Genomic DNA, 72,089 nt, shown 5'->3' with positions numbered 1-72,089 from the left:
TTTCTTATATCCATTGTTAATTTATCTCACACACACACAACAATAAAAAAATAGAAAAAAAAAATTCCTTGTGGCCCAGTTGCTCATTGGGTATTTGGATGGATGAGAATAGAGGAAAAGGGAGGATTTTTAAATTTGAAGTGTTTGGGGGGTGTGTTACTGTGTTTTGAATTTCCTAGTTGTTTAGTTTGAGGTGTTGTTTGATGGTCTCTTCCAAATGCTATGATTTCAGGAGTGTATGTTGCAAACCGGGCTTCGGATAAAATCACGCAGCTCACTGATAATGTCTATGTTTGTCGCTCTGGATCGGTATTATTCTTTCTTGCTCAGGACTCGTGTGAATTTTTTTGGTTGGTTTAATTGTTCTGTGGTTATGTGGTGATTTACTGCAACAGTTGTTCTTGTCTTGGATTTCATTTTATGTTTCAAGTTTTTACCTGTTTGTGTTGTCTTATGATGCTTAATTTATGTGTCTAGTGTAACTATGCAATGTTACTCACCCTAATATAGACGTTGCTTTCATTTTTTTTTAAGTTTGCAACTATGGTGGCTGTGTTTAGTTTATTCTATTGTGGCAGTTATTTATGCAGTTAGGTTTTTAATCTGTTACTGTTAATTGCCTCTGTTTCCTGCCTCATTTCCTTAAATAATATGTTTCTATGTTTCTCCTTTTTATACATCATCTTTTTTTGTATGTTTTAACCATGTCATATTGTGCACACTGATATTTTGAACAAAATATGATTACAAAACTCTTATGCAGCATTGCTGTTCTCGGTTCGAAAATTACTTATTTGCATTCTTTTTGCAGGCTGCTGATTCTCAGATTGTTTCTGACTATGTGCGCTACTTTCTTCACCAGCACACGTAAGTGTCTTTACTCCTCCAATTTGTACTAATAGAATAGTCTTTTTTGTAAAATAAATATTTAGACTATAATTTATGTGTATTTGCAGTGATTTTTTCCTTACCACTAGCTTTTTATTTGTAAAGGATACAGCTCGGTCAACCTGCCACAGTCAAAGTTGCTGCAAACCTTGTCCGGCTTCTCTCATATAATAACAAGGTTTCACCCTAACTTTTGCTTTCTTAATTGGACAGGCAACTAGATGTAATCGAGTTTCTATCCATAATTCATGTGGCTGATCCCAGACACTACATGTTGAAGATTGTATAATATTCTTGTCAGAAAAGTCTAATATAAAACCATTAAAGTGGCCTTTACTTAATAGTTTGAGCTTTTAGGTGAGATGGTTGCTTGTAATGGTATCAGAGCCAGTGACCAAGTGATCATGAGTTCGATCCTTACTGGCCCCATTCTTCTGATAAATATTTAACTATAGAATTTCTTATAATAGGTGGGTAAGCCTGTGTATTTCCCACTCTTCAAGCTCAATGTGTGTTAGAGAAGTCTAATATAAAAATATTAAAGTGGTCTTCACTTAACAATTTGAGCTTTTAGGTGAGATGGTTGCTTGTCAATTCTTATGAAATCAAGAAATTGAAGTTTGCATTAGATTTTAAAATAATTATCTGGCCTTTCTTGCTTTTATTTTAGTTCAAGGATTTTACTTAATCTACTCCAAGGAAGATATTTGAGCTAAGTTTTATTCTTTGGTACTACTCTTATAATTTAGAGAGGAAGGAATGCTTTATCATGTGCCTCATATAATCTGTAGTTACACTTGTATGTGATAAGCCCTTTATTACCAAAGTGTATGAGAGAAGGTCCAAGAAAGTAAGCAACAGAATGTCGTCTCACATGGGTAAAGAGGGGGTGAGAGGGGAATTTTGGGGAATATTCATGCAGTGAGAGTGCACTGTAACAGAATTGATGAGTTGGTGCAGAGAGAAGGCAAAAAGGTTTTGACCAGTGGGGTGGACAAAGGGGCTAATTCAGACGAGAAAGGTCACTGTCAGACTATTTGAATTGTGCTAATACTAATTCATTTTTGGCTATTAGTTTAATACCTATAAGTATAGTCCATTTAAAATTAGATTTTATTTTTTGGTTATTGACCTGAGTGGAATCTAGCAATGCTATAATTTCCAAAGCAATGAGCATCTGGGGCAACAGAAGTGTGAAAAAAAAAAAAACTGGTTTAATGATATTAAGTTAGCCTGACGGATGGATATTCTTGTAGTCTTACCTTCTGCTTTATTTTTTTCATATGTTCAGCCATTTTATGTAGTTGGCTTTAACTCTCATTGGCAGAATTTCTTAGAGACTGGCTTAATTATTGGTGGATGGGACAAATATGAAGGTGGTCAAATTTTTGGAGTTCCACTTGGTGGAACAATAGTACAGCAACCTTTTGCTATTGGAGGTATTTTATAGTTAAAATATGTCGGTGAATGCAATTTCTATTGTGCGTGAATGTTCAGTTATATACTTGTTATATTGCTTGTATCATGTGTATAATTTATTAGTTGATATCAGGATTTGATTGGTAGATCTATCATAGTTTCCAAGAGGCAATTACGATGGGTTAACCCCTTGCAAAATCTAATTTTGGTTGTCTATAGACTTGTAGATTTGGAAGATGTAAAATATCCATTGCCAAAACTAATCTAGATTGTCTATATATATATTTTAATAATCTTTCATTGCTAGTCTGTTGGCCTTTTCCATGGAATGCATGCCTTTTTGTTTATGGAGCTATGGTCTATTTGATTTGTGTTTCCAGGATCTGGCTCTAGTTACTTGTATGGTTTTTTTGACCAAGCCTGGAAAGAAGGAATGTCCAAGGATGAAGCTGAGGTATGGATCTTGATTCATCCTAGTGCCTTCCCGAAGTTAAAAATAATGCCTTCAGTGCAAATAGATTGTTGTTGGTACTAGTTTTTTGGAGGACTGGTTTTTCATGTTAATGGCTGAAAATTGAGAAGCTATTAGAAAATTTGACAAGAACTTTTTTAGGTGAAATTTAGGTCTTAAGCCTGATTGGTGATTGCTGATAGTATATTTGATGTTCTTTGGCAGGATTTAGTAAAAAAGGCAGTTTCACTGGCTATAGCTCGTGATGGTGCAAGTGGTGGTGTTGTCCGAACAGTCATAGTAAGACGAATTCATCCCTGATTCGTGCTCTTGAAATTCAGGTTTTGTTTTAAGTATGCACAATAATTTGAAACCTCTTGATTTTCCCTTTCTTTTAGATAAACTCAGAGGGAGTGACCAGGAATTTCTATCCTGGGGATCAACTTCCCTTATGGCATGAGGAACTCGAGCCTCAGAATTCATTGCTAGACATTCTTGGTGCCCCTGAACCAATGAACATTTGAAGAAGTTGCTGTTTTCAAGAATCTTGCGGACTAGATTATATCTTGTCATGTCTTTTCTGAACCAGTTTAATCGTTTGTGTAACCTAGTAATTTGTCTGATTAGATTTTTTTAATCCTTTTAATCATGTTGTTTTCTCATGTTATCAGCCATAGAAAATCTTTATTCATCATATGGCCTACAAGCAACACATACTGTGTGAAGTATACAAAGTAATTATCGCTCATTTCAATTTTTTCATTTTGATATTAGTACTTAATAGTACAAAATACAAAGTCCTAATAGTACATTTCAATCTTTAAACTGATAAGCCGTTGAATTAGACCGAACCGAATCAACCTTTTGAGACTGGTTTAGTTTGGGTAGGTTTCGCATGTAATTGATTATTGAATATGTGCTTTTCCTGTTATACATCATTGGAAAAATAGTGGGGTCTTACTTCCTGTTTCTTTAGTCTATTTGATGTAAACTAGTTGGAACTAGATGTTTTATTTGAATTTGAAGATATTTTAAATAAAATTTTGGTCATTGTACTGTTATTAGAAACGTGAAAGCTTTATAGGGGTGGGCTCATTAATGAGTGGTTTGGGTAAGGTTTGAATTCTTCCCTCCCAACACTTCTAAATTAATACGACCCACTTATGTATTGGTAAACATGTGGATAGATAGAATGGGTGAAAATAAGATAGAATTAATCTGTTAAAAAAAACTGTCATAGAAATGTCGTCTCTCAGATATATTTGTTATCAACTAACGTTAGTGATTTATTTTATCAATTAAGTATATGAAAGTTTAAATCTTCAACAAATTAGTCTGCGTCCATTTTAATTTCACATTGTGAATGGAAAACTGGCATGCCTTGAGTGTACCATTTGAATATCACATGGTTGTTAATTTTCGAATATTGGAATTTAATGCTAGTATTATTAAAATATTATAATACTAGAATATTATTGTGTTATCTCAGCTTTTATTAAACTTCAATCCACGAAGGGACTAAATTAATGAAATTTGCGGGATTAAATTTGTCAAATAATCTCTAAAAGACTAAATTGATAACGAATATGGGTTTTCATGTAAAAGGGATATTTTATTCTTTAATATAACGAGCAATTAAATAATTATATCTTAATTGGTTGTATTTATGTTTCCCAGCAAAATTTTCTTGATACTTTAGGGGCCCTGCTGGGGGAGAATTCGAACTAACTGCATCTTTCGCTTAATTACATCCCAAATAAGAATCTGCCTAAATTTTTATTATTAAAATTTCAATCTCCACATCTTGTTTCTATTTAACTTAATTAGAACCGTAATTCGAAGTGATGTAAACAATGCTTTTCGTAAATAGCACCAGATACATGTAACTTACCATATTCTTTAGCACATTTTGTACCACTCTTAAGTTGGTGATAATTAGTTCAACTTGATTTAAAAATTTTACGAGTGTAATTCTAGGGATTAGAGTGTTAAAAGTGTTAATGAGATTCCAAATAACTTGGCTTTGATTGATGCTTTCATTCTTACAGCTTTACCCTGTATTTTAACATTAATGAATGGGGTATCTTTAGTTCAAGCTTCACTTTGTCCTTGCCAGAAAAATCCATTTTTTTCAGTAGCCATTTATAATGGAGGAGAGTTGTTGCTAAACCGATAAGTGGAATCAAACTAATTTTAATAGATTCCTGAATATGCAGTTGCTTCGAAATTTCTTTCTCGGACATTAAACAAATGATTGTGTCATCTGTATCCTTTTGCTGTGGCCACACAACCTAGTGGATGACACAATTTTAAAAGGATTCTTGTCATTCAGATATCTAACACTTATATGAGAAGAAGCAAGGTTGCTAAATGAATTGCATAACAACCACTTATAACTTGAATTATTGGCTAGCTGCTTTATTCTTTCTCAATAGTTGCAAGATGAGGTAGTACCCTATACCCTCGAAGGACTATCTAAAATGTTAAGTTGTGTACATCAGTTCCTTACTATTACAGTATTACTATTGAAATGAATTAAGATCCTTTCTATTTCCAGGAAGGGAAAGCTACAGCTTGGTACCTTTAAAAGTTCTAAACTTAACTGCTAATGCATCATAACTGCAGAATTACTGATCCTGATTATATTCCTAAGCAAAACAACAATGATGAGCCAGAATTAGGGACTTCAAAAAACTACTCATCATGTTACCCCCAAAAAAAAGTATTCATCAACGAATAGCATAAGGTTAAGCTGTTTAGTTACTTAGCATAAAAATTGGAGGATGCAAACTAGTAGAAAAAAGGTGGAAACAGTTGGCAGTTGCATGACAAAAAATACGGCTAACTTGGTATTTTGTAATACCTCTAATGACGAGTCAACCGTAAAGCAAATCAGACTCTGACTATAAGTTAAAAAAAGAAAAAAAGAAAAGAAAAACTTGAATACACAGATGAAGTGAAAATTAGCCATGCTATTCATCATGCTTTATTTGCTTCTCTTCTTTAGGTTACACTACAATCCATCTTTCTTATTTGGTTTCAGTCAATCCATAAGGTATCCCATGTTAGAAGTAGTACTATGCATGTTGCATGATTGAGAAAACTAAGTGATCAAATCATCTCTATTTCCGCAGAGGGACTTACCGAGTTAGCTTTAATAGAACTCAACATTTCATTAATGTTCCTGATGGAATACAGGCAAAAAAATTATAATATTATTATTTTAATAAATAATTACGAATACATAGCTATTTCGAAATTATCTACGAATTTATTGCACTCATTCACGCCCAAATTAAACGTGACTATTCACGCCCAAATTAGGCGTGACTCCCAAGGCATTCACGCCCAAATTAGGCGTGACTCGTTTGGTGTTGACACGTGGCACAAAAAATTAATAGTTTAACCGTACAACTTTATAAGGCTATAACTTTTGACTCGGGTATTCGAATGAGGTAATTCTTTTTTTGATTCCACACAACTTTTTGAGATCTACGCAATGACATCTCATTTGATATATTTTATCTCTCACAAACACAATTCAAATTTGCAACAATAATACTATAAAGATGGCACCAAAGTGGATTAACTCATCTATAAATAAGATGGCACCAAATTTTTTATTAAATACAAAACGCAATCAGCTCCTATTAAATACAAAACGCAATCAACTCCTATAACATTAAATTCAAAATTCAAATAACCTCCAGTAAATTTATTTGAATTGGCGACAATCTGTAACCAACTCATAAAATTACAATGCAATCAGCTCCTATTAAATACAAAACACAATCAACTCCTATTAAATACAAAATGCAATCAACTTATTGGAGGTTATTTGAATTTTGAATTTAATGTTATAGTACCATTATTGGCGTGAATGAGTGCAATATATTCGTAATTAGGTTCAAAACGACAACTTATTCGTAATTAATTATTAAAATATATACAAATTTATATAATATTCTACCAAGTGTTTAGAATATTTATTTAATTATTTTATTTATTAATACAGATTTTTCAAATTGATTTTTGAGTTTAAACCATAAATTAAATCTTTATTTTGTTTTTCTTATTAATAATATTTTTTTAATTTTTTTTGGTAATACACTATATAATACAATTATTGCAAATTTGAATTGTGTTTGTGAGAGATAAAATATATCAAAGAGATTCATTGCGTAAATCTCGAAAAGTTATGTGGAATCAAAAAAAGAATTACCTCATTCGGATATCCGAGTCAAAAGTTATGCCTTTCTAAAGTTTTATGATTCGTAAGTTGACTTTTTTTGCCACGTGTCAACATCAGATGATTAACGTCTAAATTAGGTGTGAATATCTTGGGAGTCACGTCTAATTTGAGCGTGAATAGTCACGCTTAATTTGGACGTGAATGAGTGCAATAAATTCATAGATAATTTCAAAACAACTATGTATTCATAATTATTTATTAAAATAATAATATTTTAATTTTTTTTTTGCCATGCAATACACCTTCATCTTCACAACATATAAAAGGACTTACCGAGTCCTTTCAGAATTGTAGTTAAAGATATGTAACACTAATTTTGAAGTGTGAAATTTAGATGTGTTTCGTTATGTTAATTTCCGTGGGCTAAAATTATTTAATGAAGAAATTTCTTGCACATGGCATAGGTTTAAGGAAAAGTTAACAATTCCATCTTGTCTCCATTTGCTTAGCTTTCTGTACCCATGCTCTCCTTCTCAAGTTAATCTTAATTAAGCTAAAACAGTCGACTAGCTAACTAGGTCCCACTCTGATAAATTTAATCACAAAAGACAATTAATATATGACCAAAAAGACAAAAATGACACGTCTCTCTCTCTATATATATACATATATAAATTAAAGCCGGTGTAAGAATTCCTTTAATGCAAGTTGTTCAATGTTCTTGACCACCCAGAAAATAATATAGTATGCATCTGATCCGACAAAGCAATGGCACTCCTCTGACCTAATTCTGTTAATTCGCTGCCTCCCATTTTTTCCTTAAACCAATCCAGCTTCTTCTAATGGTCAAACAAGTATTTTAAAAATCGACTCGCCAGATCGACTCGGATCTCGATGATTCTGTGAATTTCTTGGTCTGAGCTATCATTGTACCGATTCTACAGTTAACCTGATTTGGATTGGTTGACTTGACCGAGATCCAGTGACCCGATTGACCCGGGTTAGATCGGTTGACCCTCCCTTTTTTTGGTAATTTTTTTTTATTGATGAAAACTCTTGAATTAAATCATATTTATATTTTGTGATAAGTATGATTAAAAAATAAGGTGATAATAAGAAGGTATTTTGGATTAGTGCAGTTCGTTTATGTAATTTAGTTGCATCTTATAATGATCTCAAGAAGTTAAGTGGGGATAAACTCTGATGGTCTCATTTCAACGGTAGACACTTTCTCCTTAGTGTATATTTCATGCCTACTGTTTGTTATCATGATTTAATTTATCTATGTTATGTCAAGGCACAAAAGGTGCATTTAGCTTACATTGTAATTTTAATCCAAGAGTAAATGCACAAAATGTGCATTTAGCTTACATTGTAATTTATCTATGTTATGTCAAGGCACAAAAGGTGCATGTAGTGTTAAGGACCAAATAGGGCCTCGATAAATTTGTCAGGGACCAAATAGGGTCTTCGATGCTAAGGTCAGCTGTCCAAAACTCTAAGAAGACATAAAATGACGTCGTATTACTTCCACGCTGGCATACTTAACGGTGACTCAGCAAAGTAACGGTCCACGTGTGCTCCGTTAGTTTGGCCGTCAGATGCCAATTAACGGAAGGACGAACGTGGCCCTTTTTTCAAATATTAGGGACTAAAATGACCCTTTTTATTGTTCGGAACTAAAATGTGCCTCGTGAAAATTGCCAGGAGCGAAAAGGGGTATTTACTCTTAATCCAATATTAGGATATGGTCTAGAGCTAGAAGCTTAGACGTATATAATATTTACAATAATTGGGAATCAATTTATTTTTTGAAGCTCATTGATAGTTTTTTTATGTAAATTTTTAATATAAGTAATATGTTTATATATTTTTAATATGTGAATAGTAAATTCGATTGAACTCGATTGAATCAATAATCCAACGACCCAGTACCTCAACTGAGTCGATAATCGATCAGAATTTTAAAACACCAGAACAAATAGATGGAAATTAGTACTTATTAAAAGTAACATGTCCGCTTGCCGCCTTCCCCTTTTGAGCATTTAATTATTTTTTATGATTTTAAAGGCAGTGATCTAGTAGTATTCATCGTTTTTAGTTTTCTCTTAATAATAAGTAGTCATCCATCTCATCATCATAAGAGAAAGTACTAACACTTAACTAACAGGATATATTTTGTTCTTGAAGTGCATGCATGCCCCACTCCATTATGAGTCCCCAAAAGACTGAATGATATTATGCTCCTCGACAAGGCCAAGAAGAAACGCCGGAGGCTTAATTAAGTATACTATTTTTATAATCATTTCATCAGGAGCATGACCGGCAGTTTAAGATATAAGTGTTTTAAATATCCAAAAAAAAAAGATATAAGTGTTTTTTCTGCATGATTATTCTAATAACTCTTTGGCCCTGAGAATTACCAATAATATATATAGGAAATGATTTTGAAGAAAATATTGTCTCCTGTAAAGATATAATCAGGTAAGCCGTGTAACACACACACAAAATGCGGACTTGTATTTCGATGGATGTATACGAACAAAAACGGACTTACATGGGGCTGGTGGCCCCTCCCCCCTAAAATCTGGAAAAAAAAAATTGCATCGTTTACATTAAAACATTGTTTAGCCATTTCCCAACTACTCATAATCAGGGCATGTTTGATACATAGTATAAGATAAGGCTTGATAATATAAGACTTGATAGTATAAAGCCTGATTGAATTTTAATACTATCTAGCATTTGACACAGTATTGTATAAAATAATATAAGATAATATCATCTAGTATTTGGTAATGCACTGTATAATACTATATATGATAAAAATAAGTGTTTTAAATAAAAATATCTTTTAATAAAGAATTTATATAATTCTTCAAAAAATGTCATATGATATTAATTTTTATAAAAATTTATTGATCAGTGTGTCCAAAATATAAATATTTTTATTTTTAAAATATTCAATATTTTAAAAATTAATATATTGAAAAAAAAATTATTTTAACAGATTAATATTAAAATAATATATTAATTTTTTATAATTACATTGGTCAACGATGTTAATACATCAATCTCTTATCAGGCCTTATCCCTCACCTTTAGGTCGGATTAAGTTAAACATCGTTTTGATGTATTAAGGGCTTATGTTGTATAAGCTTATACTATACAATGGTCACACCAAACAACTGAAAATGTCATAACATATAGTATAAGCTTATACTATCATGCCTTATACGTCACACCAAACAAGCCCTCAGAGTTTTGTGAGAACTTAACCGCAAGGTGAAGATTGATCCATATTTATATGCCATGCTCCCCGATGTAACACGAGGTGGCAGTGACCCTCCTAAAAGGTGGATGTGCCCAATTAAAGGCCAAGCACTACGGAATTTTATTCCTAGTCCCTTTTTTTTCTCCCTCTCTCTCTCCTCTCTCTCCTCTTTCTCTCTCTACTTTTTTTTCTCTTGCGGGACCAAAGGGCCGGGAGCTCTACATTTTCTTTATTCCGTCCCCTTTTTTTTTCTCCCTCTCTCTCTCCTTTTTCTCTCTCTTGCAGGACCAAAGGGTCGGGAGCGGCAAAAAAATTTAATTATTGTATTTTAATTAAATAATTACGCATTTATTACAGTTTTGAGAATAATTACGGATCTACTGCACAATGAGACGCCTATTTTGGGCGTCACATGTGACGCCCCATTGAGGCGTCTCACCCTGAGTGGAGACGCCCCAATTGGGCGTCTCTCATTAGGTGGTGACACGTGTCATTTTTTAAAAAATAATAATAATTTAATCATAAAACTTCTGAAGGCTATAACTTTTGACTCGAGTATCCAAAGCAGGTAATTCTTTTTTTGATTCCACATAACTTTTCAAGATCTACGCAATGACATCTCATTTGACATATTTTATTTCTCACAAACACAATTTTAATTTACAAGAATGGTATTATAAGAGCAGTTAAACCCAAAAGGATATTAAACTAAATTATTTTTAATAAGGAAAACAAAATAAAGATTGGATTTATGATTTAAACTAAAAAATCATTTTGAAAAATCTGTAGAAATAAAGGAAATAATTAAATAAATATTCTAAATCTCTAAAGAAGAAGGATATTATTTTTGAAATTAATGATTAATGTTATAAGCTTATAGATTATTATTCGTGGTCTGAAATTAATGATGACTTCTGAATGTTTTTCAAAAATAAAATTACCTAAACTAAGCGTGATTGCCTCTTGATTGAAACCCAATTTAGACGTGATTGGTGACGTGTCAGGTGTTGACACGTGTCACATTTTTAAACTTAGAAGCCTCTAAGTTCTGCGTTTGTGATTTAATATAAAAAATAAATCACGATTTGATGTGTGATTTAAATTAAAAAAATAAATTTGATTTGTGATTTAAATTAAAAGTAACAATTATTATTAATAAGGAAAACAAAATAAATATTTGATTTGTGATTTAAACTCAAAAATCAATTTGAAAAATCTGTATTAATAAAGAAAATAATCAAATAAATATTCTAAATCTCTAAGGAAGAAGGATTACCTGATTTAAATTTAAATTAGGTTTGTGAGAAATAAAATATATCAAATGAGATATCATTGCGTAGATCTCGAAAAGTTTTGTGGAATCAAAAAAAGAATTAACTGATTTGGATACTCGAGTCAAAAGTTATAACCTTCAGAAGCTTTATGATTAAATTAATTTTTTTTTGAAAAAAAATGACACGTGTCACCACCAGATTAGAGACGCCCAATTGGGGCGTCTCCCCTTAGGGTGAGACGCCTCAATGGGGCGTCACATGTGACGCCCAAAATGAGTCTCACATTATGCAATAGATCCGTAATTATTCTCAAAACTGTAATAAATACATATTTATTTTATTAAAAAGCATTAAATTAATTTTTCTGCCGGTCGGGAGCTCTACATTTTCTCTCAAGCACTGCCAACTTTTGGTGGTGTTTTTGTATTTTCACAAGTATCATACATTGTATGATACATTTTATGAAAGTTATGATACATTTTAAGAAAATTTTAGCAAATTTTTTTTGTCTAAAATAATTATATAATTTTATTATGTTCTTCCTAGCAGATATTTTTTGTATCCTTAGTGTGATCATTACAACCAAAACTGACATTGCCTTTTTATAGTAGTAATATAAATTTTCGCACCCAAAATATTTTTGCCCTTCTTATATAATTTTCTATGTCTGCCACTGTGCAAGAGGCAATGTTTTCTACCATAACAGGAGAAGAATATTGCCTATATATATATATATATATATATATATATATGGGTCAGGATCATTTTATACCAGTGTCAGTTACACTCTTAATCTTATCCGTTAATTCCATTTATATCTAACGGCTCAAACTTTAGTAATGTGAGCCATTGGATACAAGTGGATCAAAGATCAAGATTGAGTGTAAGACTTCTAACTCTTACACCGGTGTAAGAATATCATGCTCCTATATATATATATATATATATCGGGATATGATCAACTTATACCAATGTAAGAATAACAAGTATTATTCCAAATCACAATGATGATTTCATTGCAACTATCGATTAAGATTTATCGAGTCATATTAATTAATGTAATCTAATAAATTCTTAATCATTACATGCATAGAAAAAAACTATTAAGATTTAGTATAAAATTTATTATTCTTATACTGATATAAGAATAACCTGTTATATATATGTTACAATTGTAGTATCAATAATAGGTATAATTGTAGTATTAATAATAATTTTTATTTAAAATTAAAATTTTATATTTCTGCTAGACAATTTGGTCATTTTCGTATTTGAATTGTTTTTTTTTTTTGGTAATCGTATTTGAATTGTTTAATTATAGAATAAGAAGCCGACCCAATGGGTGCAGCTCAGTTGGTAATTTGGCGCTGAGTTAGTGGGGTTGGATATGTGTTCGATTCTCGCTGAATGCATCATTCTTGGGGAGGGGGCTGAACCTTTAGCCATCACTGTTCCCCCGCACTCCGGATTAGTCTCATAGCCGGCTCAAAGAGTCGAAGCTCGTGGGGATACCGGAGGGAGCCAACTCGTCTCAAAGAGATAATTAAGGTTGAGTAACTCCAAAAAAAATAATAAGAAGCCTTTATAGCTTATAGTTTCCTTTCATTTTGAATTGAACCAATTTTAAAATTTGAATTGAAAATGATATAATTCAATTAATTTTTTAATTTTTTAATTTTCAATTTTTCGATTCAATTTTTTTATTTTGGTAAATTGGCTATTTTTTTAGTAATTAAATTGGTTATTTTTTTTATTTTTTATTTTTGGTACAATAAAGGGGCAAGGCCCCAAAATTGGTTATTTTTTAATACCCAATGTACCTTAGATTTCTTCCCCTTCGTTAGCTAGGTTGTCAGAAGAAGTGTACTTTTTTAAGTCGTAACTAAATATTTATGGCTTTTATAATTTTCATGTTAAAGGAAAATTGAAATCTCATATTGTAGATATAAAAAATATGTGAGACTCATTTATTAGAAAAAATTATATATAAAACCTATCTCAGAACGAAAATCGAAGAATGTGTAGGAAAATTGTAATTCTCATGTTAAATGAGAATTATAAAAGCCAATATTTATATATCAATTCTAGTATTATCATTATTCATTAGAACAGTTAGTACTAATTATAATAATCAGGTAATTAATTATGACTTACTGGAATTTAATTTAATCTATATATAATCTTGACTATTGAGCCAGTATCTAGCATTCAGATCACGAAGATCTCCAAAGATTCCCAGATACTGTTTCGATATTGTCGACTATAGAAATGAACAAGTGTCAAACAATGCTAACCATTTTTTCATTTGTTCGATTATCATGAGTATATTTTAGCATCATTAAGGTATGGCAATGAGAGAAGACAAACAATTGCACTGCATATATTATAATTATTAAATATAAGTATGATCAATAGTCAAGATTAATAATATATCTTATACTGATGTAAAATGGTGTTATCCTATTACATAATAACACAATTAACTTTGGCACTAAGCTGTGAAAAATAAAAACTTCGTTGCCCAAGCGTGCAAGTAGAGATAAGATGAGCACTAGGAACCCACAAAGAAATTGGAAGAAAACGTTCCCATGCGGTTAATTTAGGACGTCGTAAAGTTAGAGGAGGCCTTGTCTGTTAAATTTTTCTGTAGAATGTGAATGTAACAAAAGGAATGCCCATGCAGGTTGCTCTCGTTGATGCACCGACACCGATACGGAAAATGAGATATGATACGCGACATACCGACACGTTAATTCTAAAAAATGTCATATTTCGACACGTTAAGACACATTTTGATATTAAATAAAAATTTTAATATATATAATGTAATTTATATTTAATACATATAAGAGTCCATAATAAGTCATATAACCAATCAAATATTCAAATTTCATAACATAAATATAAACAAAAATAATTTTCATATTTTGTTAATTTTTTATGTCAAATTTCATAACAGAAAAATATTAATTTATAAATTATTTTTTTATATTTAGTTAATAAAATAAAATTAAGACTAAAATAAAAAAATGTGTCGGAGCGTATCGAAACGTTGACCGCGTGTCGGAAAAAGTTGATTGCGTGTCGAAAAACGTGTCGGAACGTGTCGAAGAGTTGGCCGCATGTCCCAAAATATTGACCCTGTGGGAGCTAAGCATGTGAGGGGTTTAAAGCCTTAAATTATAATTTATTTCAGGGTTATAATAGTCTTTTCAATTATAATTTTTTAATTTTTCAATTCAAAACAAGTCGTTTTGGGAGCAAATGTAGATTAGATAACTTATCTACATTCATTATAGAAAGTACAAAATGTCAAAAAAATTAGTTGGTAAGAACTTCTACAATTTCAAATATACACTAGATTAACAAAGTACGGGTTATACCCGAGGAGTGTAGCTCAGTTGATAATATACATTGATTAAGTAGGTGAAAAAGAAATTTGGGTTAAATTTTCATCAAATATGATTTTGGAGAAGCACAAAAATATTGAGGCTTATGGAGATACTCGAGCTGACTCACTTCAAATAAATAACTAGGATTGATATAAAATAAAAAAGAGTTTGTGAGTTGACCCCACAATACTTTACCCATTTACAATTTCATACAGTATTCTAATAGAGTTTGTATGAATGTGTTACAAAGGGATACATACAATTTAGTCTCTAAAGGCATGATTGGTGTGACGTATAAAGCCTGATAGTATAAGCTTATACTATACGTTATGACATTTTAAGTTGTTTGGTGTGACAATCGTATAGTATAAGCTTATACAGCAGGATCCCTTAATACATCAAAATGATGTATAACTTAATTCGGCCTAAGGGGGGGACAAGACCTGATAAGAGGTTGGTGTATTAACATCGTTGACCAGTGACCAGTGTAATTCTCAAAAACTAATATATTATTTTAATATTAATATATTAAAATAAAAATTAATTTTTCAATATATTAATTTTTAAAATATTGAATATTTTTATTTTTATAAAAATTAATTTATGTTTTGGACACACTAATCAATAAATTTTTATATAAATTAATATCATATGACATTTTTTGAAGAATTATATAAATTCTTTATTAAAGGATATTTATTTTTAACCTATATAGTATTATACAGTGCATTATCAAATACTAGATGATATTATCTTATACAATATATTATTTTATACAATATCGTGCCAAACGCTGAATAGTTTTAAAAATTCAATCAGGTCTTATACTATCAAGTCTTATACTATCAGACCTTATTCTATACTATACACCAAACATGCTCTAATAAGTAATACTAATCATGTTTGGTCCCCTAAAAAATTAACATTCCTCAATATTTTTAATTTTAGGTCTTAATTATTAGAATTTTGTGAGCTCATGGAAATGATAATTTGAGAAGACTAAAGAACTAGAATTTATTTTAATAACTAATTTACAATACATATTCTCTTTGATCAACTTTTTAATTTAGTTTACGAGAAATTATGCACGTCTTCTTCATATTCAACTCCAATAGAATTACTATTTTGAGGTAAATTAGGATAAGGCATAAATAACAACAAATTAAGATATTGTTGGGGAATGCTTCCATTTCCATCTTCCTAGAAAGAAGTTACATAATCACCAAATTAATAAATTAATGCTGAGTGTTTAATTACAATTTATAGTATTGGGCCGATCTCTTTCATCTCTGCTTTTTTATACATACACTGTAGTTTAACATAAACTAATCATTCAAAACTATTAATTTGATTAAGTTATGCATGTACTGATTCAAAAAGTTTTATAAATAAAAGTAATTATTTCTCAATGCAAACTAATTTAAACAAGCATATCTCTCAAACAAATTAAGAAATATTATGATTTTTTTTTTTTAAGAATGGGAAAAGTGTTTATCCTTTTAAATGACACAACTTATATCCTTTTACTCTCACAAAGAGGTGGGACCCACATCTTTATTTTTTTTTGTCAACTCTCTCTCCTCCTTTATTTATTTTTTTTTCTCTCTTAAAATGACACAATTTTACATCTTTTATAATGACACACATTTTTCCCTTTAAGAATACATAAGCCCTACCTTTGGTGGGCTTGGCCGAAGAGGATATGATATGACATGAGAAAAATAGTGAGAGAAAACAAAGAAGAAATAAGATAGAACGTGAGAATATAAAACTTCCACTACTTTCTTTTTGAATAATAAAATAAAAAATGTACATTATAATATTCTTCACTTTTTTTCAGATAAATAAATATATAAAAATAATGCAATATCTTTTTTAATGTATAAAGTATAAACAGTGCTACTCTTGTAGTTATCTGTAATGGGGTGTGGGGACAGGTTTTGTGCGGAGAGTCAGAGGCCCACTTGGCCACTTGTGAATCCAATGATCAAAAATTCAAAATCAGAGTACTGAAGAGAAGGAGAAGATGTGAAAAGTTATATGTACCTGCAGTAATCACGGAAGGGTACACATTCCTGATACTGCAAAAAATAAAACCCGGTGACCCTAAATCGAAAAAAAATTTAAGAGCAAAAAATATTTTTGTTTTTGTTGTTGAATTTTTTTTTTGTTACATTCATATGAAAATGAACGAATTTTATTATTAAAAAAATTTAGGATTCATTTATTTGTGGGATAGGATATTTTACTTATCATTTTTTTTTTATCTTTGTTTACCACTCTCCAACATCGTTAGATTAGAATCTCAAGAAAAAAGAAAAATATAAATGTTAGTTAAGATTATGATCTAATGGTGTTTTAGCATGATAGACAAAGGTACGCAAAAAAAAAGGTAGGTAGAATAACTTATCCTTTTATTTATATAAGTGTAATAAAAAAACAGTTACAAAAAAAAGAAAAGAAATGTTAAACCCTAAAATAATATTAAAAAATGGATTTGATGTTTGTCATTTTAAATGATATAAGTTAGTCATTTTAGGAGAGAGATAAACACAAAGAATGAAAATCATAGAGGAGAAAGTAGATGATTTTTTTTAATTTAAATTTTAAATAAATTTTTTTATTTTGTGTCTATCTCTCTCTTAAAATGGCAAATAATTTTCTCTAAAAAAATAGGGTCTTTATTTTATCATGTTACATGAAGTCATGCAACATAAAAGACAAAAAAACAATAATAATAAAAAAATATGATAAGACACTTTGTTCAATGATTTTGTTTTGTCTTATCTTTGTTGAGAAATATAGTCTCACATTGGGTGTATGAAGGTTTATAAGGTCTTGGGCATTCCCACCCTTTGAGCTAGCTTTTGGGTGGTGACCTCAATGTCCTTAACATGGTATCAGAGCCTTCGAGATCTCACCGCCTCCCACTTTCTTCGTAGTGGAATTTACACATGTAGGTGGACTTGTATGTTGTTCACCCTTCAAGTCCAGCGGAGTCTAGTGTGAGGAGGCATGTTGAGAAATATAGTCCCACATTAGTTGTATGTTAAGAACCTTGGGATACACCACCCCAAAAGCTAGCTCAAAGGGTGGGAGTGCCCAAGACCTTATAAACCTCACGTTAGTTGCCCATACAACCAATGTGGGACTATATTTCTCAACACGAGAGCTCACTAGGCTTGAAGGGTAAACAACATACAAGTCCACCTACGTGTGTAAATTCCACTACGAAGAAAGTGGGAGGCGGTGAGATTTCGAAGGCTCTGATACCATGTTAAGGACCTTGAGGTCACCACCCCAAAAGCTAGCTCAAAGGGTGGGAGTGCCCAAGACCTTATAAACCTCACATTAATTGCCCATACAACCAATGTGGGACTATATTTCTCAACATGCATCCTCACACGAGAGCCCACTGAGCTTGAAGGGTGGACAACATATAAGCCCACCTACATGTGAAAATTCCATTACAAAGAAAGTGGGAGGCGGTGAGATTTCGAACGCTATGATACCATGTTAAGAACTTTGAGATACACCACCCCAAAAGCTAGCTTAAAGGGTGGGAGTGCCCAAGGTCTTATAAACCTCACGTTAGTTGCCCATACAACTAATGCGGGACTATATTTCTCAACAATCTTAACATAATCAAATTATTTTTCCTACAACATAACTCTTATTTATCCCAAAAAATTATGGATATAAACGGGGAAAAAATTTTCCTTGGAAGTTTTTCTCCAAAGCCACAGTGAAATTAGGTCACGAAAAAAGCTATTTTGGTTTTGGGTCCCTGTTTGCAACATAATTCTTTGCGAGTCATAATATCTTCCAACAACTTCATCCCTTTAGTATCTTGAAAATTCGTGAACAACGAGAGGAACAGTGGGCAATATTCCCCCCCACCAGGTCTTATCCTAATTTTACACGTTTCGAACCCTTCTTTTTATACTTTTTGTGTTCCACAAGTGAAGTGATGAGTCAAATACGTGCTGTGCTATATATAATAATGTACGGATATTTTGTTACTGTCATTAATTAGTAGTTCCATTGGCGTCGCGTGGTTGATGGGATCATTGACCTATATGCTTTAAATATTTCGGTATATGTCGGGGCACCTTCCCATTTTGATCCAAATTTACCTGAGATCCATAGATTTGTATTGGCTATTAAATGGGTTCCATTTTGATTGGAAGAGCATGCATTTTATTTTTTTTATTTTTTGTTTTTTTGGCTTTAGGCAAGTCTGTACTGTGTAGCTCCATTAGCATTCTCAGAATGAAGGGGGCAATACCCGCTTCTTTATTTAAGAATGGTTGATAAAAATAAAGCTGAGATTTATTCGTGGAATAAAGTTGTTGTTGATGTTGATAATGTTGTTGTTGATATAAGATAATTATTTTATACAATAGTGAGATTCATTATTTATTTTTAAAAGAAAAAAAAATTAATGCATTTCATTATCTTGTGTTTAGTGCATAAAATAATTATCTTATGCAACATATATAAGATAAATTCATTCTTTTATTTATTTAATTATTGTGATAAGGCTAATATTGTTATACCTCATAATTTTTGTATCAGCGGAAAAAGACAAATGTAGGGGCAATATCTGCTTCTTCATTTTTTTATTTTTTATTTTAAGCTGAAAGCCAAGGAAAAAACCCAATTGGAGTTTTCAATAAATATAAACAGGTTTTTTTATGGGAAAAATATTTTTGCAGTTAATGCAAATAAATTATCTGCATTTATTCTCAAAACGACGTCGTTTTGGTATTGAAATCTTAAAAAATTATAAATATAAAGACTATTATACCTCTGAAATAAATTAAAATTACAAAAACATCATGATTTCTGCCTCAAAACTTACTGCAAATAACTTATCTGCATTAACTGCAGAAAAAGCAAACCCTTTCTTTATATATAAATCATATATATATATATATATATATATATATTCCCTAGAAGATAATTATATTCGAATTGATTCACATTATAGTTATAGTAACTCAGGTTACTATTTCCAATTTATTTATTTATTTCATTGAATCCAAAATCTTGCTTAAAAAATATATACTGCTTGAACCAACTCTCTTTCCTAATAAAAACAATTTTAGTTCCATAAAACACTAGTTGTGTCGGAGAACACAAATATCGAATCAAATGATCGAAATGGTCATAATTAACATGGGATTTGACCTGCAATCTATGTTTTCTTTCCCCTTCTTAACCGCCTTTAACGGGTCATGCCACAAACGGTGAGAATATAACAATTTATAAATATCATTGATCTTTTTGATTGAACGATTATGTGTATCAAAAGATCCTATCTCTTATATATATATATATATATATATATATATAATTAATGAACGTGCTCCGGTTGCTAATTAATACAAAGGCACCGGCAGTCGCGGTGGTTTTGGCGGTGGCTTATCCACGGTGACAATGATCTTCTCCGGCCGTGACGGCTGGCACGGGCAAGGCATGGCTATGAAAGTGGGTACCTCATTCCCAGGCATCAACACCGGCAAGCTGGTCTGGTCCTTGCTTTGCTTGAATTCCTGCAGGCCACCAAGAAAAAAAATCAAAATCAAAATGAAAATTCAAAATTATATTTGCTTGAAATTAATGTTTCTTAGTTGTTCTACTTGCTAGAGAGTGTGTGTGTGTGAGAGAGAGAACATAAAAGAGAGAGACTAGATATAGTACCGTGGAATCAAACTTGGACTTGGAGGGTGAGGATTGGGTGTGAGAGTGTCCATCGTGGGAATCGGAGAAAGATTGACGGAATGAGCGGAACTTGTCCCAGTGGTAGCAGCAGGAGAATATGCCACTCAAGCTGAAGATTATTATCAACAATAGTGCAGTTCCCAAAGGGAAGCCCAGGGACGGTCGAGATGTGTCCACGCGTGGTGGCGAAAGATCTCTGCCCTCCATCATATATCCGCACTTGACCCCCTCCCCTCCTTGCTGCTACTTGTTGTTGTTGTTCCTACACTCAAACATGTATATGAAGAAAAGCCAAAATTAAGGGATAAGAAGAAAATGAAATGAATTCGAAGGAATGGGGAAGGTGAATGGAGTGTGTTGGTGTTGGGGGAAAGGGTATATGATATATATAGAAACTTGAGAAAGGGTTTACATTTTTGTTTTTAATATATTCGCTTCATAATTAATTTAATTTGGATAGTTTAAAAAATATTTTAAACTAATCTACCGTATAATTTGATAAAAAAAATTACACTTTAAATATTGAGAGAAGGAGAAGAGAAACAATCTAAGTATGGGGGAATTTTTAAAATGCTGTACGATTATTATGATTTTTTCATTAAAAAATTAACACCTGAATAAAAAAAAAAATTCTTTTTCTCTTCTCTCTTCTCAATTTTTTCTCTCTTTCTGTCACCTCTGATCCACCAAAATTTTTTTTGGACCAGGACCATAAAATTATCGCTCTAAGTCTGGGTAGCTCCTGTCTGAAGGTAAGGTGCAATATTAACCCTTATGTCATGTCCGTGCCATGGTACGGAAGATCAGTAGGGTCCAACGGCGAGTTTGTAAACAGTTAATAAATTAAAAAAAAATTTACATTTGTAGCATTTTATTTATTCTTATCTTCTAGAACGACTTAAATATTAAAAAAAATTATCACAAGTATTTATTGAAGCTACAAATTTGTAATTAAGTTTGAGTTTCGAAAATAAGAGTCAAACCATCATTTACTTTCATTAAAGAATGTAACTACTATATTTTTTTTTATTTGGAAGGGAAGTGTAAAAAATGATTAAACGCTTTGACGTGAAAATATTATTTTCGTTTTGTAAATGATGTTATTTGGGATGGAAAATGGAAAAAAAAAGAGAGAGAGAGAGTTGTGGCAAACAAGAAATTGACTCTGAAGTCTAAACTTCAATATGCGGCTATTGGAGGCATGAAAGGCTGAGGGCATATATGATATATGCATGTATGTTTAGGGATGTGCATTCGTTGAACTGAACTGAATTTTTTTTAAAATCGAACTGAATTAATTTAAATTAGGGGTGTCAATATGGGTTGACACGACACGAATACATCAACACGAACACGACACGAATTTTCATTCGTGTCAAAATCTTCAACACTGACATGACACGAATTTTTTGCGGATTGACACGACACGACACGAATAACACTCAAAATAGGGGACAAAACGGTAATTGACAAAAAAAATTAAAAAAATAGATCGAAAATAAATAAAAAATTAAAAAATAATAAAAATAAAATAAAAAATATAATAGTTAAAAATAATACGGGTCGACACGAACAGAATTCATAAACACGAACATGACACGAATTTTTTGCGTGTCATTTTTTCCAACACGAACACGACACGAATTTTTTTACGGGTCAACCCGAACAGGAATTTTCGTGTCGTGTCGCGGGTCGACCCGCGTGTCAAAACCCATATTGACACCCCTAATTTAAATGATGTGATTCGAAAATGGTTCGATTAGATTCAAAAGTGGTTCGGTTCGGTTGAAAATGGTTCGGTTCGGTTCGAAATCGGCTCAAGTCGACCTTATTTTGAAAAAAAAAAAGAAATTACAATTTAAAAAATAAAATAAAAATCAATTTGGTTCGGTTTGAAAACGGCGGTTCGGTTCAGTTCGGAAATGATTTGATTCGGTTCAAAACGGTTCAGTTCTTAAACTGGTTCTAAAAATTATTTCAGTTCATGAACTGGTTCTTGAAAAACTGATTCGGTTCATGACCTAATTTTTAAAAATTGATTATTTTAAGAGCGATTCAGTTCAGTTCATAGTTCGGTTCAGTTTTTTGATTATTTTGCACACCCTGCCTTTCCCAATTTTCACTTGTCTTCCTCTTGTATGATCTTTAATAACGTAAGTTATTTATTGAATGTCTCTCTTAGGTCGACTCGATAGTCGATGGGTGTTTTGTAGCCCGAGGCTTTCTAAATCTTAGTTTTGTTTTGTTGTATTGTTCCCCTTTGTATAAAAAAATAAAAATTATTGAATGTCAATTTAAGGCTAACGGATTATCTCCGAAAACAAAATGGAAAGATAAGGGATTAAGAATAACCATTAATTTTGTTTGATGAGGATATTCTTGTTAAGAAAATAATAGGGTTTAATTAATATTTTTTTAAGTTGTAAAATTATATCTTATACATATATAAAAGTACGTAGAGTGTATATATTTTCTTTTTTTCTCTATTTTTCTCATATAATCCTATACGGATCTCTTACATTTGTATGTATGTAAGAGATAATTTTATTTTCATAGATATTAAATCCAAAATAATATGATGTTTGACTAGACTGAATGATATTTTACAAAGAAAATAGAATTTATACTAAAAATAGTATTTTTTTCTCATATTTTATTTGTTATTGATTAGAGTATAATAATGACTCAATTTTATTTTTATATTTCATTTTTAAATAAAATAATATTATTTCTATATAAAGGTTTCAGACAAGCACAACTAGTTACCTTTCGAATTAGATTAATATATATGGGTCATGATTATGTTATACCGGTGTAAGTTATAATTTCAATCTTGATCATTGATTTATTTACATCTAATGGCTCATAAATCTAAAAAATCAGAGTTGTTAGATATAAATAAAATCAACGATCAATATTTGATATAAGACTTCTTATTCTTACACTGATATAAAAATATCTTATATATATATATATATATATATATATATATAGATTGTGAATACGAGGAGTTTTTTTTTTAAGAAAGAATAATAAAAAAAGACTGAAACCCTAAAGGAATTGACGGGGCCCGCACAAGCAGCAGGTGATTTAATTCAATGCAAAACAAAGAAATATATATATATATATATATATATATATATATATGTGTGTGTGTGTATATGTGTATATATATAGGGCTTTACTTTTCTTCAATCGTTTGACATCCATCAAATAAATTCAGGGAATTATAATCATACAAAGATGGGTGAAAGCATTAATGCGAGGAATCATAATCAATCAATGGTGTAAGATTTATTGTTAGACGTCTAGCGGCTGGAGAAATTATTTTACCATATATATATATATATATATATATATATATATATAGGTAGATAGGTAGGATCCTTTGACACCAGTGTCAAATTTAAAATTTGACACCTCATCTGAGAGCCCTTAGATAAAAAAAAAATCAATGGTGTCACATGCTTACAAATAAGAGTCGTTAATCTTTTTTGATCTAATGAGTCTCCGATAAGGTGTCAAATTTCAAATTTGACACTGGTGTCAAATGATCCTACCTCGTGTGTGTGTATATATATATATATATAACTTAAATCTTATTATTTTGGCTATAAAAAAATCCTTATTTTAATTGTGTCATTAGCAAGGATTCAAACATATGATCTCATATAAATTATTTATCCTTCATCATTAGATCAATCTTAATGACTTGCAGGAAATGTTCTTATGTGCAAGTTAAGAAATTTTTACCCTTTTTTTTTTTGGATTGCTCTACTGATTTCTGGGGCTTCGCCCCGACTATATCCAGTCCGACCGGGTAGGTTACCTAGCATTGGCAGGTGAGTCTCCCAGCGGAGATTTTCTGCATACACAAGGTCCCGAACTCAAGTTCTTGCTTAAGCGAATCCAAGTACCTTACCACTTGAGCCAACCCCTATTGGTAGAAATTTTTACCCTTGCTCGTAAGAAAAGAGAAAATGTAAATTCCAATAATTTAATAGAAATTAGCAATTATAAAATCTCATTCAAACAAGTTTATTTCAAGTATCAAGAAATAAAAATAAATTGTTTTTTTTTAAGTAAAGTTGAGAAAATACACAAAGAGTAGTCCCAAAAAACACTCGTGAATTACGAGGGTGGTGATTGGGTGATAACTTCGCTTGTTGGGTCAAATTTGTGTTGTGTTTAGGCTTAATATGAACACAAATATTTTTAATCTGAATATGACATAATTACTCATATTTAAGCTATCAAATAAAATGTGATATATTTATTATATGGATTGATATGACAGGATTCGAATAATTTTTTAACTTTAAATTATATGAATAAAAATATTAAATTACATAAAAGTATGTAAAGTTATATACACAAATTAATAGATAAAACTGAGAATAAATATATAATTATTTGAGTTTAGAGCTTCATGTTAGGTTTGTGGGTTGATACAAATATAAATATTTTTAACACATATGACACAATTTTTTTCATATTATTTTTAGATTGACATGAACGTAAATATCCTTAATAGGAACACAAAAATTCCACATCATATTCGGGACATATTAGCGATTCGTGTTGAAAATCAACACTCTTAAATAGACAAGAATAATAAGATGAAAAGTTTAAGAAAAAAGGATGCAAACTACAATAAGTCAAAAGTTTTGGATGAAAGCACTCCAATCCTATATATTAACTCTAATTCGCACCGTACCACATATTTAATATATAATAACCCATCAGATTTGATATGTGAGTTATTAGAAATTAAAATGTATTTATAACTTAATTTACATTTAACCCCCACGCTTATTTTTTGCTACTTTTTATTTCAATCATCAAGTGCTCTCCTTAATTTTATTTACGCTTATGATGTGTTAATAAATAAATATATAAAACTTGCACGGGTGCGTATTTATTTTTAAGAGACATGGTGACTAATAAATATTAAAAATATATTAATCACGTGTCGTGTTGAAAATGGACACTCACTCTTATGTCCAATTGGTAGAATGTTATATCATGCTACTAGTTGCGGATAACATTTAATATACAGTAATTTATAAAGGAAAAATATTCTGCCGTATGCTATATCATTCAAAAGAAAATATATTGTTATCAAAAAAAAAAAAAAAAAAAATATACATCTCTAGTATGTTTAGTTCTTAATGATAAAGTGTACTCAAAATAATATCCTAGGTGTGATAATTCATTCATTTATCTATATACACACAAAAAGAGAGCAATAATAATAACAAGGGATATGTTATTCTACCTATTTTTTATTTATTTATCTTTGCTTACTACTATAAAATATCTTTAAATCAGAATCTTAATTAATATTTATCTTTCTTTCTCCTCTTTAGATTCTGATCTAATGATCATTTAGAGTGGTAGGCAGAAAAAATAATAGGTAAAATAGCATATCCCTAATAACAATAAACAATAAAAATTGTAAAAAAAAAGGGCCATTTAATCGATATTTTTATTTATGATAATTATAAAATTTGAATTTGAATTCAATTTTAAAGTCTTTTATTAGTATATAGTTTATGATTTTATTATAATCATTACTCACTAAAATTAGTAATTTTAACTTGAACTGGGAAAATTTCCCATTAACCTCAAACTTTATGACAAGGAACAACTGAATAAACTTCAAATGAATGAAGGTAGCGACAAGATAGCAACGCAATCTAGTATCCAATTGATTGATATATTTAAGTAGTTGCGGTTGATGGCAATGGACACCGTCACCATCCCATAAGATATGCCGTGTGAAGTTCAAATGCTTGCTTTGGGTAGTTAAGATTTTTATTTTATTTTTTATATTATTCATCACTTCATTGATTATTCAATTAGTATCACCCATTTATAGTTAATGTCATATGAACCCTTTTTTTCTTCTTCTAAATTTTAAGAGTATCTACTATTTTTTCTTGTTTGGATACAAAAAATATCAACTGTTGTGATATTGCCGGCAAAAAATTTTAATTATTACATTTTAATTAAATAATTTCGTATTTATTGCAGTTTTGAAAATAATTACGGATCTATTACACAATGTGACGTCTTTCTTGGGCATCACATGTGACGCCTCATTTAGGCGTCTCTCATTTAAGGGAAGACGCCCCAATGGGGTGTCTCTCACCTAAGGTTGACACGTGTCATTTTCTTTTCTAGAAGAAATAATAATTTAATCATAAAACTTCTGAAGGCCATAACTTTTGACTCGGGTATCCAATTCAGGTAATTCTTTTTTTGATTCCACATAACTTTTCGAGATCTACGCAATGATATCTCATTTGATATATTTTGTTTCTCACAGACATAATTTAAATTTAAATTAGGTAATCCTTCTTCCTTAGAGATTTAGAATATTTATTTAATTATTTTCTTTATTAATACAGATTTTTCAAATTGATTTTTGAGTTTAAATCACAAATCAAATCTTTATTTTGTTTTTCTTATTAATAATAATTGTTACTTTTAATTTAAATCACAAACTAAATTTTTTTTATAATAAAAATAATTTTTTTTTTAAACTAAATCACACATCAAATCTTGATTTATTTTTTATATTAAATCACAAACGCAGAACTCAGAGGCTTCTGAGTTTAAAAATGTGACACGTGTAAACACCTGACACGTCACCAATCACGTCTAAATTGGGTTTCAATCAAGCGGCAATCACGCCTAATTTAGGTAATTTTATTTTTGAAAAACATTTATAAGCCATCATTAATTTCAGACCACGAATAATAACCTAGAAGCTTATAGCATTAATCATTAATTTCAAAAATAATATCCTTCTTCCTTAGAGATTTAGAATATTTATTTAAATCACAAATTGATTTTTTAGTTTAAATCACAAATCAAATCTTTATTTTGTTTTCCTTATTAATAATTATTTTTATTTTTATTTTTAATTTAAATCACAAACCAAATTTTTGTTATAATAAAAAAAAGTATTATAAAAAAAATTAAATCACAAATCAAAATTTTATTTATTTTTTTATATTAAATCACAAACCCAGAACTCAGAGATTTCTTGGTTTAACCGCTCTTATAATACCATTCTTGCAAATTAAAATTGTGTTTGTGAGAAATAAAATATATCAAATGAGATGTCATTGCATAAATCTCGAAAAGTTATGTGGAATCAAAAAAAGAATTACCTGAATTGGATACCCGAGTCAAAAGTTATGGCCTTCAGGAGTTTTATGATTAAATTATTATTATTTTTGAAAAAAAAAATGACACGTGTCAATGTTAGGTGAGAGACGCCTCATTGAGGCGTCTTCCCTCAAGTGAGAGACGCTTAAATGAGACGTCACATGTAACGCCCAAAAAAGACGTCACATTGTGCAATAGATTTGTAATTATTTCCAAAACTGCAATAAATGTGTAATTATTTAATTAAAATGTAATAATTAATTTTTTTTTTTTTTGCCTGATATTGCCGATATGCTCGACTCTTACCTAGCAATTTAATTTAATTTTAACCATAATATTACATGCGTTGTTGAGGTGATCAGATCAACTGCAGTTAGCACATGCAATTCAGTTTTTTGTTCCCCCATTGTTTCAATGATGCTACACTCTAACGTCCAAGGATTAATTAATTCCGAGTAAATATCATTTTTGGTCTTCAACAAATTTTACGATGTCCGCTTTAGTCTTTAGCAAATAAAAAGGTCCATTGTGGTACTTAAAAAATTTAAAATAGATTCATTTAGTTGAAATCGTGGTCCCTCACAAATTCAAAAAAGACCCATACTAATTCCTAAAAGGACTAAAATAGGTCCATTTTGAATTTCTTAGGGACCACGATAAGTCTTTTTATTTGCTAGGGACTAAAACGGACATCGTAAAATTTGCTGAGGACCAAAAAAATATTTACTCATTAATTGCTGAACGATCGAACACAATAGGAGTTCGGACCCAACTTGTGGGTAGCTAATCAGTAGAAGACGAGGCAAGCAAAAGTAATTAAAACATTTCAAAAGAAGGTGCATAGAAATCTGTTGCTAACTGGCTCACTGCAGGGAAAAAAGAAAACACATTCTGACGATAAATCTCTACACTATTACCCGGGGGAAATATACATGTTGATAATGTTGCTCTATTAATTCATTTCAAAAGTTTAACTAGGTGGACCAGATTATATTAATAATTTTATATATCTCTAATACTCTCTTCACATGAGAGTTTATTGAATTTGAAGGTAGATGATGCATCAGGCTCAACCTATCTGTGCTAATAAACTTTGCAAAATTTAACTAATTATTAATTAAATAGAAGGCGATGAATATTGGACTCGTGATCACTTAATCACTTAGGCTCTCATACCATATAAAGATTAAAGAACTAATTCAATCTAAAAACTTAAATTAATGGATAACACTATATTAATAATTTTATATAACTCTAATGGTTGCCATGCATTGGAAGTACACCAGATATCAAAGAAAGGATACTAATTAATCAACTAGACGGAATTTATTTTAATTTTTTTTCCAAAGGGTTCTGTGGATTTTTTTGGACAATTAAGAAGATGAATAGTTCAGTGCTTTTCTCTTCAATTTGAAGCAATCTGATTTTGATAACTACTGGATTACGGCTTTTTGACCCTTATGCCCCTTAATTAATAATTAATTACCAAATTGCCCCTGATTCAAAACTATTTCGAAAATTTACCCTCCCCAACAAACATAACACCAATCTGCCCCTGTTTGACCGTTGACCACGAAGCCTACCCGGGTACACCATTATCTACCCGGGTAAATTTTGAAACTTTTTATCTACCCGAGTATGTAGGGGTGTACCCGGGTAGAGTTCTTGAATCTGGGAAAATGTTTGAATTATTTACCCGGGTACGGAGCAGTGTACCCGGGTAAATCGCGACGGTAGGGTTTTAAAATACCCCAGCAGCCCCATTCGAAAACCCACAAAAGGGGTACCCGAGCAGAGCTGCTGGAGGAGTGTCATCTTGAGCGATTTCAGGCATAATCTTGCACTAATTCGTCTTGTTTGTGATCATCATTCGCGGACCTTGCAACCTCTCTGCCTTCTACCGATTGAAATCGATCAAAGGTGCATTTTTTTTTCAGTTTTTTCAATTATGTTATGATTTCTGTTCTGATTCATTGTTTTCGTTTATATCATTTGATTCTGTCCGAATTATTTTATCAATTTGTATGTCATACGCTTACCCTAACCCTGAATCTAACCCTAACCCTAACCCTAACCCTAACCCTAACCCTAACCCTAACATGTATCTAATTTCTGATTTTGGTTATTTTTTCAGTTTAATAGTGTGACACAATGACCTCTCGACGCGTTTCAAAGCTGCCAGTGACCCATTCCGAGAGAAGAACCAAGAGTCGTCACGATGGGTCGTCATCCTCTCAGCCCCAGGCTGCTTCGAGTCAGGCTCCGGACTTGACGTTCGGATATTTGTTTGAGGATGACATTCCTTCACACGAGAAGTTCGTGAAGTTTTTCATGACCCGGAAGATCTGCGAACCGAAATCACTGGATTCGGCATTCTTCAACCTAGAGCGTTTTGACATCGTGCCGCTTCTTGAGCAGACACATTTACTTCACCTGGCGGAGATGCGGTGCCCATACTCGGAGGTTATGGTAAGAGCCTTCTACCAGAACCTTGGCTACTCGCAAGGCGAGCTGACTTCCCGTGTATGCGGGATTGATATCATCATGACTGCTCCTATCTGGACGGAGCTACTGGGGTTCGATTTTGATGGTGTCTCAGGAGCAGCACTATATGATGGAGACAGCCATCATATATTTGGTGATTATAACCGGGAGACCATTGTTACAGAGACTAGGAGGGCAGACGCTGAGCCCGGTCATTTTGCTCATTATCCTGTTAGCAACTTGTCAGTTTCTGCTCGCATTCTTCATTATGTGGTGACACATATTATTTTCCAGCGCCCGCATAATCACTCAAAGGTGCTGGAAGGGGACTTTGTCATCCTGTGGGCCCTCCTTCACAGTCAGCAGGTGAACTGGAGGCATTACATATGCATACTGATGTGGAAGGCAGCCAAGTCAAAGAAGGCTGAATTGCCTTTTGCATTTCTGGTGCAGAAGATTCTGCATAGATTTGGAGTGCCTATGGCAACAGAGACCTTGAAGACCGCCAGAGGCTGGAATGCTATATTTGGTGAGAGGCTCCTGAAGCAGTGTGGGATCCTACCGAACAGAGCGGGTATCTGGACGTGGAAGAAGGCACCAGAACCACCTGAGATCCCATTCCACCACGATGCTGAGATGGAGGATGCACCTGCAGGTGATGTGTTGGTCTTTATGAGTTTATGCATTTTGTGTTGTTTAATTTTTAATGTGGTATTGAAGTTTGTTTTTCATGGTTTATGATGTAGGCCTTGATGATGATGACGATGATGATGGCGTTGCTGAGGTTGATGTCAGACCGACACGTCCCACCCGCAGTCGGCGACCACCAGCTCCTCCTGAGGGTGGATGGACACTTGATCATGTCATGGCATCCTTATATGATCTGACTACTGACTTTAGAGGATATAGACAGAGCACGAGCAAGTGGCGAAACCAGATGGACACAAGGGTTGCACGGTTGGACACAAGGGTTTCACGCTTGGAGGGTTTATGCCCATACTCAGGAGGAGGAGGAGGAGGAGGATGATGACAATGGGGATGACACACAATTATGAAGAGAATGGGGAGGACACGGCATCGGATTAGTGTGTCCATAGGGTTTCATATCATTGATTTAGTTTGATGTAATGTAGTCATTTTGGTACATTTAGGAACTTTACCTACATTGCAGAAATCCATCTCCATCCTGAGATGTTGCAATCAATAGAGTACCTCTGTACTTCCCATACAGATGAGTGCCGTCAATTTGAATTATAGGCTTGCAGTGTTTGAATGCTTCAATGCATTGGTGAAATGTCCAAAAAACCCTTTGAAATACGGCCCTGTCTGTATAAACCCGACGTTCATCAAAACATTGATTTGTATCAAGTTTGAACACAGAACCCACATTCACCTCCGTCATATACTTCAGCCAATTTGGCAAGAATGCGTACGATTTCTCCCAGTCACCAAACAACTTAACGATGGCCTTCATTTTTGCCTTCCAGGCCTTCCTGTACGTTATGTTGTATCCATATGTTCCCTGTATCCTCTCCTGTATCAGAGCTGGTCTTGTGGATGGATCTTCCTTTAACATATCTGGAAAAAAAAATTAACTTTACCATATTCTCAATTAATCTGAATCATTAAATAAACAGTGGAATACATACTCATTATAGCCGCACAAATGACATTTGAATCCAACTGTCTATGATCCTGTGCTAGGCCTTGATTTAGGCATGTGTGACCTTGACCCCATTTACGGACCACCCAGTTAGCTCCCTTCTTCGGCTTAATTGCCCTCATATACCAGGGACAACCGTCAGCATGGTTTTTACACTTCATAACAAATCTTGACTCGTCGCTTTTTTCAACTATGGCTGTCCTGCGCCCCTTCATACAATGTATCTTCACAGCATGTTGCAATTCTGGTTTGGACCCAAATTCTTGTTGCACAAATAACGGATCTCCTAACTTCCAACCTCCGTGCAAGTCATCATCGCCATATAGGATCTCCAACTCGTCATTAGGGTGCGCCCAGTTAATGAATGAATAATGTTGGCTTTCATTCCAGAATGGCTCCTCAGACCCTGCATCTAAAGATCATGTCAAATTTAATAACTTACCACAAATAATAAATTGTCTAAAGCAAATATTCAAATTTAATAACTTACCACTACTGACTGGGTCGACATGAAGTGGTGACAAGGCTGGGGTACCGAGACTTACGGCGCTCATGTCAGCCTCAAAATTACCGTCCACGTCAGTGTCTGACGAATCACCTTCTGGAATAGCACTTTCAGGTTCTCCCTCATCTTCGCTGTCCACATAGTCCTCGTCTTCATCCTCTTCATCCTCATCCCATGCTACCTGAGGAGGTGCAGAAGATCGTACAACTGTATCTTCTTGACCGGTACAGTGTGCAGTAGTGGTTGTATGCACCGGTAAAGATGAAGATTGTCCAACATCAACTTCAACATATATCTCAATATATTTTAATACTTTCCATTCAACAAACGCATCTGTTACGAACTCCACATCTTCATCATCATTTATATCGTTTCCAATGTAGTATATTGTATCCATATCCACTACAGTCTCTAACCTGGCTATCATGCGGTGGATGGAATGTATGCCTTCTGACCCCATTTTTTGAAGAATTCTCTCCTTCAGTTCATTGCATGTAGTGCCCACTTTGATTTTCATCGTTTTTGTTTTTCCTTCAAATCGGACACCGTTCGGACCTTCAAAATGCCTCCCATTGTAGTAAACAACTATAGGAACCATGTTTGGACTTGAACTCATCTTTCACACAAAAATTAGATCTAGGTTTTGGGTTTGGAGGTTGGTTCGGATTTTTTAGCACAAAATGGGAGTGTGGAGATGTAATCTCAATGTCCCACCAAGATTCAGCTTTCTGAAATGATGAGATGAAATATGTGTGATGTTTCGGATTAGAGAGGGTAAGAGAGAAAGATTTTGGGGTTTCAAAAACCCTATACCTCGCAACAATGGCCGAAACCCATACATATTGGGGTTTCTGGACGCGATTTACCCGGGTACACTGCTCCGTACCCGGGTAAATAATTCAAACATTTTCCCAGATTCAAGAACTCTACCCGGGTACATCCCTACATACTCGGGTAGATAAAAAGTTTCAAAATTTACCCGGGTAGGTAATGGTGTACCCGGGTAGGCTTCGTGGTCAACGGTCAAACAGGGGCAGATTGGTGTTATGTTTGTTGGGGAGGGTAAATTTTCGAAATAGTTTTGAATGAGGGGCAATTTGGTAATTAATTATTAATTAAGGGGCATAAGGGTCAAAAAGCCACTGGATTACAGTGATCTTGTTTGGTAATTTAGATATGCTAAAGCTACCTACCTACCTTTGCTTGCTAGTGTAAGCTTTCCTTTAAAAAAATAAAAGCACATATTGAGCAACATAGTTTGCATTGGATAGACCAATAGCTAGAAGACTTATCAATAATTGCAAAAGCTATTGTCTTTTTGAAAGGAGTCTTAGCGAAATTAGAAAGTCAATACATAGATAAATTAAACATTTCTTAACCACAAAGCACATTGATTAACTAACAAGGAGTTCTTTCAGTTTAATTAGTGGTATTGAATTCAAGTAATGATGGTGTTCTGCCTTGGGCAGATGTGTCCGAATCGTAGGTCGGATATTTAATATTGGATCTAGGGCTCTCTCTCTAGATACCTATGAATTAGGTATGTTGGGGACATCGAATCACCACACATTATATGATGGTCGCAACCTGAAGGGGTGTGTATGTGCACTATCGTGATTGGATAAAATAGGGTTAAAGGGATCAGCCATACCTGTGGTCTTTAGCTCCTATTTATAGAGCTTACCTTTGGGCTTGTGTTGGTTGGGCTTCTTGTAGCCGTGGGTCTTTCCTTGGTCCATAACAGATGGGAATTAAAGTGTGAATGATAAAGTCTCATATCAGGAATAAATGAGTTAAGTATGAAACCTATGCTGTAAGATTTTGGGTTTAAACGTTGTGGATTTATTTTTAGGCTAGACCTACTGATATATGGATGGTACTCTGCTCCATTTTGGATTCTCTTTAATTGTTGCGTAACAATTAGAATATCAACTAGAATAAGAGCCATACTTGTGGTCTTTAGCTCCTATTTATAGAGCTTACCTTTAGGCTTGTGTTGGTTGGGCTTCTTGTAGTCGTGGGCCTTCCTCGGTCTATAACAATTGCCCCCTAGCCCGGTAGACTGAGTCTTCAGGTTGCCGGGATGTCCAAGTCAAGCCGATTGTTGTATGTGCTTTAGCTTGTACGTTGGTCATCTGGTCGTTGTGTTTGTTACTTCGGCTCCGAGAAGGAGAGCTTTCCCAGATTTCTACAAGCATTACTGTATCCGGGGTGTTCTATTGCCAATTTCATCCGAGTTACTCGGCCGGGTTCTCGGTCCTGCGTCCCTCTTAGACTAGAAACTCGGTCTCTTATTTCGGGAGCGTAGAGAATGATTGTATTAACTGCTGTCTGATGATTGCTTTGAAGTGAGAAATGATTTCCCTTCCATCTAATGATTACTTTTCCACGTACTCCCTTCCAATAGGCACGACGTGTGGCATGTGCGTTTCTCGCCGCCTTGGCATTTATTGCTTCTAAAACAACGTCTTTCAACTGTCATGTCCACCCTGTAATTACCGCAATGCCCCTGCCCTTTGGCTTTCACGGGTTTAACCTTTCGATTTCAACCCCTATATTACCATTTTCAGTTTTTCAGACCATTTGCCTCTTTCATCGTCCATTTTGCCTGTTTTTTCGTACAGAATCGTTTGCCAGTATTCACGTCATTTTCCTTTGGCGTTCACCATCTTCTACGTTTGCCAATTCCCAGTTTCCTCAACACCATTTTCCGCAGGTACTTTCCTTCGGCATTTCTTTCCTTTCTGTCGCATTCTCCGTCAATTTTTTAACTTGGCCATGGCCTTTGGTTTTACAGTGCTTCATTTATTCCAGACTTATTTGCTTGCTTCTTTCCTTTGCATGTGCCAACCTGCATTTGTGATGCATCATACTGTTTTTGTCTGATTAAATTCTCTGTACTAGTCTTGCATTGTTTATATAAGCTTATCTGCTGCCCGTTCACTTCCTACGCACCCTGCTTTGAATAGTTTCTGTTATAGGTGAGAGAAATTATATTATTCAAGGACGACCCTCTTGCCCACGCATCTTCGGTCGTGGTGATGAGATTGATGCCGAAGAAGAAGAACGACACGCAGAAGAAGAGGAAAGGTTCATCCAGAGCCTATCTCCTGGTCCGAGGTATTAGTTGTATGGCAGGCCTCGAACCGAGGAAGAAACTCAGGCTGCTTTGTTAGGCGGCTATCGAGGTGGTGGCCATGGGGGAGCCTCTTCATCTCGTTCTTCGGTCTGTGGTCGCAGGGGGGGTCTTCGAGGTAGACAGGCTTCCTCTCGCCCTTCAGCCCGGGGTCGAAGTTGGGGTCCCCGTAACCTAGGCAACCCATCCAGGAAAACTTCGTCCTCTCTTCCCTTATATTCTACCCCGGTCCATGCTATTACATCTGCTCCCTTTCCGAATCCAAGTGTGAGAGTTTCTTCTCGCTCAAATATTATCAATCCTGAGCCTTGTTTCAACTGTGTATTCCTTAGTGCTCAATTTGTGGAGAGGGGGAATGACTTCATGGCCAACCTAGTTTTGGGCAGCTGCTCACACACCTCGGGTTCGTCAACCCCTGCTCCTATTTTTGAATCTGACGACTCTAGTTCCTCTGACAGTAGTTTGTTTAATTTGGGTACGTATCCCTTGTGCTACGTGTTATTCTTGCTTTTTAATCCTCCATTTTACTGTTCTAGGTATTTATGGAGTCCCATTCTACAGAATCGAATGCGAATATCGCTTCCTCTAGCCAAGGTCCAGAGGCAGGGATAAGTACAACCGAGAAGGGTTCCGCACCCGTCACCAATAATCTTCGTACTCAATATCCATGGGTTACAGAAAAGGTGCTGAGCTTTGCATCCGAGATGTCAACTGAAGAAGTGTTCGGGCTTCCCATCTGCAACCCGGTTGATTTTAATACGTTCGTTCCTGCAGATGACGAACCTGTTTATTCAGGTCAGAACCCTGAAGAGCCACACTCTTTTTTCTTCTATCGAGATCTGGTGACAAAAATTGGGATTCAGTTTTCCTTCTCCTCGTTTAAGATATAACTCCTAAATCACCTGCTACTCGCGCCAACCCAGATCCATCCTAATGGCTGGGCTTATATTGTTGCTTTTGAACAACTGTGCGACTCTTTGTCCCTTCCATGTATTGTTCCCCTGTTTTTGCATTTTTTTACCATTTACACTCCACGTACCGGCTCGGAACCTCCTGAACTCAAGGGGTGGAGTAGCATTCGAGGCCGAGTTAGCAAACCCTCCCGAAGGCTATTTTTTGTGTACAACGATTCTATCAAGGGCTTCAAAGCCTATTTCTTTAAAGTGGTGGCCGAGGTGGGAAAGAGACCATGGTTCATTGGTGATAATGGGGAACCTATCTTTCCCCTCTACTGGACTCAGGATCACCACTGTCGCAAGCCTGTCGACTTCAAGCTGAGGCTGTCACAAGAAGATAAGGATAATGCCAAGACTTTGCTGGCCCATGTAGGTTCCAAGGGTCATCTGAGCGCAGCCTCTTTAGTAGCCAAATCTCATTCCACCCTAGAGCCTACCAGTATGCTTTGCGCTATTTAAATCCTTGCTACTTATGTTATTTTCATGTTACTGTTAAAACTTGTTTTTATTTGCAGATTCCGACATAAATTTTGATGAAGAAGAGGAAGGGTCAGGTCCAGATTATATTTTGTCCTTAACAGGCCAAGCCTCTGCTCCGCCTGCACCCCCAGCGAAGAGACCTAGGACAGCCAGCCCGGTTGCAGCAGCTTCCACCTTGGCTTTGAATTCTGGCGTCTCCATCCTGGATCTCACTGACGACTGCGAGAATACGGAGACTAATGTAAATCCAGCTCCTCCGACCTTGGCTAGTGGGGGCGGAACGCATGTCGTGATAACTCTTCCTCGGGGTACTCCTGCTCCCGTTGCTCTCCCAAGAGGACTTAGGAGGGGAGCGTTGGAGGAGAAAGATTTAAAGGTTGCCAGGTTGACTGCTGAGATTGATAAGTTGAAGTCGTATCTTCAAAATTTGCAAACGGCTTATGATCTTAACCGATCCGTTCTTCAAAAGGCCGCCATAAGTGCCTTCAAAAATGGTGTTAACCAGGTAAGGTATTTTAACCCTGAATTCCCTCTAAGGCTCGACCAGCTTGACTGCTTTGGCTATGTTCGTGGCGGGGTTTATTTTCCCCCTCCTTCATCTAATCAGAGCCTGCCAGAAGGTAGCACCTCACAAGTTGGGATTACTCCAAGGGTTAAGGCAGCTGGAACCAATGCGGGGATAGAGGCAGCTGGAGCCGAGTTTGAGGCGGAGATGAGGGAAATGATGCATAACCACGATGCAGAGTGAAGAGCCGGAATGCCGGTTTTGACTTGTAATTTTCTTGTTACGATGAATTTGGCTTTATGCCCTTGTTAATGTGTGTGATTGATGTGCACCGATATTTTTTTGTTTGACTGGCCCCCCTTTTTTTTGTAAAGATGTTAGGGAAGTAAGGGCGTCCCCTTAACTTCCCTCCTTAGCTTGATAGGCCAGCATGAACCTTTCAGGCCACTTGCCCGTAGCAAGAGGTTCAAATACCTCGACGTTGATAGCCGGGCTAGAACTCCTTTCTTGCCCTTTAGGCAAGAGGGTTCAAATACCTCGACGTTATTGGCCGGGCTAGAACTCCAACCTTGCCCTTAGGCAAGAGGGTTCAAATACCTCGGATTTAATCTAGGAAATGAAGTTCTGGAAAACATGATTTATTCAATTTATTGAACTTGAGATTTGGACTACAATTGAAGCGCAAAAAATTTTCAACTAAAATATTTCTTCAGTTTGTCGGCATTCCAAGTCCTTTTGACCTGCTCCCCCTGTGGGGTCTCTAGCACGTAAGCTCCTTTTGATAATTTAGCTTTAATTTTGTATGGTCCTTCCCATCTTGGAGCCAATTTTCCTTCAGTCGCGTTTCGTCCTCCGATATCTGCCCTTCGAAGAACCAGCTCTCCCATAACGAATGATCGCGACTTTACCTTTTTGTTGAATCGGTTTGCCACGAACAGTTTTGCTGCAACATTTTTGCAATGAGCAGTGACCCGAGCTTCATCTATCAAATCCAGCTCCACAGCTAATTTTTTATTGTTTTCTTTTTCATTTTGCGATAAAGCTTGGACCCTTCGCCATGACGGTTCTCCTATCTCCACCGGGATCATGGCCTCGGTACCGTAGGTTAACCTGAACGGGCTTTCTCCAGTAGAAGTTTGCATTGTGGTTCTGTATCCTCATAGTACGTACCATAGTTCTTCTATCCACTTCCCCTTGGAACATTGTTCCATCCTTTTGCGTAACCCGACTATGATGACCTGGTTCGCCGCCTCGGCTTGGCCATTAGACTGGGGATGTTCTACAGAAGCAAAACGATGCCGAATGTGAAGATTTTCCATTAATTCTTGGAAAGTTTTGCTTGTGAACTGGGTCCCGTTATCGGTAACCACCTCGGCTGGAATCCCAAACCTGCAGATCAAATTCCTTTCAAAGAAGCGTTGCACCCTTGCCGTGGTAATTGTTGCTACTGGCTCTACTTCTATCCATTTGGTAAAGTAATCGACAGCCACTATTAACCATTTTAACTGTCCTTCAGCCGCTGCAAATGGGCCCAAGAGGTCCATCCCCCACTTAAAGAAATGCCATGGAGCCGTGATCAAGCTTAACTCTTTTGGTGGTGCCAGCAGGTTCTTACCGTGCTTCTGGCATTGATCGCAATTCTGTACGTGCTCCTTTGCGTCATGACCCATGGATGGCCAAAAATAGCCTGCTCTGAGAGCTTTCCGGGCTAGTGCCTTGCCCCCGACGTGCTGGCCATTTATCCCCTCATGGATTTTAGATAAGACGTATTTCGCCCTATCCGAGCTTAGACACTTTAGCAGGGGGGAATAGGCTCATTTCCTGTACAGTTGCCCTTCTACCATTGTGTACAATGCGGCATCCTTAACCAACTTCCGAGCTTCCTCCTTTTGGGGGGAGCGTCCCGTTTTCTATGTAATCAATGATGGTGCCACGCCAATCTTTGCCTTCGGTTATCTGCATGACACATGTAGGTTCTGGGATACTCTGCTCAACCACCGTTCTGCGGTTTCCCCAACCTTTAGTGCTTGCTAGCTTTGACAGTATGTCAGCCCTGCTATTTTCATTCCTTGGAATATGACTGACCTCCACTTTTTCGAACTCCGCTATTAACTGCCTTGCAGAATCCAAGTATTTTGCCAACAACGGTCCTTTAGCTTGGTAGCTTCCTGCAATCTGGAAGGTGACCAATTGCGAATCACTATAGATTTGTAGTCTCCTTTCTCCGAGCTCCTTGGCCTGCTGAAGCCCGGCTATGAATGCTTCATATTCTGCCTGATTGTTTGATGTTTCAAAGTTCATTTGCATGGAGTATTCAACCGAAACCCCTTTCGGGTTCTCAATAATTACCCCGGCTCCGCTACCTTTGGAGTTTGAGGACCCATCCACATAGATCTTCCAGGTGTCTGGGTTTGTTGAGCTCTCCTTTTGGATTGAAGTAAGCTCCCTGATAAAATCTGCCAATGTTTGAGATTTGATTGCCTTTCAGCTTTCGAAAGCTATATCAAATTCTGATAATTCCACAGCCCAAGCCATCATTCTTCCTGCTAAGTCGGGCTTATGCAAAATTTGCCGAATTGGTAAGTCTGACCTGACTACAATCTGGTGTCCTTGGAAATATGCTCTAAGCCTTCTAGCCGAGATTAGTAAGGCGAAAGCAACCTTTTCTAACTTCTGATAACGGAGCTCTGCTCCCTGCAAGAGCCGACTTATGAAGTAAATCGGTTGTTGCCCCTCTTCATTTTCTTGGACCAGGACCGAGCTAACAGCAACATCTTCCACAGAAAGATACATTATCAATGGCTCCCCTTTTCTTGGACTAGATAAGACTGGTGGTGATGCCAGCTGTTTTTTAATTTCTTGGAATGCCGCCTCACATTCCAAAGTCCAGCCATATTATACCTCATTTCGTAACAGTTTGAAAAAAGATAGTGTCGTTTCTGCAGACCGAGGTAAAAACCTAGTGAGGGAAGCTAGCCTTCCAGTCAACTGTTGGATCTTTTTTTTGCTGTCCGGGGCCTTCATTTCCAGAACGGCTCTGCACTTGTCCGGGTTAGCTTCTATGCTCCTGTGAGTCAGCATGAATCCTAGGAATTTTCCTGCAAGGACTCCAAAAGCACACTTAGCCGGGTTTAACCGAATGTTGTGCTGCCGCAGTTCGTTAAAGGTCTGCTCTAGATCTTCAATGTGCATTGCTGAATTAATTGATTTGACTATCATGTCGTCTATATATACCTCCACATTCTTGCCGAGCTGATCCGCGAATACCTGATTCATCATTCTTTGGTAGGTGGCCCCCGAGTTCTTCAATCCAAAGGGCATAATATTATAACAATAGTTTGCCTTCTCTGCGATGAAAGCAATTTTCTCTGGTCTTCGGGGTGTAGTGGGATCTAGTTATACCCCGAATATGCATCCATGAAGGATAACATCTGGAACCTGGATGAGTTGTCAACGAGCTGATCTATATTGGGCATGGGGTATGCATCTTTGGGACATACCTTACTCAGGTCAGTGTAGTCCGTACACACCTTCCATTTCCCATTTGGCTTTTTTACCATCACCACATTAGATAGCCAGGTTGTGTATTGTATTTCTCTGATGAGTCTTGCCTCCAGCAACTCCCTCACATGATCTTCTAGTACTTGCCGACGTTCCGCGTTGAGCTTCCTTTTCTTCTGGGCTACCGGCTTAGATCCCGGGTATACTGCGAGCTTGTGACAACAAAAATGAGGGTCCACTCCAAGTATCTCTGAGGATTTCCAAGTAAAGACGTCCACGTTCCTTCTTAGGCACTCAGTAAGTCAAATTTTGTCCTCATTCGCCAGCCCCTTTCCGATTTTGGCTGCTTGAGTTTCTTCTCCAATGACTACCTCCTCCAACTCTCCATCGGGTTCCGGCCTCGGGATCTAAGTTCCATCCCTCATGTCCAACTCCACCAAGTTAATCGATGTTGTTCCCTTCTTCCCCGAATTATCCTGCTTATTATTGGGGTTCACCCCGGCAGGAGTCTTAAGGTTATTTCATACTGCTCTAACTGACTTAAAATAGCAGTCCCGAGATTCTTTTTGATCCCCAGCAATGGTGATGACCGTGTTCTGCTTACCGATCATCTTGAGCTTCTGATGCTTGGTGGAGACCAGCATATCCCAATCGTGAATAGTTGGCCTTTCCAGAATTACGTTATACTCCGACGGAAAGTCAGCTACTATGAATCTTACCCTTCCGACTTGTAGGCCTCCTTTGTTCCCAAGGTAAGCCTCAGGTCAATGTACCCCTTAGGGATAGTATCACGGTCATTGAATGCAATCAAAGCCGTGTTGCAGGGTTTCAAATCTTCCACATCCAGGTTCATTTTCTAGAATGCCTGCCACAGAATTACATCGGCACAGCTGGCGTTATCCACAAATATTTTCTTGACTTTACAGTTGACTAATGTACCGGTGATAACTAACCTGTCAACGTGTCCCGGCATGACGTCCTCCAACTCTTAGTAAAAAATAGTAGTGGTGCTTCCCGTTCGGCTTCTTTAAACTTAGGTTGCTCTCGTATCGAAAGCACCTCTCTTAAGTACTTCCTCCTGGCATTCATGGTATCACCTCCTCCACCAAAACCCCCGCTAATAACATTGCATTCAAATTCAGGTTCTATGAATTCATCCTCTTCTTTGGCCGGCTTCTTACCTCGGCCCTCATCCCTGAACTTCTTTTCCCGGGACGGGCTCACAGGTCGTCCTCCTCTCCACTTCTTATTATTCTTCCATCCCTGAGTTCTTATCAAGTACTGACGCAACTTTCCTTCTCTGATATATCTTTCAATTGCGTCTCTAAGATCCCAGCATTCATCGGTTGTGTGACCAGGGCCATCGTGGAACGCGCAATATCGAGATTGGTCCAGGCTGGCTGGATTCAATAATGGCCGTGGCCTATCCACCCTCTTCATTTCGGTGGATGCTACCTCCCTCCAAATTTGGGATCTGGACGAATTCAGAGGTGCATATCTGTCAAATATTACTTTTGTTGAAACTTTCTCTTCAGGCCTTTTACCCCGGAAATCATTTTGCCTTCGATATCCAAGTTTTTCCATCTGGCCGTGGTGCTGCCTTGGGTCTGCATTTTCAATCTCCAGCTGTTCGAGCTCCAAATATTTTTTGGACCGTGCAGTGAACTCAACTAGAGTTCGGACTGGGTCTTTGTATACGGATTTAGTTAACCTGGAGGACCCGTGTAGGCCGGCGATGACCAAATGTAAATGAACATTCTCAGATAGCTCGGGAACTTGTAAGGCGGTCATTTTGAAGCGGTCCAAATACTTTTGCAAGGTTTCACCGGGCTGTTGCTTTATTTTTTCCAGTGCAAATTCGGACTTCGACTGTTTTTTACTCGTAGCAAAATTCAGCAAGAATCTACTTCCGAACTCTTCAAATTATCTGATGGATCCCGCCGGTAGAGATGAAAACTATGATTGAGCTGCTCCTGTCAGCATGGTTGCAAATAACCTGGTTATCAGCGGCTCTTCAATTCCCTTAATGTACATTGTCGTATGAAAGGCATCTAAATGCACTTGGGGGTCTTACGTCCCATCGTATTTTGGAATTTCAGATAAGTTGAGGTTCTCTGAAAATGGTGCACCACGATCTCGTCCACAAAGGGGCTGTCATTGTGTTTCCCCCTGTGATACTTCCTCCTATAGACCCCGGATACGTCGTTCGCGTTTGGGTTCCGGGATGGGCGTCTCCAATCTGAAGATTGGGGGTTCTCTCCCAGCCTTTCCGGTTGTCCTACAACGTTGTTGTGAACTTCGGGTCCTTGATTGTGAACCATGTTGGGTATGCTCCTTTGAGGCCGGCCTTCGACATTTCCAATTCCTCTCACCCGAGTTCGGGTCCCATCAGGGTTCGCCTGGGTGCTTGAGATCCGCAGGTCATTCATGACCCGTGTTATAGCTCGTTCCGGGTTCGGGTTTGCGGCTCGACCTACTCGAGCCTCCAGCTCTCGCATTTGTCTGGCACCTTCCTCCCTTTCAAGCTCGTGTCTTCGCTCTATCTCTTCCATTCTCCGGAGTACCGCGGCAACAACCAGATCTGTCACTCGAGAATCACCAACTGCACCATTTGGTATCTGCACAGCATCCGCCATTTGTTCATCCATTGGTTGTAAACCTTGCACGTACGGGGCGCTCGGATTGACGGCTGGGGTCGATGCCGAATCAGAGTGCACATCACTAACGTGCACTGCATCGGTATCTATCTGCCGATGATCCAAAGGATTCTCCCTGATTGGAGAGATAGGCTGGATTCTGGAATTCGATCTTGATGGTTGTCGAAATCCACTTCTTGTTGTCCTCACCATCATGGCTTTTAACCATGTGGTCGTGGGTTCGGTTCCCATAGACTGCGCCAATATTCTGCCTTGGGCAGATGTGTCCGACCGTAGGTCGGGTATTTGATGTTGGATCTAGGGCTCTCTCTCTAGATACCTATGAATTTGGTATCTTGGGGACAACGAATCACTACACACTATATGATGGCCGCAACCTGAAGGGGTGTGTGTGTGCACTGTCGTGATTAGATAAAATAGGGTTAAAGGGATCAGCCATACCTGTGGTCTTTAGCTCCTATTTATAGAGCTTTCCTTTGGGCTTGTGTTGGTTGGGCTTCTTGTAGTCGTGGGTCTTTCCTTGGTCCATAACAGATGGGAATTAAAGTGTGAATGATAAAGTCTCATATCAGGAATAAATGAGTTAAGTATGAAACCTATGCTGTAAGATTTTGGGTTGAAACGTTGTGGATTTATTTTTTAGGCTAGACCTATTGATATATGGATGGTACTCTGCTCCATTTTGGATTCTCTTTAATTGTTGCGTAACAATTAGAATATCAACTAGAATAAGAGAAACTAAATAAATTATTATTTTTTCCAGTTTTAACAAGTGATGTGTGGAGTCTTCGATACAACATGATTACGGAAGGTATTTGCGAGAAATTTTCTATTTCTATTTCTCTGTCATATCATAATTAGATTCTGCAAAGATTACAAGACTTTTTAATTTTTAATTTTTTTTCCTGAGTGTTGCTTGCTGATTCGATCAAGACTTTATAACATTAAAAAATCGACATGTTTACGCTTTCCACCCAATAAATATTATGATTAAGTGACTAGTCTATAGTACAATTTATAAACTTATTTTTCCCTTCTTATAGTAGTGTGAAATTTGTGCCTTTTATGCTCCGCATAAAAAAAGTTACATAATTTAACAAATAATCCGAATTATTTCTCTATTTTTAGTTAATTAATATAAAACTAGAAAGACTTGTAATTTCCTTCTTCTTTTTTGTGTAATCAATGATAGTTTGTCTAGATATCATGTAAAAATTATTTTCAGTAATTTATAAATTATGAGAGTGTCAAACTATAGAAACAAATTTGTCCTTGTCAAAAAGAAAATTGATGAATGATAATAAAAAAATTTTCTTCTTTTTGACGTGAAGGAGCCCAACACATTTGTTGTGTTTTCTTTTAGTAATACTTGGGCCATGTTAGTTGGCTTTTAATGCAAACGCAACCCTTCGGAAAATTATTAACCATTAGAACCCAATACTCAATGTTCCGGGTTAGTTACTTATGTTTAGCGGCTTAATGTTCCGGGTTAAGTATTCAGATACGGGTTAGAAGAACCTAGGATAAAGGTACCCGGGTTATGGGGCAGTTGTCCCCTTTATTAATTCAGAAGGTGGGACTTACCATGATGGCACGTCCCAGATAACTACTCATTAACATCTAAGGTAACCACCCTCTCTCCACGTCCGGTGCAACTACGCTAACTAAGAGTATAAATACAGGGGTTAACATCCCAAAGGGGATAGACAATTAGAACTAATCCATACTAATGTTCGTCCAGAACACTCAACCTTTTCTGTCTTCCCGAAATTGGATCCATTTCTAAAAGACTAGTTATGATGCATGTAACAGAAATTTAATACTCCTTGTTATTTTATATATCATAAACTTTTTCATTTTTTATTTTTAAAACTTCAATCTCCAAATCTTGTTTGTTACACTCAATTAGAACCGTAATCGGTGTGATGTAAAAAATGCTTTTCGTAAATAGCACCACATACATGTAACTTACCATATTCTTTAGCACATTTTGTACCACTCTAAAGTTGGTGATAAGTTCAACTAGATTTAAAATAATTCTGGTCTGCTATAATAAGTACGTGTAATTAGCCATGTAAAAAATGAAGAGCGCACATGGAAACACCCAAAGAAAAGAAAACTTCAAATTTAGAATAACACAAATGCAACTATTCATACATACATACTGAACAATTTGTTCAGTATTTATTTATTCATTTCATTAATCTCCAATATTTTGGCCATCAACAGCTTCATTTCCCTCATAATCATGTTCCCTTTAATAGCACAAAAGCTGATAATGGCTATTAACACTTCACAATTTAGATATTCTGACAGGCCAGCATGTTCCATTCTGGCCATAAATTGCAATAATAGATAAAGAAAAGTTAATAATTGGTCAGAGTCGTTTAATAATTGCAAATATATAAGGGTAATATTATGTACAATCGACCCTCAAGGTGGGGAAAGGGGCAACCCTAGAAGAATTTAAATACGCAGTACACTGTGACAAGTAGATGGTTACCATCCAATAAAATGATAAACATTTTAATGTTTCAGTTCAATTGCAAAAACAGAGGTAATGACATTGGAAAGTCCATCCCAAATATTGAAATTACCGGCAATAACAATGCCAGATTAAATATTATAGGCGTCATTGTTATCATTGACTGATCAGATAAATTCAAAATACTCCTAGTTTTCAAGATTTCCTTTTTCCAAATATATTGTAGTATTTTTAATTGCATATAGGGAAGGGATTCCCATCCACAAATCTAGTGGGGATTACAAACCTAAGTGGCATTACCAGTGTCAGAGACAAATCCAAATATAGAATACAAAAGAACAGGATTGACTGGTGCACTCCCACTCAAAAATTCTGCATTATATAGTAGCCCTATCAGCTAGAACAGTTTAAAAGCTACAAAGTGCCTCAAATCAAACATATGAGAAGAAGATCTGGCCATCAAATATCAAGCTCTTTTCCAATTAGTTGATTTGAGGTCCACCTTTTACAACATTTATCAGATTCAACTATTCATTGATTCAACAAATATAGAAAACTATTTAGCAGGATCCAATTAATACATCAAGCAATACCAGCAAAACAACGTTGAATGCTTCTATGGAGTCGCAGCATAGTACCCAATGTTAAATATAGCATTAGAAAGGAACAGACTGTATTTGACAACAGCTTTAGTAAAACTTAAAGGTGCATTGCTTGTTATAACCTCAAAGGTGGACCAAAGAGATAAGGACAAAGAATTGGCATGAGCAAATTTGATTTGGCTTATATTAGTTGCCTACATGAAGTCCAACAACGACTGGGTGCTTCCATACTATGGAAGCGCATGTTTCAGCTTATTCCATGGTCATGAGATAACTATTATGGAAGGTTAGAAATTTCTCTCATTCCTAAAGTAATTAGTTAGACATACTATCCTGATTCTTATACCCTGTATTTCTTTGACATGAGTCCATCCCCTATATCTATCATTAACTAGCAATGCCTTTATTCCGCACCAATTCTTCAGAGTTACAGAAATATCAACAAATAAAGCTTTATAAAATTACATAAATAAACAAAGTTGTGCAAAATAATACTTTTTCAAGAGTGAAGTAATTAAAGAAAAAGAAGGTATGTACCTCACCACCATTAATGCCTGCTTCATAGCAGGGTTTCAAACTTATTGCACGCTCAAGATAAGGTCTCCACTGACCAGTGAGTAAATCCCTCCTAATCATTTCAACACCACCTTGATAAAACTAAATAAAAAAATACAAGATAATTACTTACTTGTAAGGCCCTCAACGAAAGAGATTCAAAAAAATTTCCAGTACCTTTCGCCTTTGAATTTGCCTTGGCAATCCTACCAAACATCCATTACTACTCAGACTATAATTCACCATGATTTGTGACTGTATCAGCCCAATTTCACCCAATGTCCCTAACAGACCATAACTAAATTATGCCTAAAACAACTCATAAATTCAGATGGTCCTCCAGTTTTCTATCCAAACTAATATCATAAGTAAGTATGACTAGGGGTTCAAACAATTTTTTGGACAGCAAGTTCTGGTGACTCTTAATATATAAGACAAGTATATATTACATTACATTAAAAAAAGAAGATGAAAATACAATTTCTTAAACAAAGAGGCAGGATACAAAGGTGGAATTCATTTAAAAATATATAGGCCACAACCGAATGCAGAACAAAGAAGTTGCACCAATGCTATTTACAGTCCACAAAGAAATATAAAAGCGTCAAATCATGTAGAAATTGGAGCTGCTATATGTAAAGTGGTGTACTTAGAGCTTATTGTTAAAAGATAACAAGCAAGTCTTGCTCATTGTGATCTTGCAATCTTTATTTCAATCTAAGTACCTAGATGAACACAAGATTATTATTGCTATAAGACACTTCTAGAAAATTCTCATTGCCAGAATAAAATGGAGGTATGGAAAAAGAAAAATGTGGATTGCTCGTTTTTATTAACTACAGAAAATTTACTACAAAATCTTGGTTTTTCGAAAAATTAGATTTTGACTAGGCTACAGCGTCTAAAACTTCAAGTCAAACTACTATACATGCAATTTGTCAATTATATTTCACTCAATTAACTTGAGAAAAACCTATTGACTTTCATCTTCAACTCCAATGCAATCATCATTGTCATCATCAGAATTATATGAGTCGCCCATGAAATTGACTTGTGACTGTTGAAATTTAGTGATAGCTTCTCTAGCTTCAGAAACCAAGGCAACTTTTGCAGCTTTAACTGCATCCTTTGTCTGAATGCTGCTTCCTTCTCCAATTATTTTTCCACTTACGGGAACTTGTGTCCGTGCAAAGGATGCTCTTCTCCTAGCTTCCCTACAGCGTAACTGATTGATATATTTCTCATGCAATTCCCTGTTTTTAACTTGCTTTAGTACAGGGGGACTAACAAGATTTGTAACATACAAGCTACTAAATCTTGAAAGGGGCTTCTTATGGCTTGAGGATGATGTTTCAGTGCAACTTTGCAGCAACCCTTGATTTTCCTTTAGCTGCTTTGGAGTAGAAAGTCCTTCGCTAGGCTGAACAGTATTAGAAGAAAAATCAATGTTGGGTTCAAGAACAGAAAAAATGTCCCCTTTACGGTCTTGATCAACTTTAAGATGGCAATGCAACAGCTTCTCAATGGACTTTTGGGTAATGTAGTTCTTCAGTTTGAGAAAATTTGATCTTCTAACCGTCTTATGAATAGGTTTGAGCAGTTTACTTGCAGATATTGAGAATTTATGAAGGGGTGTTGACTTAATTGTCTTTGCCCTTGACCGAGGCTGAGATGGAGGCGGTGTTATATGGTCACGGTGAATTCTATCAAAGCACTCTTGTTGGGATTTTCCAGGCACCTGCAAGCAATAGATTTTGTATGGCAACCATTAAATAAAAAAGAATGAAAAATGGCTATAAATAAGCTAGTCCCAAATATGAGAATGATCCGCATCCATCTGCAACTAACTACCAACAAATGGTAAATTTGCATTTATTCTTTAGGAAAAATATACATACAGAGAACTTATCAACGACAACTCCATTTCAAAACATTTCACTGTGCTATATACGTTTGGCCTTCCAAATAACATAATCTTTTGTCCACTGTTATCCTCAGCTAACAAAGAACAAGCAAGATCTCAGGTGACACTTCCAGCATCATATTTGCTTTTTAACATTAGCAAAGACAACAAAATTAAGGAGAAAAAAAGACAATCATCAACCAAGGTTAAAGCAAACTGTTTCGCTTTCTGTATGATCCTCAACCCCAGAAATTAACTAAACTTTTCAAAAATGCAAAGCACATAACTGCCAGCTATCAAGATTGCACAAGCCACTCTCAAGAATAAAACTTGCAAATTTCAGTAAGATTGCAACAACATTCTCAAATTTAGTTCACAGTTAAAGCCAAACCAAGTCAAGCCTTTGTACTACAGCCTCTATCAAAGATAACAAGGCACATACATATAGAGAAAGAGAGAATGATACATAACAAGAATGACAGGGAAATGAAAACCATACCAGTTTAGAAACGTTCTTCCAGAAATAGGGGCAGGGCTTTGCAGTGAAATATGCTGTTTGCAGAGCCAATTCTTGTTCTTTTGTCCACCCTTTGGCAATAATTTCTTTGCCACCACCTCGCTTTCTCTTCACTCCAACTTCAATCCTGTCTCCATTTCTCGCCTTCCCCCCTTTTCCTCGTCCACCTCTACTTTCTTCAACCGCAGGTCCCTCATCAGTAACTATGGAACTTTCTTTCGTCACTCTCCTTGATTTCCCAGAATCACAGGAAAAAAATTCATCATCAGAGTTACTTGATTTCTTATTATCCATTTGCTCATTCCCGTGGCCGTGGGGTGGGGAACTTTGTGATTGGACAACCTGGGAGATCGTCTAAGAGAGGAAAACCCAACGACCCCTCCATTGTTCAAGTTCAACCTGGGAGATCTTCTCGACCCAACAGTGCAGTTTCTGTTTCTGGATTCGACGACCAATGATTTCTTCGTGGAATCATCGTTGGATTTCTTCGCGGATTCGGGGTTGAGCGCTGTGGGACTGTTGTGGTTGTTTTTGTTTTGGGGGAGGAGGAGGAGGAGTAACCTCGGTGACCTTCTTGGGGTTGTGGTTTGGTTATTGGGGTTATGGACCAAGTAGGACTTTTTTCTCTTTGGCATTTTCACAAACAGTTACTGTTCTGATTTTGGTTGTTGAGATCACTAAAGGAGATGAATGGCAAAATATCCTTCCTTCTATTCTCTTCTCTTAGTACCCTGATTTTGAATTCATTTTTTATCATTGTATTCACAAGTTATTTATTTGAAAAAAGTGAAGAATATTATAATGTACATTTTTTTTATTGAGAAGAGTTATACGGTAAGTTTACCATCTTTATAATCAATCTCATTATCATTAGATTAAAATTAAATCTATCTTTACAAACAATTTTATTATCGTTAGATTAAAATTAAATCTAACATCTCATAATTACTTCTTGTAATTCTAATTTTTCTCTCACATTCCCTTTTCTCTAGGTTTCCATCTCCTCTCTCTAGGCTCGGGAACTATACACCTTTCTTCGTCATTACAACACTTTGATTTTCAGTTTCAAATATATTCTTTAATACCGATTGATAATTCTCTCTCTAATATCAATCATAATTCTCTCTCTAATATCAATCAGTGTCTTGGTGGTGGAATATATGTACGTTTGGTGAGATAATTCTCTCTCTAATGAATTTGTTATATATTCGCAAATTACCAAGATGATCAAGGTGCTTTTTAACAGATTTCATGAATCCATTTATGATACTGGTGGGAGGGTAATATGAGTTCGTTTTTTTTTTTTCGCTTTTTCTGCAGTTACTGCAGATAAGTTATCTGCAGTAAGTCCAATACGATGTCGTTTTGAGGCGAAAATCATGGTGTATTTGTAATTTTAATTTATTTCAGGGTTATAATAGTCTTTATATGTATAATTTTTAAGATTTCAATATCAAAACAACGTCGTTGTGAGAATAATTGCAGATAACTTATCTGCATTAACTGCAGAAACATTTGTTCCTTTTTTTTATTATGAATTGTTATTTCCATGAATCTGATCATCTTGCCATGAATCCGTGCAACAAATGAGAACTCACCTTCAATTTCGATAGAGCGCTGTGTGACATGAAGAGAGAAATTTGGAGAGAGAGGTGTGAAGTTTCCAAACCTAAAGAGAGAGAGATGTGCAGTTTCAAAACCTAGAGAAAGATGGAATGTGAGAGAAAAAGTTAAGATTATAAAAGATATTTATGAGTCATTAGATTTAATTCTAATCTAATGGTGATAAGGTTGATTGTAAATGTGATAAACTTACCTAGTGGTAAGTATAACCCTTCTCTTTTTTATTTGAAAAAAAACTGAGAAATAATTGCTTTTATCTATAAAACTTTTTGAATCAGTACATGCGTAACTTAATCAAATTAATAATTTTGAATTATTAGTTTATGTTAAACTACAGTGTACGTATAAAAAAGAGCAGAGATGAATGAAATCAGCCCAATACTAAAAATTGTAATTAAACACTCAGCATTAATTTACTGATTTGGTGATTATGTAACTTCTTTTTAGGAAGATGGAAAGGGAAGCTGCATTCCTCCGACAATATTTAGGGGGAAGGATATTGTGACAACCAAGTTGTGTTACTACCAAGTGATTACCAATCAATCTCACCGTTAAATCGATTATGTTGATCTAACAGTTTTATTTATTTTCATCTTTGTATGGTCATGATTCCCCATATTTAAAGTGAAAGCATTAAATATGGGAAATCATAACCATACAAAGGTGAAAATAAATATAAAGTATTAAATTTGGGAAATCATGACCATACAAAAATGAAAATAAATATAACCGTTGGATCAACATAATCGATCTAACAGTGAGATTGATTGGTAGTCACTTGGTAGTAACACAACTTGGTTGTCACAATATCCTTCCGCATATCTTAATTCGTTGTTATTTATGCCTTATCCTTATTTACCTTAAAATAGTAATCTTATTGCAGTAGAATATGAAAGTTTTTGAGACTGGAATTACAAAAGAAAAAATGGGTTAAAACGGAAAGAAATTACCCATCAAAATTTTCAACCATATAATATTAGGGGAATGTTATATTTAAACCTATTTTCATTTACAAACTCTTACAATCATATCTTAATCGTTGATTTTCGCCAATCAACGATTATCATTTATTGTGAATTAATAATTAATTAATAAATTTAATTTGAGAATATCTTAACCGTTGATGGACGAAAATCAACGGTTAAGATATAATTGTAAGATGTTGTAAACGAAAATAAGTTGTAAGTATAACCTTCTTCATAATATTAAGAGTTAATATTTACTTACCATGAAGTCCGAAAATGAATTTGATCGGTAGTGTAATTCGCCTATTGGCAATTTTTTTTTTTTTTTTTTTATAGTATTGGCACTCTTATTACATGCAAATAAAAACTAACTGCATCTTTCGCTTAATTACATCCCAAATAAGAATCTCCCTAAATTTTTATTATTAAAACTTCAATCTCCACATCTTGTTTCTATTTAACTTAATTAGAACCGTAATTCGAAGTTATGTAAACAATGCTTTTCGTAAATAGCACCAGATACATGTAACTTACCATATTCTTTAGCACATTTTGTACCACTCTTAAGTTGGTGATAATTAGTTCAACTAGACTTAAAATAATTCTGGTCTGCTATAATAAGTACGTGTAATTAGCCATGTAAAAAATGAAGAGCGCACATGGAAACACCCAAAGAAAAGAAAACTTCAAATTTAGAATAACACAAATGCAACTATTCATACATACATACTGAACAATTTGTTCAGTATTTATTTATTCATTTCATTAATATCCAATATTTTGGCCATCAACAGCTTCATTTCCCTCATAATCTTGTTCCCTTTAATAGTACAAAAAGCTGATAATGGCCATTAACACTTCACAATTTAGATATTCTGACAGGCCAGAATGTTAATAATTGGTTAAAGTCGTTTAAAATTTATTATACTATACAAGTTCCGGTGAAAGATCATCAAGGGAATGAGTACCAAGGTACTTAGGTATAAGCCATGATCAACTGTTATTCTCCTCCATGACTGCACCATCATTCCCAAGGCTGTTATTCTCCTCCATGACTGCTCCATAATCCCCAACGCTGTTAACTTTCTTGAGGGAAGCTCGACGGCGTATTTTCAGGTACCCAAACTTTCCGGCACCCGGCGATGAACCCTCGAAAATGAAGGGCAAATAACCAGTAGCTTTCCTGTACCTCTGCTGAACCTGAAATCAAAATGTGTATTGCAGAATTCAGATTAATAAAGAGTATTTCATGAAGCCTCATTTACTAAGGCTTTGTAGACTATATGAGGCCACATAAAGTCAACAAGATTAAGAACAACTATAGAAAAATTAAGCCTAAAGCAGGTTATGATAAAAAGTATTTTTTCTCACCTTCCATCCAAAAGAGATATGAAGGATTTTCTTAATTATAATAATATGTTAAATTTATAATAAAATAAAAATACCTCAAAAATGTGTTCACTGCTCTTGAGACAATTTCTACCAATTACACAAACTGTTCCACCTGAACCCCCACCAGTGATCTTGGCTCCACACAAAGTCCCACCTTCAGATTTAGATGCTGCACTATGCTGCAACTCTTGTACTAAGTGAACAAGCCTATCTGTTCCATCAGAGCCAAGTCCACAAGCACCGTAGCTGTAGTGGCACTGCAAATGAAATGATAGTAAAAATTTAACCGTTTTTCTCTTTTTATATTCTGGTATTCTTCAATTCTAATACTAAAGTTTATATTGAAGAAAGAGGGAACAAGAAAACAGCTCCTATCAAACAAGTAATATAGCTGTAAATACTGGATTTGAGCTAACTAATGAAATCAGGCTATTAATTTGCATTTTAACCTAATTAACAGCACATAAAGATAGAAATCAATACTTCTTTTGATCTTCTTACCATGCACAACAAGTTAAAAGCAAGTGATTGCTCTATCACGACAAGGCAATTGTTTATAATATGCTTATACCATAGTTCCAAATACTAAAATTAGGAACCGAAATTAATAAAGTGCTCATCCAAAATTGTTATTTCAGTTTCATTAACAGTTGCAAGAGCATACAAAAATTACTATAGAGTAGTTGATCAACTGAAGCTCTTCAAGTACCTGATATAGTAATTCTCCTAAAGCTGTAAGTTGATCAGTTGAAGTTGCCGATGTTAGAAGTGCTTTGAAGGTCTGCACACCATATTACAGAGGAGAATTGATTAAAATTTAAAATATTTGTAACAGGAAACATGAAGAATAACATGTAAAAGACACTTTATCTGAAAATAAAAGTGTAAAGCAGGTCATTGTCTTAAATAATTTAGATTTTCGGTGGCAAAGCATTAAGACAAACGTATTCAGTATTTCAGTGCACTATACCCTTTAATCTACAAAATACAATAATAATATGCCATGCGTACATGATTGAGCTGTAAAATCTTATAGACAGGCTTCACTACATAATTAGCTTGAAAAAATAATAATAATCAAAATAAATTTTCTTAAATAGCAGATTACCACAGCAGAATTTTACTAACACAGTTATACATAATAACTGGGCAAAAGGATGAAACAGTTAGAATAAACAATTAGTTACTTATAACTAATTAAAATCTTCATTGAAGTCCTAACCTTGACTCGGAAATTTTCGTAGATAGGATGTATTGCGGGAGCTCTCACTACATAAGTACGCTTCTGGTCAATAATAGTGACAGGATCATTATGATTTTTATATTCCTCCAAAAACGTCTCGCCAGTAATGGACTCAGGAATTGTCTTAGCGTAAAGAGCCTCGTATCTGTAAATAAAAACTTATAAATTAAAGATATATTTACTTCAAGATATAATGCGCAGATCTGGTACCTAAAAGAGCAAGGTGGGGGGAGAAATTGAAAATTTAAAAAAAAAAAAAAATGTAAAGCATAATAATCCAATTAACAGATTATAAGAAGAATTTATCTTCTTACTCCTAAAAAGTCATTGCCACTCATGATAACCTTTTTTAAGTAAAGGGGGAAAAAAGAATTTACCTGTGAGGAGGCAAATTACATAAGTACTCTAAGGAGGCTTCTTGTTTAAGTAGTTCTATATCATCTTGTTCCACGTCATCATAGTTCAACCCACTAGCAGCACACATCTCAGACAATTCCTTAGAAGCCATGGACTTTATCATCTTCATACCCATAAAGGCGCCAATTCTGACAGATCCATAGTCTGCACCTCCAACACTGAAATAGACAACAGTTAAGATAGTCCATGAACATCGTGGAGATAGAATAGGGAGGCATGGAACAAGATATTCTTGCTTAAGGTTTACTGTCAATCAGCATTTCAACAACAAGAGCAAATATACTGCCAAAAACCAATTATTCCCAAAACTTAAGTTGTAAGATAAAGATTTATGAAGGGTTCATGTATCTAACACGTCCCATCATACAAAAACCCTTTGGGCTTGAAGCGTGGACAATGGACAGGCCCACCTTATCTTGTGAAATTCATCTTTGATTAGAAAAATGAGAGTGGTAAAGGTCAAACTTTTGACCACTTGATCATAAATGTTGCGATGCCATGGCAAGGAGTATCTCCAAAGCTTTAAGTTATGTAGGAAATTTTGCAGATAGTGATAGGCTACCAACCTGTGTCTTATTCCAGAATCAATTCCCCATACCCGAATATGGTTGGGAATTTCGACAAGACCAACAATCTCTGCAGGCTGCATCCATAACAAGCAGTACGATGAAATTGAGTCTAAAGAATAACAAAGATTTGTTTTTTGAAGCTAGTAATGATGCACACCTGGCAAATCATAGCAAGAAGTTTGTTGGCTTCCCCACATGCTGAAGCCATCTGGTCCATGACACCACATGGAGCCCCTACAATGTGATTTTCAACCTGACAAAATTTGTAAGGGAATGAGTGTTACATTATGCGGACAATGCATGCTAGAGATAAAATATAAAACATCGTAAGGAATTTATATTGATTAGAATACTGCATAAAGTCCAACCTTCTGGCAGAGAATAGCCAGATCCCTTGGGCTGATATTTAATCCTGAGTTACAAAGATTGAAACTAACAAAAATCAATATTTTCTTGGCGAAAAACTGGACTTATCAAGTTGTCAAACAAAATCAAGATCAGGCTTGTTGAAACGAATCATGATTACCATGAGCAGCTGCAATGGCAGACATACTAGCAACCTCCACAGATGCAGAAGATGATACGCCTTTCCCTTCTGGGACTGCAGATGAAACCTATACATATTTGTTTACAATATCTAGATCTTAGCAAGAGAGATATAGATAGAGTAAGTAGCACAATTATAGGCCTGGATAAATGTTTCAACGTGGCACTATAATAAGCATGATCCCTCCATCAATAGCCTACAGAAATTGTTCTTCTGATTATACCCCAGTATAATATTATCTTCATATTCTTATACAAAAAATAATTATATACTAATTTTTTCACTGAAAGACAAATATAACTATTAATGAGGAAATTCAAAGCTATTAGTGAGATAAGGGTGGTAAGAGGCCACCATGGTTGAAATGAAACATGAATTGCAGGAATAACAAACTTAGCCAAAACAAATAATAATAAAAATAAAGACATTGAATATAGGTTTTTAACATTATATAATCAACATATCACAACTAATCATACTCCTAACCTAACACCTTCATGCAATCTCCTTAGAAATAAAATAATTTCATTATGAATGAAAACAATCATATCACAGTAATGTTTCTTCTGAGGTAGGGGTGTCAATATGGGTTGACACGACACGAATTTGACATGACACGAATTCGACACGACACGAATATATCAACACGAACACGACACGAATTTTCATTCGTGTCAAAATCTTCAACACTGACACGACACGAATTTTTTGCGGGTTGACACGACACGACACGAATAACACGCAAAATAGGGGACAAAACGGTAATTAACAAAAAAAATTTAAAAAATAGATCGAAAATAAATAAAAAATTAAAAAATAATAATAAAAAATAATAATAATAATTAAAAATAATACGGGTCGACACGAACACGAATTCATAAACACGAACACGACACGAATTTTTTGCGTGTCATTTTTTCCAACACGAACACGACACGAATTTTTTTACGGGTCGACCCGCGTGTCAAAACCCATATTGACACCCCTATTCTGAGGTAATTGTGAACCTGAGTAAGAAGGTACCAGGTATATCTTCAATTCATGTATTATAAAGAAAAAAATTTAAATGAAATGCCCCATCATCAGTAATATATTACTAACAAGCCAGGTATATTTTTACACCTTAATAAACAAGTTGATAGTGAAACCCATTGGCAATTATGTTATACACACTCATGGAAAATTCTCTGAGCATTCAGTAGGATATTTTGTTTTCTCAAAGGAAGTAAAAAGAACTTAGGTAGAGAACATGAGGTACCAGCATGCTGATACTATCTTCAAATCGAACACCCAATTCAGTCATTAAGACCAAAATTGCCCCAGCAACATATGCTGCCCACCTGTGGAAGTTAATCATTTTAGTATATTAGAATGCCAGAAATGCCTTATGAATATATAATCATGCATAACTGCTACCCACTTTTGGGAAGGATCTTGAGCAAAGAATTTCTTTGCTTTCTCATATGAGATTGGCTCGTCTCCATCCATAAAATCGGACAAATCCATGTCAAACGTTGGACCACGATTGCCCAATTCCGAGCCATATGATACCTGACATGATCAATAAACACATTTTTCTCATCAAGATTATTCACTCATCATGCTTCCTAGTTATACAAATTCCAATCAATAGTTGTCAATGTTAATGGAAAGTAGTATTTAGAAATTTTTCAAGTTCTCAACATACGATTTGCAAGACAGCAGTTGGATTTCCCCCTTTGTCATTCTGTCGAGCTTCTGCATGTTTCCACAGCCTATGCTTACTTGGATGGATTCTTTGCAAAGCAACGTGGCAGGCTTCTCTAATTGGCATCTGCAAAAGAGTGAAAAGAAAGAGAAGAAGGCACAGAGTTAGTAGTTGTCTAAACATTTCAAGAATAACTTTGCTGGTTCTGTAACATTTTCAGAATTAAAAGTTATTCCTGTAAACTTGTGTATAGAAACATATATCAATGTTTAGCACTGTACATCTCAATGCAATTTATTGTTAGAGATATAAAACTTACATACCTCCACTTAACAACTTAAGCTTTTAAGTTAGTTGGATCTTGACATTTATAATAAGTAAAGAATAGTACAAGTGTGTAGTACAATAGTTCAGCTGTAATACAGGCATATACAAAAAATAAATAATAAACACTATAAACTGCCACTACCATCTCAGCAACAAGCATCTCTAGTATTCTAATTACTACAAGTGTTTGTCATGTTGTTCTTGAAGGAAGGATAAGTCTAGACCATAGCATGCTGCTTATGTTATGTGCCGATAACTGATATAATATATCCTCAATGATATGTTATATGTGTATGCCTTATTCTGAACTTCAGTGTTTGCTTGTAACTGATATTATCATCCAACAGATTCTCTTTCAAATGTGAAATACTACAAAGCATCCATTTTATTTAGAAGGTATAAGAAAGGTGCTCACTTAGAGTACAATCAAATTTATTACAAATTTAAAACTAGTGTTTGTCCATTGTCAATCAATGCAAACATTTCCCTGAAAATGCTGCTTACTAGTGCCAGTACTCTAAGTATACTATTCTATTTGATATTTTCAGGTTTCTCATTAAATTTAGCATCTGCAATAAACAATGAAAATAGTTTCTGTTTCAGAGTCTGACGTGGGTTTTAAAAAAAATAGAAAAAGAAGTTTTAATAGAGTGAACAGAGATAAATATAACAAAGGAGAGGGTAAGATACGTCCAACACACACACACACACATAAACGTAAAGTCTGAAGTACTTCATCAAACAAACAATACCTGATTCCATTTTTGTATTTTTTTTATTTTTAAGGAGTAGAAACACATCTTACCATTGTACTAGATGTATTAGTTGCATTTATTACAGCATCAGGTATATAATTACATATTATCATAAATGTCAAACCACGTGAAGAAATTGACAGTTGAAACTATATGAAATCAAATGCAATGAAATTAAAACCCTCAGGAGATGGAAAGATTCAACCTGCAGGACAAGGCTTCCAGAATAGTCAGCAATACCACCCATTACATCTAACCTACCAGGAGCTCTCGCCACAAAAACTTCTTCCTGTCACAAGAATTGAGCATAGTCAAAAGTGAAAGGATAAACAACAAAAAGAATAGGTATTTGAATTTTATAGATTAAGTAGTGTAGTGTCATAGAGGGCGAGCTTTGAAGCGGTGGTAAGATTGCTCCTTTATGACCGGAAGGTCATGGTTAGAGTCTGGGGAACAATCTCTTTGCAAATATGCAAAGGTAATACTATATACAATCGACCCTCGCCTCTACCCTCACAAAGTCGGGGAGTCTTATACGCCGAGATTTTCCCTTTACCCTTATGTAGTGTAGTTTCATAATATTACAGTTTATTCAGTATTTCTATCTTTAAGAGGGTTGCTTGTTGGCATTGAGAGATCTCAGTCTAGTGAAAAGAAATTTATAAAGAAATGATTTTCATATGAAATGATCAAGACCTCCCAGTTGAAGAGACTAGAGGCAGCCTTACGCTCCCGCCTTGTGTGCTTCTCATCTAACTCGGATAGGATCGTTAAGAATGCCACAGTATCCGGAAGACCTTGAACATCTCCATGAAGAATGTCAAAGTCTTCGATCCCCCTGAAGAAAGAATATACGGAAACAAAAAAGAAGTGGCAGTTATATTGTCTATTGGGAAACAATAATGAAAATTATATCCGTGAAAAGGGAAGTACTCACGAGCTCAATGCACAGCTTCCATTGTCCACAGGGGAACCAGGTGATGAGTGGCCAAGTTGGTCTTCAGCAGTTGCATACCATTCTGGGATTGCAATATCTCGACCAGGGGCCCTTTGGAGTTGATACCCAAGAACTATGGCATCACGCAATCTTCTTGCCCCACTAAGCTGCATATTATTAAGTCAAAATTGAAATGAAAATCCATGTTTCTTCATTTGTGCAATATCTTCATGAAACCAAGGTAACCAGAAGCTTGACAAAATTAACAAGAAACAATACTGCAACTAACAGCAATCAGAAGTCCTATACCTTATCTGATGCATAATTTTTTCCAAAAGCTGTCTCCTGCAGGATGTGGGCTGCCACCTACATTTTCAAAATGTTTTATGAAAAAGATTATCAACTCTTTTGGAATAAATAAAAACTTCAAAAAAATTACCATCCCCTACATCTATCATTAACTAGCAATGCCTTTATTCCGCACCAATTCTTCAGAGTTACAGAAATATCAACAAATAAAGCTTTATGAAATTACATAAATAAACACAGTTGTGCAAAATAATACTTTTTCAAGAATGAAGTAATTAAAGAAAAAGAAGGTACGTACCTCACCACCATTAATACCTGCTTCATAGCAGGGTTTCAAACTTATTGCACGCTCAAGATATGGTCTCCAGTGACCAGTGAGTAAATCCCTCCTAATCATTTCAACACCACCTTGATAAAACTAAATAAAAAAACACAAGATAATTACTTACTTAAGGCCCTCAACGAAACAGATTCAAGGGGTCGGAAAACTAATACAGAAAAAATCAATACAGTACCTCAAGCATATTTCTCAAAAAAGGTTCTTCATTGAAATAATCTCTGCGCACAAAGACAAAAGGAACCTTGTATGCAAGGGCTTCACTAACGGTGCCATATCCAATTTTTCCTGAAATTACAAAATGCAATTAGCATAACTCTTCCATTTAACCCAGCCTCCAGCTATGGAAGTTTCATACTGACCAAGCATACAGTCAGATGCTGCAATAATGTCAGGTGTATATGCATCTTTAGCAAGCTTTTTAAAGTTTGGTGGAAGGTCTTGATTGTCGGAAGCACCACAAACCTGGAGCATAAAAGCAAGGCATCACAGATAATTGATGAGTATAATAAATAATGAAAATTTTAAAATGAGACAATGATACAAAAGCAGAGCGGTGGTGGAAGAAGTACCAGGCACAACCAGCCAGAAGGTAAGAAATCCTCCTTTAGCTTCCATCCTGATGGCTGGAGAGAGAGTAAGACATAACAGTGGTAGAAGTCAGATGGCGGGTGTGACTCTGCTTAGAGTCTTCAGACCCAAAGACTTCAATGGAACAAACACCAGATAAATGTAAAATTTACAAGTATAGGATCATAGATGACCACAAAACAAACAGACTAGTATTCACAATAACAAATCCAGTAAAATATCTTTGTAAGAACTGCAGGCCTTATTAGGAATTCATGTGAATACTACAATTTGATAGAATTTAGAGGAGGATTTGGAGTAAAACTCTGGTGTATAATCAGCCCATACATAGGTAAATATTTATACAATTTACACGTGACTACTACTACATACCACGCATAGCGCATGGGAAAGATGCATAGAGCAGAAGGGGCACGTGGCAACGTATGGGGCGGCAGATGGGGGTGGGTCTGTGAGGGGTGAGCCAATCCGGGAATTATGCTGCTAATATGAGGTTGTCGGCAGTAATTGCAGCCATTGGAGGCTGGTGGCAGCTAGAGGTTGGAACAGTTGAGAGTGGCAGAAGATGCACTATGGATTAAAGCACCACTAGTTAGGGCTCAGTGGGAGGAATTGACTCCATAGCAAAGTGCTTGGCAGGAGTTGAATGGTGGAATCAGTGTGGTCTGTGCAGATGGCTAGACAGGAGCTCTAACATGTTGAAAAGGTGGAATTGAGGGAGATACAGGCCAAGGAGTGACCGGAAAGGCGTAGACACACCAAATTGAGAAGAACTGGCCAACTGAAAGGTCTTACTAAGCAACAAGATAAAACTGCTCAAAATCAAGTGGCCAGCAAAGACAGAAGGCACACCAAATTGCGAAGAACTGACCAAATGAAAGGTCTTACTCAGGACAAGGTAAAACTGCTTAGAATAAAGTGGCCAGAAAAGATAAAAGGAACCAAGCATCCCATGGCGTGCTACAACAACCCCCCAAAATGGGCATTAGTAATGTGAACCCCGCACGAGTCTCGCCTCAAGTGGATCTTGTCCTCATCTATCAGGCACCAAACAAAGGGGTTCCCTTTTTTAGGAACCAGGCAGCATAATAGATTAAGGCATGGAGGATGGTACGTTCTAAAATATCATATAGAATTTAGAATAGGATTTGGAGTGAAATTCTGTGAGTATAATAAAACCCCCCAAAAACCAAACTCCACCTTATGTAAAATTGTCAGACGCTTAACCTCTAGATTTGAGATCACTGCCTATATACCCAATATTGGCCATAATTTACAAGAACATTTTGTAGTCCTAGTAAGAGGAGCAAAGGTTAAGGATTTACCCGGTGTGAGATATCACATTATTCAAGGATCCCTAGATGCTGTAGGAGTGAAGGATCATCAACAAGGGCATTCTAGTGGGCTGAGTTGGTTGTTGACAAGGCATCATAGCCTTTATGATCAAGTGGCCACGAGTTCAATCCTTTACTTCCATTCTTCTATATAAGGTTGAATTTCACTCAAGTAAAATGAGCCTATGCGTTGTCCAACCTTCAAGCCCAAAGGGCTCTTGATGTGTGAAGATATGTGTTAGAGATCTAAAACTATTCATAGATTTTCTCTTAACAATTTAAGTTTTTTAGGAGAGTCCGTCCTTACAAAGAGAGTGAGTGGGTGAGTACGCATGAAGTTTATTTTATATGAAGCTTCTTAGCTGATGTAGGGTGAAAAAGAATCAAGCAGATGGACATTTAAGCACTTAAAAAAATGTTTCAAAGTCAACTGTTGCCAGAACTGAACATAAAAATTGTAGTGGATTTGTAATCACGATATTTTAATCCCAACTTTATTATGGCAAAGTGATGATGGTAAAAGAAGAGAATTATGGCAAAACTGATAAAATGATAACGGATATCTGGGCATTGCATGATTTTTATATTTGATACTTAAGGTGAAGATAAAAGAAGCACCTCACACCAACAAAATATATCATTACAGAATTGCAGCAATCCACAGGTCAAGTTGAGCTCAAGTTCATGAATAATACAATAACAAAAAAGGGAAGAGAGACACAGTAAAAGCATTTTTTAAACCCATCTAGAAAAACTACTATCATGTTTGGAACCTAAAAAGAGGAGAACTACGTAATCACCTGCCCACCAAAGTTGAGAATAACTAGCTTCACATCATCAGCTACCCCAAGCTCCTTCCTCACCTTCAACAAGGAAAATTACAAGATCATAGATTAGGAGCTAAATTATCCTATGGAATACCTCCACAGAGATTTGAGAGATAGTACCTCTTTTGCAGATTTGTGTAACCTCCTGACCACCAGAGGGACATCAATAACATCACGAAAAGCAGGCACTGCACATGTTAGAGATGCCACAATTCTAGTTAATCATTTCCAACACCAAATTTAGGTGGGCATTCAAATAATGTAAGGTATTGTCATGAAATTATATAAAAATTAACATACTTGGGCAATATCCCGGGAGGCGGATAAGGAACTCACAATGGGAATAGTCCTCAGCTATCTGCATCAGTGTATATGCAACTACACTTATTTATCATGTTTCAAGCACAAAACACAGCAAACGGAAAAGGGCAAGACTAAGATCATAGTTTCCAATTTAAAAGTTTGTCTTCCATTGAGCCTATCGGTATGCTTCATAGTTATCACAATAGATTTACGAACTAAAGAGCATAGATGAAATCCAAATATTCATATTAATTGCAGCTTTGTTTGAAAATTCAAAACTTTGATTATGGCAAAGTGGAAAATAAACTTAAACATTTAATTGTCAGATACATTTACTAATTACTAGTACATGTAAGAAAGCAGGAGGAAGTGCAAAAAGGATGCATCAATTTATTTGTGAATTCTGCCATGCTCTTCTTCAACCCTGATAACTTAGACATGTTCAAAAGTATTAATTAAAATATACATATTTGTCATAAGTTTACACAAGTGACTAAATGCTGACCATAAAGATTCCAAAATCTATACTTCAGAATCCAAAATATTGTATGAAAACGTAATGAATTGCTACCAAACAAACATTGACACAAGCAATCAGTGATTAAACTCTAACACAGAGACAATGGTCGATTTCAGCAATAGGCCATCAACACCCAAAAGACTCAGGATCAGGATAGCACAAATTACTAGTATTTATGCTGTTCAATTCATGTATCATTCATATAACAAAAACATCAAAATAGCAGTGGATATAAGGTAGCAATCAGCAACTTCTAAAATCTTTTTGGAAGAACAAAGATACGGAACAAGATAACTTCCAATAAAGAAGATTGCTGTCACCTGCCAAACTATTGAACGATGATGAAGACCAGCAGCCATTACATACTCTGCATAGATGAAGTCCCAACTGAAATTGCAAAGATATGGAATGAGGGTAACTATGGACACACTATAACACACATGCGAGCGCGTGCACAGCCACATATATATAGATATAGATAATAGATATAGTCATATAGATATAGACAGATAGATAAATGGAAAGATAGAGAGAGAGAGATTTATCTCCAAAGTAATCAACTAAAACCTTACTCTTGGGTGACCATTTATATTTAAAGTTTTGATTATTGCCAGTACAGACTAATTATGGCATTGAACTAGAAAGTAAATTTAAATCCCCATAAGCAACTTAAAATTGATATCTAGCATACATTTGATAAAATAAAACGATGAAGAGACCTAAAATCGAGATGAAAATGATATTTATAAACTCATGAAATTATTTTTGTTTGCCAAATTTTCTAAAATAATGGCATCATTGGCAAACAGCAATTATACTTCCTACCTATGGTGGCTGTTAGAATATGTATAAGATATCTTATAATATTATGATTATATCCATCTCTCAGTATAGGTTTTCATATTTTTACTTTCCAGAGAACTCATTTTCCTCCCGCTATACCTAAATCCCTATAATTTCAATATGATATTAGAGTGGTACCATCCTCCATGACATGTCCTATCACTATTATTCAGCTGCCTAGTTTCCTAAAATTTGGAGCTCTACTATGATTATTAGCTTTAGCTTGAGGGGGAGTGTTAGAATATGTAGAAGATATCTTATAATATTTTGATTTTATCCTAAAGTAGTTTAGAGTGTCTTACATGATCTGTAAGGATTGGTTTCCATATTTCCTTCTATTTCATGATTTGTTTCCATATTTTATGAATCGAATATTAGTATAAACGGTTATTAATTTATCTTTAATATCACATCATTCACAATAATGTCAATATATAATTTATTATTGTGGGTATTCATTTTTCTTGCTCTATACCTAAATCTCTATAATTTCAACATTGGTCTTACCTTACCCAATCACTTTAAGAAACAAAAGCAAATAGCATTAATCGGGAAAAATTGCATTTCACATGAGTTACCTGAAATTTGTCACACAAACAGAGCGAATACCAGCATCTGCTGCAGCGCGACATGCAACTGGTACAACATCAGAGACCTGCTTTCTCATATTAGCTTTAAAAGGATCGACCAAGTATAATATATTCTGTTTAAATTTATTCTAAATAGAAATCAAATTCATAATATCGTTTAGCTTCTGGTTCCTAGCTCTTAGTCATAAGTTAGATGGTTTCCCTTCAATTCGACTTTCATCCATTCAAGCATTATGAATTACTATCAGTTTCTCTGTTCATTTTTGTTTCCAATCAAAAAGCGAAAAATATTTCATTTACCACTAGGTCAGCTTTGATAGAGTTCAGCCATTCTGTTTCTTGTGCCAAGATCCTAGCACGGGGCTTCACAGCTGTCTCAGAATACTAACATAGCCAAATACAAAGGGATCAACAACTGAAACAAATAACATTAAAGCAACTTCTTCAAAGCATTACAACTACAAATTATCAACTAAACAATGGCATTCCTATACCTTCTCCAAAGAGGCAAGGCGATCGACGGTCAAAGCATCTGCCTGAACAGCTCCACAGTCCAAAAGCACCTATTTTGTACAAATGGGTAAATATGTGCTTTGAAAATCAACCTCTTTAATTTCTAAGGCATTGTACTCAAACAACACTGAAGTGCAGCTCCGAGAATATAAATTCTCACAAACAATTAAAAGAAAAATACATTGAATAGGTAACAAACCATGATCAATGGGACTAAATTCAAATTTTTTTATTGTACAAAACTAAAACTACCCTTTGCACCCAAATCATGTGGATTTTCATAAGCTACACGGATAGGCTACAATCCACAGGTTATATATATGCATTTAGCTAGCATTTCTTCCTTAACAAACATATCCATTATTGACTGCATTATGAATTTAAAAAGCACCTTGCTTTCTACCCTACAAAATAAAATAAAAATAAATAAACTCACCTTGCGAATGAACAGACGAGGAGACTGTATTTCAGAGGTGAAAACAAAATCAGGAGCACCAGTCACCACATGCACGTCATGCCCAGCATAGATCAAATGCCGCACCACCTACGCATTCATTCCAAATCAAATTTCAATAACAAATAAAATTAATTCTCCCCTACAAAGCAGAAACACTTAGAAAGATTCAAACTTTTTTTCGTTTTATCAATTGGCCAAAACCCCAGCCAAAAACCCAGAAACAAAAATCAATTCTAAAAAAAATTAAAAAAAAAAATGATCAAGCAACCCCATTGGGCCAAAAATGAAATGAAAACAAAAAGGAAATAAATTGAGAAAGAGAAAGAAACCTCGGTGACCCGAGTGGCATGGCCAAAACCATGACCAGTAATGTAGTAAGCAAAGACAAGGTGCTTTCTCGAAGCGGAGACTGCATCACTTTCTTGCTCGATCCTCATTTTGATGTGTATCAACTTCTTCTATCACTCTATCACGTCAATTTCAGATGAGATATTTATTTATAATTGAAGAATGGAAGATGACTAATTACTTAATTAATTATCATTATTATTGATATTATTATTGTAATTGTGGTCATTATATAGAGAACCACAATCCTAATATAGAGAAACGACGAAGACGTGCTGTTTTAAACAGGACAGGGATGAGATTTGGACATAGATAGAAAGAGACGGACACGAAGAGAGAGAAACGTTGAGTTGCGTGCAAAACTTGTTAAAAAAATGGATAAGGCAATTAGTTTGTTAGCCATTTCATTTGCTCTGTTCTTGGAATTGGACGTGTATAGTGTTTGTTGAGAGATTACACATATGTTTATCCTTAAATTGATATTTACAGCATTGCAATCACCTATTACCATGGAAGGTTCATACTTATCCAAACCCTATGAAAGCATTTTAGATCCTTTCCAATTTTATCTCGATATAGGATATTATTATTATCTAAATAATGTTATTATCAATGTCACTATTATATTTTAACTGTTGATTTTCGTCGATTAACGATTATTATATTCACAAATTAAATTTATTAATTAATTATTAATTCGTAATAAATGATAATTGTTATTTATCGAAAATTAACGGTTAAGATAATAATATTGGTAATCACATTATTTGGTAATAACACTATCTTATCTCTTATATCTATATTTATATATAGAAAATATATTTTTTATGTAAGAAAGTGTTTTTCTTTCCTGCACATGTATCGATTTTCATATTACTTTTTTTTGTTTCTTTTTTATAAGTGGATTCCCACGTGATTATCTGTATAGCGGAAGAGAGTTTCTCACCTACTACGTGAGATATATTAATTATTTTGAATAATTGGTCGATTAATCCTTAATCCTCTCATTAATATATTGATGAATGTATATAACTTTTGGTTCATGAACTTACACATAATAGCCAGTGCCAAAAGTATGAAGAAAAGTACCCGACATAAACCTCCCAGAATCATGAAATGGTGTGCATTATTTGCACAGTATTGTAAAGGCTTGTTTGGATGAGTTTTTTTTCTTCAAAAGCTACTTTTTTAAAAAAATATTTCTCGATTTTAGTTGGTTCGAATGTCTGCTTTAAAAAAAAACAGAAGTCACAAAAAAACCAAAAACTTACTTTTTTTCAGAAACTAAAATTTTAAATTCTAATAAAAGCAAAAGTCAAAAGCCAAATTTTTTTTCAAAAACTAAATATATTTATAAAAATATAAATAGTTTTAACTTTTATAAAAAGTACTTTTAAAATAAGGGAGAGATAAAAATTACTTTTTTGAGAAGCCCAAACAAACGGGCTCTAATAAGCAACATAGAATCATAAAAAATGATAAGTTAATTAAAATGTGTAATTTTATAGGAATCATATGTTGAAATATATGTAATTAAAATATTTAAACCCCGAAATCATTTTTACGATGAATTTAAAACCTTAATTTTTTTTATTTTTTTTTTATAACAAAACCTTAATTTTTTACTCATCCCGAACAGAGTTGCTTTTCGTAAAAAATACTTATGGTTTATAAAAAAAATAAATCAAGATGATACAAAATAAAGCGGTTGAAAGAGTTAGCATATATAGAATTAGCATAGCTAGCATAAAATGGTATTAAATGCATTGTATGTAGTTGTTATTACAGGCTCTAGACAATGGATATTTAAGATGTAATGAGAAAGTCACTTATGTGTATTCACATAAACGGCTTTACTTTCTTGATCTTATCTCTTTATACTAAACCTTTTAACCAAAAACATATATTTAATTGAAATTGTTTGAACAAGCAGCTAGATATATATATGTATCTTAAGTCCAAAAAATATATACAAGGTAAGCTTTTCTGCTAGATTGGCCCAAACTCAAAGGCTTCTTGATCTTCTTTTGCTACATTGGCTTCCTCACGTCTTTTGTTAGGGTCTGTTTCGATGAATTTTTTTTTTTTCAAAGTTGCTTTTTTTCAGAAAAAAAAAGTACTTCTTATTTTAAGTTTATTTGGATGTCTATTTTTAAAAAAAGCAGAAGTCACGAAAAATCAAAAATCTATTTTATTTAGAAGCTATAAATTTTATCTTCTAAAAAAAACAGAAGTCAAAAACTAAATATTTTTTTCAAAAACTAAATACTTTTATAAAAATATAAATAATTTTAACTTTTGTAAAAAGCACTTTTAAAATAAAAAAGAAATAAAAGCTACTTTTTCTAAAAACCTTGCGGTGAATCATGTTGTGGATATGTCTACTGTGACTTGATACAAATCCTTCAATCTTCATATACTGTTAGGGCTTAGGGGAGGTGAAAAAGAACAGAAATAACACAAATGAATTTTGTGAAGCAGCCATTTCCTGACATATTTGTATAACCCATAATAATATAAAATGATTATACAGATCCTAACACTTCATGGATGGGACAAATTAAAAAAAAAATGGAAAGATTACATACAACATAAGCCTTCCATTATTGCCTTTTTCTTGCAGCTCGATCTCTAAATGTTAGCTTTATAATAGTACAAATCTTAGGTAAAACAGAATTTTGTATCTACAGCTATGGGTCAATCACTGTACATAAATATACTTATAGTGACAATAATATCACTGCTTCAACTTTTAGGCTCATTTTGATCCGCTAAATGTTGAATCCAGCTTTAGGACTTGGCATGAGAGTTGCAATTTTATCTCTTTAACTTCCCAACAAGATAGAATCACTTATAGATGTGAAGTTATACTCAAAATACGTATAACATTTTTTAGATTTAATTAAGTTATGCAATATATAACTTCGCCTAGGTTGTTTTCAATTGTATTCGGGATCGGTCACTATTGGCCCAGTGCATTTTGGCCAGCTTATTAATGATGCACTTACAGTTGGTTTATTGCACATGACTCAATTATTGATTCAAAAAGTTTCAAGTCAATCAAAATTGTGGCCTAATAATTATGGTCCAATTATTGAAAAAAGCAGTAATTTAAAATATAATAAATTACAATCAAATTAAAGTCTTAATAAAGTAGGAGATATGTTTGTGCTTTGTTTGACAAGAAAAGGAAAGCAACACATTTGACATGATTTGAGATCTAAGATTTGAAACATATTTTAAATGATTTAATTGTAATTATTTATTTATTTTTGAAAGTTAGTTACCATTATATTTATGTTAGAAATTTTTCTTATTTTTAGGATTTTATGTTTTTAAATTTTGGATCAATTTGTAATTAGTCTATAAAGGATGTTTATGACCCTTATTTTAGGAGTTAAATTTATTGTTTTGTTAATAGAAATTGAGAACCGGCTTATTAATGATGCACTTACAGTTGGTTCATTACACATGACTCAACTATTGATTCAAAAAGTTTCGAGTCAATCAAAATTGTGGCCTAATAATTATGGTCCAATTATTGAAAAAAGATGTAATTTAAAATATAATAAATTACAATCAAATTCAAGTCTTAATAAAGTAGGAGATATGATTGTGCTTTGTTTGACAAGAAAAGGAAAGCAACACATTTGACATGATTTGAGATCTAAGATTTGAAACATGTTTTAAATAATTTAATTGTAATTATTTATTTATTTTTGAAAGTTAGTTACCATTATATTTATGTTAGAAATTTTTCTTATTTTTAGGATTTTATGTTTTTGAATTTTGGATCAATTTGTAATTAATCTATAAAGGATGTTTATGACCCTTATTTTAGGAGTTAATTTTATTGTTTTGTTAATAGAAATTGAGAACCAGAGGGTTACTCTTTTGTGAAATTCTAACTTTATGTTTAGCTACTTTTCTATGCATTTTCGGTATCATTTGGTATCAGAGCACTAGGTTGTCTTCAACCAATGGCTGAACATAACCGTAGAGGTCAATCAATGGAAAAGTCGTGAAGGCAAGTGACGTAGATTCGTTCCTAAAGAACACAGGAAACCGCATCAGATAGACCAGTATGACATAGAAAATGAAGAGCTCGAAAGGCGGGATCCATGATTTGAAGTGACAACTTGTGGAGGCGCAGAGCATGAAAATCCATTTTTTGGAGCAACTACTTGTGCGGGAACAGAGCAAGAAGATTCAAGTTTTGGAGTGACAACTTGAGAGGGCTCATACCGAGAAAATTCAAATTTTGAAGCGAGAACTTGTGGAGGCACAGAGCACGAAAATCCAATATTTGGAGTGGCGACTTGCGTGGACAAAGTTGGCATTCAATCCGAAGAAGGAATGAAATTAGAAGACGCATCTGATAACAAAGAGGAGGAAGTCAATCCCTTGGGGATTCTGAACTGGGGACAAAATTGGGAAGCACGACCTGAAAACCAGTCAACTTTTCAAAAAAATTGAGATGCGACGTAACATTCCTAACTTTGAAGTTTATGATCATAATCCAGTTTATGATGATTATCCGATCTATGATGATAATTCAATTTATGATGATTATCCAATTTACGATAATTATCCGATTTTTGATGATTATCCAATCTACAACGATTATTTAGTGAATGATAAATCTAATGAGGAATTAGATGATAGAGATTTAATCAAGGAAGGATTGTCATTTCAATTTCTACCTAAAGAGATTGAGATCAGTGAAGAAAAAGAAAATTCAAGGATGAATTTTTTCTTAGCGGGAGAGAATGATACACTTATAGTTGACTCGTTACACATGGTCCAACTAGCAATTCAAGAAGTTCAGAGTCAACCAGAGTTGTGGCCCAATAACTATGGCTCAATTGTTGAAAGAAACAGTGATTTGAAATATAACAAATTACGATCAA

The 72,089-nt window shown here is 34.8% G+C and overlaps 4 protein-coding genes across 4 annotated transcripts in view; 1 reads left to right on the top strand and 3 right to left on the bottom strand.

The window, feature by feature from the left end:
- The window catches only part of LOC133306269 (proteasome subunit beta type-6), a 3,743-nt gene extending 294 nt beyond the window's left edge, over positions 1-3,449 (top strand). The window contains exons 2-8 of the mRNA XM_061506567.1: positions 233-309; positions 812-867; positions 994-1,066; positions 2,216-2,327; positions 2,688-2,761; positions 2,984-3,058; positions 3,157-3,449. Of these exons, the coding sequence (XP_061362551.1) occupies positions 233-309; positions 812-867; positions 994-1,066; positions 2,216-2,327; positions 2,688-2,761; positions 2,984-3,058; positions 3,157-3,282 (593 nt within the window). The 3' untranslated portion in view covers positions 3,283-3,449. The remainder of the gene's footprint in view (positions 1-232; positions 310-811; positions 868-993; positions 1,067-2,215; positions 2,328-2,687; positions 2,762-2,983; positions 3,059-3,156) is intronic.
- A 16,825-nt stretch (positions 3,450-20,274) lies between these two features.
- LOC133306278 (uncharacterized protein At5g65660-like) lies at positions 20,275-20,824 on the bottom strand. Its single transcript, XM_061506575.1, has 2 exons — positions 20,597-20,824; positions 20,275-20,448 (listed from the first exon to the last, which is right to left on the bottom strand). Exons 1-2 carry the CDS (start codon positions 20,822-20,824, stop codon positions 20,275-20,277), a joined length of 402 nt encoding a protein of 133 aa, XP_061362559.1.
- A 27,344-nt stretch (positions 20,825-48,168) lies between these two features.
- On the bottom strand, positions 48,169-50,404 carry LOC133306274 (uncharacterized). Its single transcript, XM_061506572.1, has 2 exons — positions 49,728-50,404; positions 48,169-49,063 (listed from the first exon to the last, which is right to left on the bottom strand). The coding sequence occupies exons 1-2, from the start codon at positions 50,037-50,039 to the stop codon at positions 48,299-48,301; spliced, it is 1,077 nt and encodes a 358-aa protein (XP_061362556.1). The 5' UTR covers positions 50,040-50,404; the 3' UTR covers positions 48,169-48,298.
- Positions 50,405-53,119: 2,715 nt separating this feature from the next.
- LOC133306262 (L-arabinokinase-like) lies at positions 53,120-67,481 on the bottom strand. The gene is made up of 29 exons (XM_061506560.1): positions 67,161-67,481; positions 66,811-66,918; positions 66,356-66,424; positions 66,162-66,245; positions 65,850-65,926; positions 64,749-64,815; positions 63,906-63,963; positions 63,726-63,793; positions 63,579-63,641; positions 61,426-61,479; positions 61,216-61,318; positions 61,032-61,141; positions 60,815-60,934; positions 60,517-60,573; positions 60,208-60,374; positions 59,967-60,108; positions 59,476-59,559; positions 58,189-58,314; positions 57,922-58,052; positions 57,760-57,841; positions 56,481-56,568; positions 56,323-56,366; positions 56,112-56,207; positions 55,952-56,028; positions 55,346-55,543; positions 54,948-55,113; positions 54,435-54,506; positions 53,779-53,982; positions 53,120-53,533 (listed from the first exon to the last, which is right to left on the bottom strand). Exons 1-29 carry the CDS (start codon positions 67,266-67,268, stop codon positions 53,327-53,329), a joined length of 3,030 nt encoding a protein of 1,009 aa, XP_061362544.1. The 5' UTR covers positions 67,269-67,481; the 3' UTR covers positions 53,120-53,326.
- Between the last annotated feature and the right edge of the window lie 4,608 nt (positions 67,482-72,089).

This window comes from Gastrolobium bilobum, unplaced genomic scaffold (assembly GCF_033153095.1).
Source record: "Gastrolobium bilobum isolate Gb01-03AN ecotype WA unplaced genomic scaffold, APGP_CSIRO_Gbil_v1 utg382, whole genome shotgun sequence".
NCBI lineage: Eukaryota > Viridiplantae > Streptophyta > Magnoliopsida > Fabales > Fabaceae > Gastrolobium > Gastrolobium bilobum.
This window is presented reverse-complemented; position numbering and strand designations above follow the sequence as displayed.

What these genes read in the sequence shown, in the direction of transcription:
- LOC133306278 (XM_061506575.1), bottom strand. Translation starts at nt 20,824, where the DNA reads ATGGAGGGCAGAGATCTTTCGCCACCACGCGTGGACACATCTCGACCG. An exon ending in AGTCCAAGTTTGATTCCACG is followed by an intron (nt 20,449 to 20,596) that starts GTACTATATCTA and finishes GGTGGCCTGCAG; the next exon opens with GAATTCAAGCAAAGCAAGGA.
- LOC133306274 (XM_061506572.1), bottom strand. Translation starts at nt 50,039, where the DNA reads ATGGATAATAAGAAATCAAGTAACTCTGATGATGAATTTTTTTCCTGT. An exon ending in GGAAGAACGTTTCTAAACTG is followed by an intron (nt 49,064 to 49,727) that starts GTATGGTTTTCA and finishes TATTGCTTGCAG; the next exon opens with GTGCCTGGAAAATCCCAACA.
- LOC133306262 (XM_061506560.1), bottom strand. Translation starts at nt 67,268, where the DNA reads ATGAGGATCGAGCAAGAAAGTGATGCAGTCTCCGCTTCGAGAAAGCAC. An exon ending in CTAGTCTCTTCAACTGGGAG is followed by an intron (nt 59,560 to 59,966) that starts GTCTTGATCATT and finishes TTCTTGTGACAG; the next exon opens with GAAGAAGTTTTTGTGGCGAG. An exon ending in TAGGAGAATTACTATATCAG is followed by an intron (nt 53,983 to 54,434) that starts GTACTTGAAGAG and finishes TTTCATTTGCAG; the next exon opens with TGCCACTACAGCTACGGTGC.